Genomic DNA, 72,089 nt, shown 5'->3' with positions numbered 1-72,089 from the left:
TGATCTAACTGATTACTTACTGAAGACTACTCATGCTCATCTAATAATAAAGAAATCATACATGCCGAAATGCTAAACATGTAAAGCTACTCATGCTCAGAAAATAGCAAAGAACAGTAAGCTAATCTAAATAACATGCTAGCATAAAAGAGAACTCAACTTGTTGCTTTTAAGACAAACTGAAACTTATTTCATTTGTTCTAAACTTATTCTTTTATTTCACTTGTTTAAAAACTTCTTCTTTAATACTTTTATACTTATGAAAAACTTACTTTACTTGTTCAAAAACTTATACTTATAATACTTCAAAATAATAAGAAACTTTCTTCTTGGGCCCGGTAACTGTACTTGTTATGCGCACATCCCTAACTAGACCCAAGGTAGCTAGTCCCGAATCTAGTAGGGTTTACTATTATCTAAACCCGACCACTATGGGAGCCCAGCCCAAGGACAACTGAGAGTCCTGCATACTAGGTTATCTAAACCTAGGGACGACTATGGGAGCCCAACCCAAGGACAACTGAGAGTCCAGCACAGTGCCACTGATAAAAGTAAAATACTTGCTATCTGTTAATACTTCTAATATATAATGCCTTGGCATTTTAACAAGCACCTTGTGTGCCAAAAATTCCTAAAGTTTTGACTTTGGGATCTACTTAAGGCCTTGGCCTTTTTCTTTCTTTTCTTTATCCTTCTTATACTTGTTCAAGTAAACAACTTGCCTATTCCAACATGCTACAACAGATTTAAAACCAAGGAAAATAAATCTGAAATCTTTAGGCATGCTACAGCAGAAATAAATCAAAGAAAGAAAGATCTGCATTCTTAAAAAAAAAACTGCATACACTTAGAGAGTAGCTGTTCATGCTTGTTAAAGTAACGAAGTAACTAAAACTGCAATGCTAATAACAGGGCTGATCATGTTTGTTAAAATAGCAAAGAAAACTAATACTATGTACTTAGATTAAAGGTTGTTCGTGCCCTCTAAATAGCACAAAAAGGTCTAAACAAAAAATGCTAAACATAGGGTTGTTCGTGCCCATTAATGGCACAAAAAGATCTAAACTTGTATGCTAAATATAAGGGTTGTTCCAACTAGTTAAGAAAGCATAAGAAACTAAATCTGAAACTGAAATCTTATACTTAGATACAAGGTTAACTAAAGGAAAACTAAAGAGAACTAAATCTGAAACTTGAGCACGAAGAGGAAAACTAAAACTACACGGTAAGAAAAACTAAATTTTATACTTGCTAAACTACAAATTGAAAAGAACTAGATGCTTATAGGAATCTAAAATTCTACACTAATACTAAATATGGTACACGCCTACTGCCAAAACAAAAAGAAGTAGATACTTAAAGAAAACAGCAAAAATCTGCACTGCTAAAGGAAATAAACTGCAATTCAAAGGAAACTAGATATTTGATGCAAGAATCTGAAATGCTTAACACCTACTGTACATGTCCAATTAATTGCAACCTAACTCAAAACTGAATTTCTATCTACCAGGTCTGAAGAAATCCAAATCACATGCTTAAACTATACCATTTACTTCCTTCCTTTGTGATTCACGGTAGCAAACTCAAACACAACAGCACTCTTCAAGGCTTACTTCGAAAATCAAGAAGAATTCGAAACTACTCCTACCACAGGTGAGTAGCAACTTACCTTGTTGTTCTTGAACTCACAGCCGGAAAAATCGCTTCTAGGGTTCGGAGAAGTGAAGATCTCGGCCACTTCCTCACCTCCATTGCTCTCCTCGACAAGGCGATCTCGATGGTGTGAATGGCTCTCGGAAAACTCCTTCGATCGGCCACTGAAGTGAAGCCCTAAGTCCTCTTTTGTGTTTCCGTTCGGGCAGAGAACGGCGTCGGGAGAGAAAAGGAGAGGTAGGGAATTGGGCAGGAACCTTTCTCCCTTTGTAACTAGGGTTTTATTATCAACTATTGCATAAGAATATTTTGCAACCTTCTTATCAATAAATACGCATGAACAGTTGGTTGGCTGCGTTCTGCTTAAGGCTCGGCTCGTGGGTTCAAATCTCGGCTGCAACCCATTTTCTTCCTATTATTTCTTGTTATTAACTTCTACTACTTAAATATAATTTTTCCTTTATTTGATTAAGTAACAACTGCTTGCCCACTTGGTCAGCCGGGTTTTGACCAAGTCAAAGGTCGCTGGTTTAAACCTCGGCTTGGATATTTTTTTGTCAAAACTTCCTTCGTTTAGTAAAAATACCAAACGACCACCAAAAATTATGTAAAAATACTCTAAAAATTTCTAAAAATCTCTAGAATTTTTCTATAGCATTTTCAAATATTTTTTAATTATTTTTGGGGCTCAAAATGAGGAAATTTGGGTTGTTATTGTGTAGATCACCTATTTGCTGGCAAGAAGCAGGTGAGAGAAAAGAAATGGAGGTAGAGCTGGGCATTCAAACTGAGATGATAGAAGAAACCACTCAGGCTATCCAGAAGATCAGACAGAGGATTGAGACTGCCCAGTGTAGACAGAAGAGTTATGCTGACACACGTCGAAGGCCACTTGAATTTCAAGTAGGGGATTCAGTCTTTCTCAAGGTTGCTCCTATGAAGGGAGTGATGAGATTTGGCAAGAAGGGCAAATTAAGTCCTCGCTATGTAGGACCTTACCTGATCACAGAAAGGATTGGGAAAGTAACTTACAAGCTGGACTTACCACAGGACATGTCGGCAATACATAACGTATTTCATGTCTCCATGCTAAAGAAGTGTCTCCACGACCCTAGCCAAGTGATTCAGCCTCAGTCAGTACAGATCCAGGAGGATCTTACAGATAGTGGACAAAGAAGTTAAGAGACTAAGAAATAAAGAAGTACCACTAGTGAAGGTCATCTGGCAGAACCAGAAGCACGAGGAAGTCACTTGGGAGCGTGAGGACAGTATGAGACAGAAATATCCAGAACTATTCTAAGTTCAAGGACGAACTTTTTATAAGGTATAGGGGATTGTAATGACCTAATTTTTCCTATTTTGAGTTCTAAATGTCCTTAAAAATATTTGTAAATGCTTTTAAAATATTCTAGAGATTTTTAGAAATTTTTAGAGTATTTTTATGTAATTTTTGGAGGCCGTTTGGTATTTTTACTAAACGAAGGAAATTTTGACAAAAATTGTCCAAGCCGAGATTCAAACCGTGGACCTCAGACCTGAACCTAGCCTTAACCGAATCCAGCCAGCCAATTGGTCCGCGACCTTTTTGTGAACATATATGGAACGAAATATATATAAGCAGTAGTTAGGAACATTTAAAATAAATTGAAATAAAAAGGGTGCGGCTGAGGGATCGAAGTCGACTTAACCGAACGCAGCCAACCAACCGAGCTGAGAGTGTTTTGTTAATAAGTATGAAGCGAGAAATATATATGTTATAGTTGATTAATAAAACCCTAGTTTTAAAAAGACCTAATTTCTTTTCCCCGAGACCAAAACCTTTCCTACCTTTCTCCCGACGCGTGCGACGGCGCTGTGCTTGGGCGAAGACGAAGCCGAGTTAGGGTTTTCCTTGCACCGGTGAGCACTTTTTTCGATGAGATCTTCACACCTTCATGATCTCCTCGTCGAGAAGAACAAGTAGGTACAAAGAGATCGCTGAGATTTGAGTCTTGAACCCTAGAAGCTTCCGTCGGCTGTGAGTCCAAGGAATCGCTGTAAGGATAGCTCCGAGGTTTATTCCTTGCTCCTCTTCTTGTTTCCGAAGCTTTGCATTGTTCTTTTTTGTTTCATTGCTGTAGCACCGGATATGAGGAGTAATGGTAGTAGCAAATTGTTTTCCCTCTTGTTTAGGATCATGTTGTGCAGAATTTTCTATACCAAGGTTGTTTCGGGTCTACTGTACAGTTGGTATCAGAAGCTGCGGGTAACAGCTTCCTATAGTTTTTCTTTGCTTTGTACAGAATTTAGGAACCTGCTATAACAGATTATGGTTACTAGGGGTTAGCTCTTTTTCCTTGTTTTTGGAACCTGCTATAATAGATTTACTTCTTGTACATGATTGGCTTGGAATTGATAAGTAGTGTAGCCCTAAAATGTATGCTCGGTTTGTATTTGGTTCTTTTCTGTGGACTGAACAGTAGCAATCCTTCAGTTTTCTTTTGCTGTCGTGAGTTCTTATAGGAAGTTGAGAAGAGGCTTTAAGTAATTTGAGTAGTTCCCATTAGCAATTAGTTGAGCATGTGTAATTTCCCTTGCTGCTATGAAACTCAAATTAAATTTTTTAGTTTTGAACAGCCTATTTGTAGCTTAGTTTTACCTTGCTATACTGGGCACAAACAACATATATTTAGTGTACCTTGTAGCTTAGATTTTCCTGGCCAATACTAGGCACGAACAGCTATACATAGTGCATTTTGTAGCTTAGTTTTACTTGCTAATTCCATGAACATGATTAGCTTTAAGTTTGGTATTTTAGCCTTGGATCTCCATGATTTCTGAACCTGCACAGCTTCTCATTTTGTGCATGTAGCCTAGATTTTCTGTGCCATTAAATAAGCATGAATAGTCAAGAATTTTAGTGGGATAATTATGTGCCCTATTAAACCTTTTGAGGATTATGGGTAACTACCAGTAAGAAAAAGACCAAGGTCTAATTAGAAAAGATAACAAGTAAAGTAAAGTAAGAGGCTAGTACCCGACTTCCGAGGTTGTCGTTAAACAAATTCAGGTGACCAATTCCGAGGTCTTGGCCTGGTAAGACCGAGGTCTTTACCCTCATAGGACTGGAGGCTCGCTACCTCAGTCTCTATTAGAGAGCGTGCATTTGGTACTAAGCCTGGGCCCAAGAAAGAGAAGAAGAAAGTTAAATATTAATTTCAAGTATAAGTCTATAAGTAAATGAAACAAGTATCACCTATGTTTAGAACCAGTAAAGTTTAGCTCTTATAATGCTAAGCATACAGTATTAGTTCTCATTTGCTTTCCTTATGAGTTATTGAGCATGATTAGCTTTATTTCCAGCATGCAGATCTATTCTTGTATATCATAAGTATGCAGATTGTTTAGTGCTTTGCTATAGATGAGCATGTGTAACCTTTCTTTGTAGCATTTCAGTTTTAGCATCCTTTGCACCTTATGCACTTTCGAGTTTTGTGAGATAATTTAGTACTTACTAAGCATTTCGCTTATAGATTTATTTTCCTCCTACTGCAGATAAAGGAAAAGCTAAGGTATAAAGTGGAAGGCGACAAGGAGGATGCGTGATGGATGGTATGTGATGTTGAACTATGGAAGCCTCGGGACTTAGTTAAGAAGTTGTTTAGAGTCTTTCTTTAACGTTATTAGAGGAGTTGGGATGGTTAAAGAGTTGTTTCCCTTTTTCTTATGTTGCTAATTGAGTCTATTCCACATTGTTAGTTTGGTTATCTCCCACTGTTGGAGCTCTATTCATTTGCTATTACTAGAATAGTTTTCTTTAAGTTGTTGTGTCTTATTACTGCGTGGTTGTGGAGTATATATATACTAGATGCATGTGGCTGATGGTTTATTTTGCATGTATTGATGATTATTGTCACCGGTACAGGGGAGACTCTGCCGAAATTTTTCGGTAGGAACTTCTCTGGAGTCGTGATAAATCTAAGTGTTGCTAATAATAGCATAAGTGACACTAGTAAGTAGAGTAATAGTTAGGTAACGACCACCTTTAGAGAGTAGTCAAGGAAGGTGGTCGTTACATTGACCTACGGTACTGGTGAAGTTTTGGATGATAGTATGTTAGGGAAGCTTAGTCTATGCATGTCTAGGAAGATATGGCTTCGACCTTGTGCATTTGGCTAAGTAGAACTAACCGAAGCTACCCTTTACGGATCCTAACTAGTTAGACCAAGGTTTTGTACTAAATTCAGTGGATAGGACTATTTGGAAAACCTCGAAGGCATAGTTACTCTAATGATGTCCAGGTGACTCACCATTGCCCAGAAGTTTATCCAAAGAATGTCTGTTTGTTGAGCCCAAAGCTAAACCTAAATCTAACACAAAGTTAAATCAAATCCTAAAATTGAATCTAATTTATCTCACAAAATCATAGGATTCCCTAATTGAAAACTTAGATCGGGAGAGATGATTAAGGAATTAAAATCAAATTAAAATTAAACTAAAATTAAATTAAATTAAATTTAAATTAACTTAAATTAAAATTAAATTAAATTAAATTAAAACTAAAATTAAATTAAATTAAATTAAATTAAATTAAAATTAAAATAAAATAAAATTAAAATTAAACAAAATTAAATTAAAATTAAATAAAATTAAATTAAAATTATTATTTAAATTAAAATCAAAATTGAATTAAATTAAAATAAAATTAAAAATTATTTCAAAAATCTTTTTAACTTAAAGTTTTTTTAAAAATTTTAAACTTAAAAAATTATTTTAAAAATCTTTTTAACTTAATTTTTTTTAAAATCTTTTTAACTTAAAATTTTTTTTAACTTAAAAATTATTTCAAAAATCTTTTTAACTTAATATTTTTTTAACATAAAATCTTAAACTTAAAAATTATTTCAAAAATCTTTTTTACTTAAATTTTTTTAACTTAAAATTTTAAACTTAAATATTTTTAAAATCTTTTTAACTTAATTTTTTTTAATTTTAAACTTAAAAATTATTTCAAAAATCTTTTTTACTTAAATTTTTTTAACTTAAAATTTTAAACTTAAATATTTTTAAAATCTTTTTAACTTAATTTTTTTTTAATTTTAAACTTAAAAATTATTTCAAAAATCTTTTTAACTTAAATTTTTTTTTAACTTAAAATCTTAAACTTAAAAGTTTTTTCAAAAATCTTTTTAACTTAAAATTTTAAACTTAAAAATTATTTCAAAAATCTTTTTAACTTAGAATTTTTTCTATCTTAAAATTTTAAACTTATAAATTATTTCAAAAAAAAATTTAACTTAAAGTTTTTTTAAAAATTTTAAACTTAAAAAATTATTTCAAAAATCTTTTTAACTTAAATTCTTTTTAACTTAAAATTTTAAACTTAAATATTTTTAAAATTCTTTTAACTTAAATTTTTTTATTAAAACTTAACATTAAAAATTTTGAAGTTAAACTTAATTTACAATTTAAAATTAAAATTACAACTTCTTTGCTAAGGGTGTTACTCTTACATAAAACGATTTTAAGAAAAGACTAAACTCAGACTAACTTTAATTCCTACGTATTGTAGGAAACCAAGTGGATTTTGGACAGTGGTTACTCCAAACATATGACTGGAGATCATACCAAATTCACCCAATTTACTTACAAAAGCTTAGGAACAGTTGCCTTTGAAAACAATGGCAAACTCAAGGTAATTTGTATAGGTAATATTGAGCTAAAAATTGACTTCATCATTACAAATGTACTACTTGTTGAAAATTTCAAGTATAAGTCAATTGTGTGACACTGGATATAAGGTTAAGCTCCTATCTTCAGAATGTTCAATCAAGCACCTAGATAACCCTAAAATAAGTCTAAAAGGGTTTAGAAAAGACAACATCTATGCAATTAACTTAACCACTTCTTCTATTAAGTGTTATTTAACACAAAAAGAAGAAACTTGGTTATGGCATAGAAGAATGTGACACATAAATTTCAGAAATATAAGCATATTAAATGGATTAGTTAGAGGATTACAAAAATTACCTAACTTAGACTCAACAATTTGTAATACTTGTCAACAAGGTAAACAAACAAAGTCCACTCACAAGCCAACTAATCAAACTCAAACCAATTCAATAATAGAACTTCTACATTTAGATTTATTTGACTCCCATGGGGTTAAATCAATAAATGGAAGTCTGTATTGTTTAGTAATAATAGACGACTATTCTAGGTTTACTTGGGTCAAATTCTTAAAAAATAAGGATGAAACTTTTGAAAATTTAAAAATCACAATTTTAATAAATTTTGTCTCAAAAACGGATATCATCACGAATTTTCATGTCCAAAGACTCCCCAACAAAATGGAATTGTAGAAAGAAAAAATAGAACTTTACTTGAAGCCTCTAGAACTATGCTGAATGAATGCGATCTACCTAAGTATTTTTGGGTAGAAGCTATCAGTACAGCCTGCTATGTGCAAAATAGAACAACACTAAATAAAACACATAATAAAACATTTTTTGAAATTTATTATAATAAACAACCCAATATAAAATATTTTAAAGTATTTGGGTGTCAGCCTTCATCTTAAACACAAGAGAACACTCAGGAAAATTCACCTCCAAAGTAGAAAATGGAATCTTTGTAGGGTACTCCCTAAATAGTAGGGGATACAGAATATATAATAATGTTACATTAAAAATTAAAGAAACTACTAATGTAAAATTTGAGGAATCCAAACAAAATCTAGAAGAAACCCAACTTTAACCAATTGAATTTATTCAAAAAAATAATAATCAAGAATGAACCAATAATCACGAAGAAGAAGAAGAAGAACCTCTAGAAAATCAACCTCCTAAAACCATAAAAGTCAACCCAAATCATCTAGTTGACCAAATAATTGGTGATCCAGACTTAAGGGTTCAAACTAGGTCATCTTTTAGAAACCTAAGTCAAATTTCTTTAATTTTAAAAATTGAACCCAAAATCGTAGCCGAATCATTACTTGACCCAGACTCGGTCATAGCTATGCAAGAGGAACTAGCTCAATTTGAGCGTAATGAAGTTTGGGACTTAGTTCCACCATCCAAAAATAAGAAAATAATAGAAACAAAATGAGTATTTAGGAATAAATTAAGTAAAACTGAGGAAATTACTAGAAATAAAGCTAGGCTAATTGCTAAGGGGTTTAGTCAAGTTGAAGGACTTGACTATGATGAAACTTATGCCCCAATAGCTAGATTAGAGTCCATTAGAATGTTACTCAGTTATGCAGCCCATAAAGGGTTTAGACTATATCAAATGGACGTCAAATCTGCCTTTCTAAATGGATTGATAAAAGAAGAAGTCTATGTAGGTCAACCACTTGGGTTTGAAAGTCTAGATCACCCTAACTATGTCTTTAAACTAAAGAAAGCATTATACAGACTTAAGCAAGCACCCAGGGCTTGGTATGAAAGCTTAACCTCTTACCTAATATCCAAAGGGTTCAACCAGGGTCAAATTGACCCAACTTTATTCGTTAAGTTAATAAAAGAGGATATTTTTATAGCCCAAATCTATGTAGATGACATAATATTTGGCTCAACTAACTCAGAACTTTTAGAAGAGTTTACAAATTTAATGGAACAAGAATTTGAAATGAGTTTAGTAGGAAAATTAACTTACTTTTTAGGATTGCAAATCAAACAAACAAATGAGGGAAATTATATTTATCAGCAAAAATATCCAAAGAATTACTTAAAAAATTTGGGATGGAAAATACTAAAGAAATAAAAACACCTATAGTAGTTAACACTATTCTAGATAACGACCCAAATGAAAAATCAATTGGTCTAAAATACTATAGGAGTGTTATAGGTAGCCTACTATACCTAGCTACAAGTCGACCTGATATCTTATTTGTAGTTAGTATGTGTGCTAGATACCAAACCTGCTCTAAAGAATCATATTTGACTCAAGTCAAAAGAATCTTTAGATACTTAAAAGGAATAACAAATGTAGGTATTTGGTATCCTAGAACTAATAATTTTGAATTAATAGGGTACTCTGACTCAGATTATGCTGGGTGCAAATTAGACCGCAAAAGTACAAGTGGTGGATGTCAACTACTAGGTCCATCACTTGTTAGCTGGTTTAGTAGAAAGCAACACTGTGTTGCTCTATCTACAACTGAGTCAGAATATATAGCCATAAGAGAATGCGTTGCACAACTATTATGGATGATGCACACTTTAAAAGATTTTAACTTAAACCTTATAAATGTAAAAGTATTAATTAACAATATTAGTTCAATTAACTTAACAAAAAATCCAGTGCATCATTCCAGAACTAAACACATTGAAATTAGACATCACTTTATCAGGGATCATGTCACTAAAGGAGACATTGAACTCAAGTACATTGAGTCAAAATCTAATTTAGCTGACATATTTACTAAACCCCTCCCTGAAAGTGAGTTTAGTAATCTACGTAAAAAATTAGGGATGCGTTTAATAGATTAGGATTCTAAAAATTCAAATTTTTGTTTTAAAAAATGATTATTTTTAAATTTTAGGAGAAAATCTTTTTTAAAATTTCCCTTTTTTAGAATTTCGAAAATCAATTTTAGCCCTAGACTAGTTCAATCCCTTAAAAAGCATGTACCCATAAGGCTAGTAATTAAACATCTCACCAACACTCTAGGCTTACCTTGTTTGTGATTGCTGAACATAAAAAGGGGTGAGATGCATAGGCAAATTGCCTGGACTTAAGATGCTTATTTCAGTGCATCGACATAAGTATGAGCGTTAAATACAAAACAGACATTAATCAAGTTAAGTGATTCAGTTTGGTCAAACACCAACTGATTATAATTAGCTTAATCTGGCCAACCAAGTGAAAGTTGTCATCTTTTAATAGTCAATGAGTAACTGATTAGTTAGACAGTTGTTTTTATGCCAGGTTCAGGGGGAGGAATTAATTTCATATTTTTTTTCTTTAAAAAATATTTTCAAATTATTTTTTTAAAAAAATATTTTTGTAAAAATATTTTTAATCTGTTCTGAAATATGACTTATTTTTAAAAATTAACTCTAAGCTATTTTTAAGAATTGAATCTAACTTAGTTTTGAAAATTGATCTTACTTAATTTTAAAAATTAGATTTTTCAAACTGAAAATAAGATCTTAATTAATTTTGGAAATTCATTTTGAAAGCTAAATTTTATAAAGTTAGTTTTGAAAATTATTTTGCAAATTGAATTTTTTTAAATCTGATTTCACTTAGTTGGATTTTACAAACTAAATTTTTGAATATTGAATTTTACAAGCCTAATTTTTTTGAAAAATACATTTTACTCGATCTTAAAAATTAGCTTTTCAAACTTAAGTTTCAAAAATTGGATTTTACAAACCAAGTTTTTAAAATTTTGATTTGAAAATTAAAATTTTCAAACTTAATCTTGAAAATTGATTAGTATTGAAAATTGATAAACTTGGGTTTGAAAATTATACTTGTACAAAACTATCTAAGGTGTTTTAAGCTTGCAAAACTTACTCTGAAAATTCTAAAAATTTTACAAAGTAATATTTCCAAGTTAGCTTTCTAAAGATTGACTATTTTTTAAACTTAGCTATTTTTGAAATATTCTCCCCCAAGTTAATCTGACTTATGTTTGTGTTTTTTTTTCTTCTTGCACTGTTTCTCTTTTCATCCATGTTTATGTTTGATGAATGCCAAAGGGGAAGGGTTATGTGGTTAAGTTAGTTAAAATGATAAAATACCAACTTTGAAACAAAAACTAACTTTAAAAAATCTGATAATGCTTGTTTTACTTGCATTCTTTTTCACTAACTTAACCAGATTGTCATTGCATCAAAAAGGGAAAGATTGTTGGTGCGGTTAGCACTAACAGTCTAACTCAGGTTTTGATGAATGACAAAATAGGTTAAGTTAGTTTTGTTGTTATCTAACACTCTGATCGAGTGTGCAGGCGAAGCCCAGACAGGTCGACGGGCTAACCGGATGTCTGGCACGAAGCCCATCTAGGTCGACGGGCCAATCGGATAGCTGGCACGAAGTCCAGCTAGGTCGACGGGCTGACCGAATAGTTGGCACGAAGTCCAGACGAGTCAAAGGGCTGACCGGACGTCTGGTAGATAAGTTGAGGTAAGTCACTGGAGGAGAGTGACTATGAGGAGGTGTTCCCGGGAAGGGAACTTAGGTGTCGATCCGACTTAGAACTATTTCAGAACTCTAAGTCAAGATCTTGACTAAATTCCGGTCTCGAAGAGACGGAATCTAATTAATATTCTTTTCTGTTGAATTATAAATTGTGCTAACAATCTGTTTTGCAAGAGATATAAGTGCCTCGGACTAACATTTTTTTGTAGGAAGGAAGCTGCTGAAAATCAAGGGTCCGGGCGCCCGGAGGTAAGTTTTATCTCTAAACGTCGCCTCGCCACATGGAGCTCGCTGATTGGCTCTACTACATCATACTCAGGGCGCCCCGAAGGGATCCGGATGCCCCGAACCTCCTATATAAGGAGGGTCAAGGGTGGAGAATCAACACAACTCACGATCTGCTCACTTACGCTCCTGCGACGTTGCGACGCTACTCCGACCATGCGTTGTTCTTTCATTTTTCTTTCTGTTGTCGGTATTATTTTTTATTAGCATTCCTATACTTAGATTTGTAATAAGCTTTCGAAATGCTAGTGAATTGCCCATCGAAAGCACCCTTGTGTGCGGGCCTTGGAGTAGGAGTCGCTAAGGCTCCGAACCAAGTAAAAGGTTCGTGTGTTAGCATTGTTCTACTTTCGTCTTTTCCGCTGCGTACTCTTTCAAAAAATTTTAATCGTTATTCACCCCCCCCCCCTCCCGCAAACTCATCGATCCAACACATATGACCACTACTAACCCATACTAAGTTCGGGAGTAGCGATCGTCACTTCGCCTGCCAAGCTCACTGCGACGTCTGGTTTTCGCCTTCGAATCTTCGTTCGTCGTAAGTTAATTTGACTCTTCACTTTGGGATTAGGGTTTGAACTATTAGGGTTCATATGGTTTTGAGTCTTCTTCTTGAATATTGTACTTAACTCTACGAGCATATAAATATTTCCTCTATATTATATTTTATCCTAATTAGTCATCATCATTGATTGAAATTGATACCTTTAATTGGAGCTAAATATGCCATTCTCTATCAATGGAAGACACTTGTGATTCTAATCAGCTATACATTCCCCAAGTTGCTGAAGATCGAAAACCATGGATTAGGATGAAATTTCCATCATTGGAGGAGGCCTTTTCGGTCTATAATCAATATGCACGTGAAGCCGAATTTAGTGCAAGATTAGGCAACAACAAGAAAAATAAGAGGACAAATGAAGTTGGATGGAAACAATTTGTATGCTTTAAAGAAGGACAAACAGATGATAAACGGAAAAAAGAAGCACAAGTTGACAGTGTAAAGGAAAGAGCACATGGCGAATTAAGGACTGGATGTAGGGCAAAACTTTCACTTGTTAAAGAACAGACCGGGCCAAATTGAATTGTCTCAAAATTCATGGAAAGTCATAATCACCCACTCTCCACTCCTTCGAAGGTGCATTTGCTTCGCTCACATCGCCATATTTCTGAAGCCAAGAAAGTATTAACGCAGCAGTTTTCAGAGGCTAATGTGCCAACTTGTTAACAAGTCCAATTATTGGAGATAGATTCTAGAGGACCTGAGCATCTCGGTTGCACAGAATGGGATATTAGAAACTTTGAGAGAGAGCTAAGGGATGAACAAAAGGGAATTGACGTTGAAACACTCATTGAGTTATTTGCAACTGAGAAAGAGAAGAATTCTACCTTTTTATGATTATGAGACTAATTCAATAGAAAGATTCACTAGGTATTTCTGGGTGGATCATGTATCAAGGAGGGCATACAACGTCTTTGGTAATGCAGTTGTATTTGATACCACATATAATATCAACAAATATGGGTTGATTTTTGCACCCTTTGTAGGAGTTAATCATCATCATCATCATCAGAGCATTGTATTTGGTTGTGCCTTTCTAAGTGATGAAAAAACTGAGTCGTTTGTTTGGTTGCTTACGAAGTTCATAGAAGTCATGCCTAAAGGTCCACCAACTGTGATCATCACCGATCAGGATCCAGCGTTGACGAAGGCCATTACCCAAGTTTTTCCTCGCACAGTGCATCGATATTGTTTGTGGTATATGCTCAATAAATTTCCCGATAAATTACCCCCTTTGACTTTTCGCAACTACTATCAAACCATAAAGATTTAATTGTTAACTCCTCAACCCCTGAAGAATTTGATAAGTCATGGGAAGAAGTTATCAGGTGTTCTGGATTGGAGAAAAATGATTGGTTAACATTGATGTATGAATTATGACAAAGGCGGGTCCCATTATTCCTTAACCATGTTTTTTCTGCTGGAATGTCAAGCAGTTGGTGATCTGAAAGCTCACATTTATTTTTCAAAAAGTATGTATCACATAAGAACTCATTGATTGATTTTATCACGCGTTTTAATAGAGCATTGCGACACCAAAGGCACAATGAGTTAGTTGTCGACCATATTGATATGGTCGAGCAGCCAAAGATTAAGACAAATTGGCCAATGGAATCTCAAATGGTTAGGGTGTACACCAAAAAGAAATGGTTGGATTTTCAAAGTGAAATAAGTGTGAGTCATGGTTATTATGTGCAACAAGCATCTATAGTTGGTGATTTAGTAGGTTACCATGTCATGAATTTTCAAAGTGGTTCATCTACAAAATCAAGGGTCCTCACGCATGACAAACATGCAGACTACATATCGTGTAGTGGTAGTAAATTTGAGTTCGAGGGCATTCTATATAGGCATATGTTAACTTTTTTTCGTATCAACCAAGTGTTTCTACTGCCTGATAAGTACATACTCAATAGATGGACAAGAAATGCCAAGGTTGGGGCAATCTATGATTTTGGTGAGCAAACTTCCATCGGCAGTCCATATGCGAAATTGATGGCAAGACACTCGAGGTTGTCCTATAAAGCTTCAGTAGTGATCGATGTTGCATCTTTGATTGATGAGGGGATAAACCTTTTGGATGACCAATTCGATTGTATATATAGTAAAATTCAAGAGCTGAACATTAGCCGAAAAAGTGACAACCAAAGTCAAAGGAAGAAAGGCATAGATGGGGGCCCCTCTATTGTTGATCCTTCTTTAGTAAGGGCAAAGGGTTGTGGAAAAAGATTGAAATCTTCAAAAGAGATGTCAACCTCAAAGTCCAAGCTATGTCATGGATGCGGTCACCAAGGTGTCTCACACGACAAGCGCAACTGTCCATTATTGCAGCAGGGGTATGCATCCATTAATTATCTCCTTAAAGCATACAAATTTAGCTAAGCATATCAATGATTATCATCCATTAACAATAAAGTTAATGACTAAACCGATTGCCAGATCAACTGCTACAGAGAAGGAGAATACCAACGATGATGAATCCTATGAAGAAGATTTGGCATATATAGCTGGTACATTCATGTTTTTATGTACCTATATAACTGAATATGGACAACTTGTGGCTTATAATTATTGCACTATTGTTGTAGGTTCTAACACCTTGCCCTTTGCGTTATGAGGATAGGTTTGCCAAACTCTCGGTGAACGGTTATGACTGATTACAGATCGATTTCCTTCTGCTCTGAACCTGACGCTATTATTCCAATAAGAATCTGAGATGTATCACATAAACCTAAATTTGGTTATAAGAAAATCATTTCTCCACAAAACTTCCTTTCATCACCATCCCTCTTTCTGCCAATACTCAATTAATGGACTGATGGTCTCCATAATAATATAATTTCAAATAATATAAGTGACCATGGATGGTACACTTTGTAGCAGATCACGAATCTGACGTAGCTGTCCCCTCGGGACGGTCTAGTGGCTAGTGCATGAGGTGTTGTCACCATGAGGTATGAGGTTCGAATCTCGACAAAGCCGAGGTAAATGTCTCTCTTATGTGTTAGTCACTATTCTAAAGGCTAGTAGCCGTCCGTGATTTACCTCCTCTGTGTTGGCCCTCAGACGGGTTGGCGAGGGCGCTGGGGGCGAGCGTATTCACCTTTTGCCACCACGAATCCGACGTAGCTGCTACAATGTATAGCAGCTAATCCACACTAAATGCTACATCGTGTAGCAGCTAATAATCAATTACTCATTTTACTCAGATTTTCATGCTATTTAAATTATATACCTGACTATTGAGTTATTAATACACAATGTAGCAGCTAATACGAAGTAACTTCTACACAGTGTAACAGCTACTCTTGAGAAGCTGCTACATTGTTAGGAAATTCTATATACACTAAGTTGATACTATGTGTACAAGCTCATTTTTTTATCCAAATACAAATCACATGGGGGAATAGTTGTATTCACGCATCCACTGGTTGGCTACTGACAAAGTAGGTTTTTAGGTTGAAATTGTAGCAGTTCGGGGCGGAAACTGCTACAACATATTACTTCATGTTGTAGCAGCTATCGATCCGTAGCTGCTACAACATAGAGAGAGGCATTTGGCTCCACATCTTAGATCATTGATAGAATAATAGCCTAGAAATCTGGTTCATTACTCTCTCATCGTCCATAAAATGACCACTCATAGCAGCCATAACCCATATGACTAGTCATAAATCATAACTCGTGATTGAAACTATAAAGCTGCTTTGTTAGAAGGGCAACTGTGGGCTCGTGACTACTCCTATTCTCAGATTTAATAATATAGTGCCACTGCTTTCCTATATAACAGAGGGTCGCAACATTCCTGATTGTCACAAAAGAAAGCTAGTAGCTTAATCATGGATTGCCCACATTTTCTCGGCACCACCTTCGTTATTTCTTTCATGTCATCCTCTGTAAATCCTAAAGTATATCAAGCCCCTCTTCCGTGTTGGCCTTGGGACAGGTTGGCGGGGGCACTGGGGCGAGCGTATTCACCTTTTGCCACCATAAAGTCTATCAAGCTCCCAAATTGGGAAAGACAATGCTGTCATATTGCCTTCCACGATCTAGAGTATGCTTCCATACTTATAAACATAGTTCCTTAATGCGAACAACATCGTTTAGCCCAGATGCGTATACGTTGATGAGGTTTGGTCGCTGGAGTGGATTAGGAGAGGTTGATCACCTCAAATAACTTTTCCCAGCCACTACCAAAGGATGCGAGGGACATGAAAAATAATATAATCTGTTTGGTGTTCACAACACTCTGTAAGTTGATGAAGGGTGTTCCCACATGGAGAAGAATGTGGACGCAACTTGGCCAATATGAAAATGGTGTTGTCTGTATGAGAGTAATGTAAGCGATCATGGGGGTTTTGAATACTGTTCAATATATAACTGACGATGCAATCGAAATATAAATGTATTGACATTATTTTCTCAGGTAAATGTATAAATATATTGTATGAGTGTTATACCTTGTTATCTTAGTACTATGTAGCTACTATATTATGTACCAGCTATTGCCAGATAATTTTAAACACCGGATTAATTTATTTTTACATATATTATTCCTATTTAATTTCTTAAGTATATCATAATATCATGAAGTGGTAAATTCAAGTGGACTAATGAATAATTGAACAAGCATGCGACCACAGAAAATAAGGTCCACGTTGGAGCAGCTAGTTTGTGGTAAACATAAACACCATTGTAGGAACTGAAATATCATTCCCAGATAACACATTAAAGGCAACGGGAGGAGTCGGTGAAATTTAATTTTATTCAAGTTGAAATTGTAGTAGTTACTAGTCGGTAACTACAACAACACAAACCACTTCCATATGCATACTATTGGAAGGGCCAATGAATGTAAAAATGTAATGGCACAGTATATATATTTGCATAATAATTGCTAAAAGGTAATTGGTAAGTTAAGGTTTTTTCGACCGTTAGCTACTTCAACGTGTAGCAGCTATTCTGGCGTAACTGCAATATAGTGTAGCATCCACTCTTGACAAGCTGCTTCAAGGTGTAGGAGTTAGTACGGATTTGCTATTTCACAAAGTAGCAGCTACTGCAGAGATATGAGCTGCTACAAGGTATAGCAGTTACTGGTGATGCAACTAACAAGCCCTGCCATATATTAATAATTCAATGGTCAGTTATAGAATTTAAAAATAATAAATTTATAGAGACACATCAATTAATTAGTGGTGACTTACCACATCTGGTCCATTCATCCATGACCTCTATAGAATGACCACTCATAGCTGTCATTTATGACAGCTATGACTACTCATACCTGTCATAAATCATGACTCTTGAAGAATTCAAAAATAGGCTTTGTCAGAAGTACAGCTGTGAACGCGTCAATACAACTATTTCTAGAATGAATAGTAAGTGCCTTGTTTTCCTATATAACAGAGGCAGGGAGACTCCTTTTATGACATCCAAAGATAAATGAGTAGTTCTAATTGGATTGATGTCATTTTCCCGACACCACCTTCATCATTTCTTTCATTGAATCTAGTCTACATATTCAAGTATTTCTTTCATGCACTAAGGAATCCTCATGAAGTAACCATATGATTCTTGTCACAACGAACTTCTCCCATCCTCGACCAAATGACATGGATAAGGTTAGGCCGCTCATGGAGTGGTCTATATTCTCCCTAAAATCCTGTGTTCGTGATGAAGACCCTTGAGAGTTCACCGAGGAATCCTCATGGAGTAACCATAAGATTCTTGTCTCGACGAACTTCTCCCACTTCTCCCATCCACGACCAAATGATGTGAGGTAGATGGAAAACAAAAGAGAACAAAGTGAGGGGTCAAGGGGGTTCAGACTATATTACAATTATGACGTAATGGGCATATATCATTTTATTGTATTGATAATATTAGAGAAGACAATATAATCTCTGTCATATTGATAATAAATAAATTATTCCTATTTTGTTTCTTAGATTTGTTGGATATCATAATGAGGTAAATTAAAGTGGACTCATGAGTCCTGATCAAACGCACGAACAACGAACATACAGTCCACATTTTAGCAGCTAGAGTGTGGTAGCTGCTATCCATGTAGCAACTGAACCATCATTTCCAGATAACACATTAAATGCAACCGAAGGAGTCGGTCAAATATAATTATACTTTTTCAAGATACAATAATAAACTGATCTGCTACAAATTGCAACAGCTTCTCAAGAGTAGCTGCTACACTCTGTAGCAATTAGTGCGGATTAGCTGCTACAAATTGTAGCATCTTCTCAAGAGTAGCTGTTTTACTCGGTAGAAGTTAGTGCGGATTATCTACTACACATTGTAGCAGCTTATCAAGAGTAACTACTACAACGTGTAGCAATTACTGAATATTAGCTGCTACACTGTTGGATCGAAATGGGCTAGAGGGGGATGTGAATAGTGCTTGTGGCTTTCACTTTTCGTATTCGGAAAACTTTAGAAGTAAACGCAGCGGAATAATAAAGGACAACACAAATAGACACCAAGATTTACTTGGTTCGGAGCTTGGGGCGACTCTTACTCCAAGGCTCATGCTCATTGAGCGTTTACTTTGGGCAACAACTATAATTGTGCAAAAAGTACATGAGATTATTACAATTTAATTGTACTAAAAGACTATACCGACAACAAAGAATTGAAGTTTCGCAGCTTCGGGTCGTCGGGGTCATGTTGTAGCTCAGCCGGATCATCTCGTTAGCAGCGCGCTGAAGAAAGATTGTCTGGAATGTGCTATATCAAGCTGCTGGTCGAGACTACCTTATAAAGGCTGTTGAGGGCACCTCCATCATAGGCGAATTCACAGCATGGATCAACTTCGAAGAAGTCATCTCCTGTCCACCTAAGGGCGCCTCCAACATCCTTGAGGGCGCCTTCAATGCCGTCGGAGGCGCCTCATCACTCTATGAGGGCGCCTACAGGTTCACTGTGTGCACTCCTCAACCTTTGCACTCAAGGCACCTCCAAGCTCCATGGAGGGTGCCTCGGGTACTGTTCATCCGAGGCAAAGCTTGCTCTTTTATCCCTACAAGATATGTTAGTCCCAAAAATACCAACCATATCCTGCAACACAAAGTTAGCACATAATAATAACATGAATATAAAAGTCTGACAGTCACCGGACTATCCGGTTTTGACTTCAGATTTCTGACCGGAAACCCTAGGTCGAACCGATGCATACTGTTCCCTCAGCGGGGAACGCGTCCTCACCTACTCCACTCGGGAGAGTATACCTGTTGTCATTCCAGTCCTCTAGACCGACTTGACTTTTGCTCAGCGTTTGAAGCTTCCGGTCTTCATGCTAGACGTCCGCTCCATGATCCATCCAGACTTCCACCTAGTTCGTGACACCAGGACTTTCAACCTAGGGTTACCACCCCCTAAGATTTTGCCCGAAGCTCTCAACCCGCCAAGGCTTTCCGCTTAGGGTTACCACCCCTAGGACCTAGGGTTACCACCCCCTAAGGTTTTCCTTTTGCCTAATCGCAGCTAGAACTTTTCTTCACCTAGGGTTACTGCCCCCTAGGACCTAGGGTTACCACTCCCTAGGGTTTTCCACCTGCCTAACCCCAGCTAGGACTTTTGCCTAAGTACACTTAGGATTTCCCTGCAAAGCTCATTCAAACATATCAGATAACAAAACAACTTAACTTTGAACCCTTTGACATAATCAAAACACAGGTTTGATCGTCAGATGCTTCCCGCACCAATAATCTCCCCCTTTTTGATTATGGCAACACGGTTCAAAGTTAAGTAAAATAATATAGCAATAAATGAAGAAACTTAAGCATAAATGAAATAAACAACACCTTATGCTCCCCCTTTCATTCATTATGTTTAAGTTCATTCTTAATTTGCTTAACTTTGACTTTTCTCTCCCCCTTTGACATAAATAAAAAAGAAAATGAGTAGAGAGACAGTTGTGCATCTTCCCCTGAAGGGTAGCACTTTATCTAATTTTTAACAGTTGAAAATAACTTAGCGTTTCAAAAAGAATTGTTTTGAAAAACACTTAGCTAAATTTTAAAAATACTTTGGAAAATATTTAGCGCTTTCAATAAAAATTTAGCAATACTTAGCATATGAAAATAATTGTTTTGAGAAACACTTAGCTAAATTTAAAAAAAAAATACTTTGAAAAATACTTAGCTAAATGCTTTTGAAAAATATTTAGCTAAATTTGAAAATACTTAGCTAACTGTAACGACCACCCTTCTTACTACTACTACACTCTAAGGATGACCGTTACTTAACTATTAACTCTACTTAACCGGTAGGATCGAAATCACGAGGAATCTCTACCGAAAAATTTCAGCAGAGTCTACCCTGTACCGGTGACCATAAACATCAATACAAACACAGTATACACAGCCACAGGTGGCTGGAACATATATTAAACACCCACGCAGTTCATATATAATCAAAATAACCAACTTTCGCAAAACATGATAAAACAATCCAAATGACATGGAACTCAAAATGCATTCTCAATGTTTATTAATCACTACAATGCGGAAAACTCAACAACATCCCAAGCCTCTCCCATAGTCCTGGCATCACACACCATCTGCGCCACCTTGTCGCCTTCCTTTATCTGTAGTAAGAGGAAATGCAATCTATAAGCAAAATGCTTAGTAAGCGCTATCCTACTCACAAAAACTCGATATGCATGTGAATATACTGAAAACTAAAACTGAATGCTCAAAAGGAAAACTACTCATGCTCATCTACACGTAAAAGAAACAAACATATTGAAATGCTAAACATTTAAAGCTACCCATGCTCTTCTAATAGCAAAGAACAGTAAGCTAATCTAAATAACATGCTACCATGAAAGAAAACTAAACTTGCTGATTTTAAAACAAAGTGAAACTTAATTCATTTGTTCTAATCTTATTCTTTTATCTCACTTGTTTAAAACTTATCCTTTAATACTTTTATACTTATGTGAAACTTATTTTACTCGTTCAAAAACTTATACTTATAATACTTCAAAATAATAATCAACTTCTCTTGGGCCCGACAACTGTACTTTCTTTTACTATTGTAACGACCCGACCCATTTGGCGGCCCATTTGGCGGTCCATTTGGCGACCCTCGGGTCGTCGACCGTCGACCGTCGGCCGTGCCGTTACTACTAGGTTATCTAAACCTAGGGACGACTATGGGAGCCCAACCCAAGGACAACTGAGAGTCCAGTACAGTGTCACTGATAAAAGTAAAATACTTGTTATCTTTTAATACTTCTAATATATAATGCCTTGGCATTTTAATAAGCACCTTGTGTGCCAAAAATCCCTAAAGTCCTGACTTTGGGATCTACTTAAGGCCTTTGTCTTTTTCTTGCTTTTCTTTATCTTTCTTATGCTTGATAATACTTCTAAAAGAATGTTTCTTTTAAAAATTACTGAAATATTTAAGCAAATTCTAACTTTGAAATGCTTAAACCAAAAATCTGCCTACTATGCTAATAAAATTCTGCATATTAAGCTTAATAAAAATCTGTTTTAGGATTGGAGTTTTGCATGCAATACTTATCAAAATATGCAAGCAATACCTATGAAAGTCTGCATATTATACAAACTTAAACTAAATCTAACACTTGTTGGAATTAAAACCTACACTGCATGCTTCGTATTAAAAAGGACTAAACTAGCTGACTCTAAACATATGCCTCGGCAACTAAAAATGGAAATTAAAACACCAATACCGGAGACTAAACTATCCATTTCATATATATAGGAAACTAAAACTAAACCATCTCATGCATGTTGTGGCGGTATGAAAACTTAAATCTGTGTGCTTGGAATAATCAACAAGACCTAGACTGAAATTCTAAAGCCATAAGCACAAGCTGAATCTAGGGTTCGGATTATAGCAATTGAAGCAATCAAGCACTCATGCACTAAGACTAAAATAAAAGAAACTAGATTAAGCTACTAGAGAACTAATTGGATCTTCCACATAACAAGACAATCTCATTGAATTCCTTGGTCATCAAGTAAACTTACACTTCAAAACTGTACAATAACAAAAGAGATAAACCAAACAGATTTGATCCTAAACCTTTAGAAAACTTTAGCTATTTAGTGATACGGAGATATCAAGGATTAACTCTACCATAATCTGTCCGAACCCTTATTACATCAAGAGAAAGCAAATTTAAAGGTAGATCAGGTTCTGTACAGTAGCAAAGAAACAACAGAAAACTCGAATATAATCTGTTCATTGCTGTTTACTTGGCAACAAAGGGTTTAGAACTGCATATTTAAAGGAAATCTAAAGCCTTGTACTACAATGCTTTTCATAAATGATCTATTAGCAAATCTGTACTGTTAAAGAAACTAAATACTTAATAAATCTACACATTCTGAATTGTTTCCAACCAAGCAAAGCATAAGGAAAGGGTGCTTCTATCAAACTAAAACTCACTGGAATTTTGGATCCTATATAACTCATTTCGTTTGTTTAGAACTATCACTTCTATTTTCTTGCAATTGCTACACCCAAAACTAAAGTCGTTTATGTCAATTGCTTAGCACGAACAAAACTAAAAGTAAGCTCCTCTGTTCGCGCCCCTACTGTAACACAAATCAAGCTATAATCTGCTGAAATTTAAAAGAAAACCCATGTAAAACTTGTTCAACAATATTTCCTCAACCTGCAATGTTGATTGTGTCTGTGTGTCTTGGCATAGTTGCTCAACCAGTAAATAGCATACAGACATAGCAAGAGTGTAACCTAATTTAAACAAATTATTTAGTACCAACAGTGGATCATGCACTATATGATTCTTACTAAGGCACACCAAAAGTTTATTAATTGTCCCTTCCTTTGGTTTGAGATTATTCTCCAACACGTTTACCAACCAAACCATGGCTTCTTCAACCTTGCCAACCTTGCAGAACCCATCCACGACAAAATCATTTGTGCAAACTAAAGGCTCCAAATTCTAAACCATTTCAAGCTTACTGTCGAGCAACAACAACTAAAGCTGCAAGCTAATTGTAATCCACAACTCTAAATCCATTCAATGAGACATAACAGAATCGAACAAGATCTGGCATAATTAAAAGATCAAAACCTTATAGCCTAAAATCATGCTTCATTCAATCCTTGCAGAATTTAACAGAACAACTTCGAGATCATTACAACTACAACAGATTTCAAAATCTACAAAGTCCTACATGAACCGATCATACCTACTAAGGTAACAAACAGCAAGGGTTTGAGTCAAAACCTGGAAATACTAATTACAAAGCTTTGAAGGAAATCTAATCCACCTGCTTGAACTAAACTAACCCTTCCCTTTCTTTCAATTTTGTTATTGTACAGTTTGTATCAGAGCAGTCCCCATTCTCCAGCATCACACATCAGCACCATCTTTGTCGTCTTCAAGTAAGAATGTATTTAAGTTCTTCCTTTTATGTTTTTTTTTATTTGCAGTATGGAGTAATTGCTTATATGCGCTTTAGTAAGATAAAAGTTTTGTTTCTCTTTTATACATATACATAAGAATGTTTAGAAAGGATAGAGAAGATATCAAGTCTTTTTCTTGGCATAACTAGACGTCAAGATAGAGGACAAGACAGTGGGGAGTCAGAAAACCCAGTTAAGTAATTAAAACTAGAAGGACAATGATACAAGAAAGACCCAAGCAGGAGGACGTTCGGGTAGTCTGTGAATATCCAGAAGTATTTCTAGAAGAGTTACTTGAACTATCTCCCAACAGAGGAGTAGAGTTTGAAATTGAATTGGTTCCTGACACCAGCTCAATTTCAAAAGCTCTGTACCGAATTTCTCTAGCAGAGCTAAAAGAGTTACAAGAACAATTTTAGGAGCTACTTGACAAGGGTTTCATCCGCCCTAGTCATTCACCTCGGGGAACCCCAGAGTTGTTCGTTAAGAAGAAAGACGGATCTATGCGGATGTGCATAGATTTTAAAGCGCTGAACAAAGTAACAATTAAGGACAAGTACTCTCTTTCTAGAATAGATGATCTATTTGATCAGCTAAAGAGGGCAATAGAGTTCTCTAAAGCAGACCTTCGCTTTGAGTACCATCAGTTGAAAGTGAAAAAAAGTGATACACTTAGAACAGTTTCCAGGACTAGATATAGGCACTACGAATTTGTAGTCATGCCAATTGGTGTGACTAATGCACCAATGGTCTCCAGAGACTTTATAACAAGTCTTTCAAGAACCACTAATGGGTACAATGCGATATAGGTGATGATGGACAGAGAAGTTAAGAATCTAAGAAGCAAAGAAGTACCACTAGTAAAAGACAGTATAAGACAGAGGTATCCAGGATTAGTCTAAGTTCGAGGACGAACTTTTTATAAGGTATGGGGAATTGTAACAACCCAAATTTCTCCCTTTCGAGTCCCAAAAGTAATTTAAAAATATTTAAAAATGCTACAGAAAAATTCTAGAGATTTTTAGAATTTTTAGAGTATTTTTATGCAATTTTTGGAGGTCGTTTAGTATTTTTACTAAACGAAAGAAGTTTTGACAAAAAAATATCCAAGCCGAGCTTTGATTCGGTCAAAATCCGACCGACCAAGTGTGCTGGCAGTCATTGCTAATAAATTAGGAAGTGAAATATATTTAAGCAGTAGTTAAGAAATCGGAAATAAATTACAATAAAATATACGCGGCTGAGGAATCGAAGCCGTGGCCTTTGACCCGAGCAAAATCCGACTGACCAGCTGTGCTGGCGGCTGATGTTAATTATAAAAAGAGTGAATAATATTTAAAGTATAGTAATTAATAAAAATCTTACTTATAAGAAAAGGCTTAAGTTTTTTTCTCGAACCCTAAACTTTTCTCACCCGAACCTCTCTTCTCCTCTCACGCTCGAACAAGCCGCGGCTAGGGCACGATTCCGGTGGCCGGCGGGTGGCTTACTCCAAGAGGTTCTTCATCGTCGTGATCCTTGCGTCGAGGAGAAGCTGGGAGCACGAAGAGGGGGCCAAAATCGTCGAGATTTGGAGCTCACCCGAAACCCTAGAGCCTTCCTCTTCGGCTGTAAGTCCAAGAAATCGCATGGTAAGTTGCTACTCACCTGCGGTAAGAGTTGATCCGATTTTTGCTTTGGTGCTTTCTTGTTTTCTTGAGTTTTGCCATGAAGGAACTTGTTTTTGTTTGTTGTCGTGAACCCTAAAGAAAGAAAGGGAAGGGTTAGTTTAGTTCAAGCAGGTGGATTAGATTTCCTTCAAAGCTTTGTAATTAGTATTTCCAGGTTTTGACTCAAACCCTTGCTGTTTGTTACCTTAGTAGGCATGATCGGTTCATGTAGGACTTTGTAGATTTCGGAATCTGTTGTAGTTGTAATGATCTCGAAGTTGTTCTGTTAAATTCTGCAAGGATTGAATGAAGCATGATTTTAGGCTATAAGGTTTTGATCTTTTAATTATGCCAGATCCTGTTCGATTCTGTTATGTCTCATTGAATGGATTTAGAGTTGTGGATTACAATTAGCTTGCAGTTTTAGTTGTTGTTGCTCGACAGTAAGCTTGAAATGGTTTAGAATTTGGAGCCTTTAGTTTGCACAAATGATTTTGTCGTGGATGGGTTCTGCAAGGTTGGCAAGGTTGAAGAAGCCATGGTTTGGTTGGTAAACGTGTTGGAGAATAACCTCAAACCAAAGGAAGGGACAATTAGCAAACTTTTGGTGTGCCTTAGTAAGAATCATATAGTGCATGATCCACTGTTGGTACTAAATAATTTGTTTAAATTAGGTTACACTCTTGCTATGTCTGTATGCTATTTACTGGTTGAGCAACTATGCCGAGACACACAGACACAATCAACATTGCAGGTTGAGGAAATATTGTTGAACAAGTTTTACATGGGTTTTCTTTTAAATTTCAGCAGATTATAGCTTGATTTGTGTTACAGTAGGGGCGCGAACAGAGGAGCTTACTTTTAGTTTTGTTCGTGCTAAGCAATTGACATAAACGGCTTTAGTTTTGGGTGTAGCAATTGCAAGAAAATAGAAGTGATAGTTCTAAACAAACGAAACGAGTTATATAGGATCCAAAATTCCAGTGAGTTTTAGTTTGATAGAAGCACCCTTTCCTTATGCTTTGCTTGGTTGGAAACAATTTAGAATGTGTAGATTTATTAAGTATTTAGTTTCTTTAACAGTACAGATTTGCTAATAGATAATTTATGGAAAGCATTGTAGTACAAGGCTTTAGATTTCCTTTAAATATGCAGTTCTAAACCCTTTGTTGCCAAGTAAACAGCAATGAACAGATTATATTCGAGTTTTCTGTTGTTTCTTTGCTACTGTACAGAACCTGATCTACCTTTAAATTTGCTTTCTCTTGATCTAATAAGGCTTCGGACAGATTATGGTAGAGTTAATCCTTGATATCTCCGTATCACTAAATAGCTAAAGTTTTCTAAAGGTTTAGGATCAAATCTGTTTGGTTTATCTCTTTTGTTATTGTACAGTTTTGAAGTATTTTTAAAATGGTTTTGAAAAATACTTAGCTAAATTTGAAAAGCTTTTGAAAAATATTTAACTAAATTTGAAATGGTTTTGAAAATAATTGTTGTTTGAAAAACTGAACTCTTAAAAAGATTTTGACAAACACTAAAAAGTATTGATAAATACTTAACTTTTAAAAAGATTTTCTTGATAGAAGTTCAGCCTAAGTACTTAACTTAAAAGGATTTTCATAAAAACTTAGCTTAAGTACTTTGCTTTGAAAATAGTTAGCTTCTAGAAAGGTTTTTAGATAAAAAAAGCATACTTAAAAACTTTTTCAAAATTTGTACTTGCTTTTTCACATAAGGTTTTTTTTTAAAAAAAACAAAACTAAATTTTTAAACATTTAAACTTTGAAATAAGAAAAAAAATGCCTTTTTTTTTTTTTAAAAAAAAAGCTTTAAATTTCTTTGCACTCCCCCTAAATTAATGCCAAAAGTGTTTGAGAGTCCTAGAGTCCAAGCATGAGAAGTTATCAAACACAAGTTATAAAATAATTTTCCTAATTTTCCATCTCACCCATTCTAGGTTATCAAGCATGTTTAGCTTATGAGTGAGTGTGAGACGGAGTTGTCTTTATCAATATTGAAATTGATATTTAAAATAAGTTTGAGTTTGAGTTTCAAATGAGTAAACATTTAAAATTTTAAAAATTAAAAATTAATTAAGTTTGCAATCATAATTTGAAAATATGATTTAAGAATTAATTAAAATTTTAAAAATTAAAAATTAATTAAGTTTGCAATCATAATTTGAAAATATAATTTGAGAATTAATTAAGATTTTAAAAATTAATTATCATTAAGATTTTGAATTAAATATAATTTGAAAATTAATTATCATATGATTTGAAAATTGAAATTTTAATAATTAATAGTTTGAAATTTAATTATGAATTGAAAATTATAATTTTGTAAATAATTATTTTAAATTTTGAAATTATAAAAAAATAAATACTTTGATTGAAATTAATTATAATTTGAACCTTAATAATAATTAACTTTTTGAAAATAATTTAATTATGATTTTAAAATTAATTATAACATTAAGTGAGATTAATTATAATTTTAAGTAAGATTTTGAAATTAATTATGATTTTGAAATTAAGTATAATATCGAAATTAATTATGATTTTTAAAATAATTATGAAATTAATTATAATTTTTAAAATAATTGTGAAAATAATTATGATTTTTAAAATAATTACCAAATTAATTATGATTTTTAAAATAATTATGAATAATTTTACTTGATTAACTATTTTAAACCTAGGTTCATCTCACCCAGTCTAAGTTACCAAGCAAGGAACCTTATAGATTTTTGTGAGATGATTATCTTTAGATTTAGGTTATGTTTAAGGATTAATTTACATTTGAGTTAGACTTAGATTTTTCAATTAGTCAATTAAATACACATTTTAAAGATTGACTTCTAGGCTGTGGCGAGGTACTAGGTCTTCTTGGATATGAGATCATCCACCACTTCTAGATAAAGCCTTTCAAATAAATTATATATTTAATTTTCTTTTTGAAACTCCTAGGACTAACCGATCAAGTGTAAATTATGTCTGGGTTCTTAATCTATCCTAATCTAAGCATATAATAAAAGCAGAAGAAACAAAGTAATCATCAAACAATTCTATTTATTTATAATGATGGTTTTTCTATTGGATCCCCCTGGATCATAGCCTCGATATGGTCTATCAAGGTAATGAACTTGATCATTGGGGTTCCAATATTGACCAAGTCAAACTTGATTGATCAAGTTAGACTTGGGTACCCATGCCTGGATTACCTTTCTATTTGGTCTATTAACAAGTGATAAATATGAACGATATTTCCTTTTTATCCTAAATCCTAGTCCGGATCGATTGTATACAGTCTTTTGTTTTCCAAGAATCAAATCAAGATTCTTGGAACCTAGTGTAAACCGTTCCAACGTGATCTTCAAATCCTTGACTTGAATTTTCAGGCTGGAATTCTCTTCCTCAAGCTTTTGGACTTGAGTTGAGATTTCAGTCTGAATAGGGTCAGTCAAGGATTCGGAGTTAGTCACTTTCTTAAGGGTTGTTACTTCCTTTTGGAGTGACTTGACCCGGATGTTGGATTTAGCTAATTTCTTTAACAAGTAAGGAATTAAGTTTTATAGATCGTCTAATTGAGTCTCGATAAATAGAGAACTTATAGTGGGTTTGAGCCCTTCGAAAATAGATACGGATCCATAGCTTCTCTCGGACTCGATTTCTGATTCACTTTCGGTATCAGACTCGAACTCGGACTCAGTTTCGACAACATTCGCTTGTATCAGTAGTGCAAGGAAGCTTGATTGTTCTTCTTCATCGGACTCGTCTGATGATTCGGACCATGTTGCTTTCACCACCTTCCTTCTTTGTTGTTTCTGGTTTGGACAATCTGACTTGTAGTGTCCCTTTTTGTTATAGCCGTAGCAGGTGACTCTAGTCTTGACCTTCGAATTTGATTAAGTCACATTCTTCTTTTTGCATATCTTTCATATGAGCTTTACTAATTCAGCAGTAATCTCGTCGTCGTCTTCTGAGTCCGATTCGTCTTTGGACTCGGGTTCGGTTCTGCGCTTCGTTTTAGGTTCTGGGGTGTTGCTTGTACCTGCAATTAAGGCAATACCCTTCTCGACCGATCGAGCATTAATTTGTTTATGTAATTCAAATTCAGAAAATAATTCGTCAATTTTAATTAAAGATAAATCCTTGGATATCTTGTAAGCATCTACCATGGATGCCCACAAGGTATTCCTCGGAAAGGCATTTAGGGCGTACCTTAGGATGTCGCGGTTCTCCACTTTCTGTCTGATTGTGTGGAGTTCGTTGAGCAGATCTTGTATACGGGCATGAAGCTGGCTAGCCGTCTCACCTTCCTGCATTTTAATATTATATAATTTATTAAGTGGTAAGTCATGCTTACTTACCTTTGTGTCGGGCGTGCCCTCGTGCAACTCGATCAGATTTTACCATAATTCTTTGGTGTTCGAGTTTGCCGTGGTCGTTAGTTGGAAGTTCAAGGTCAGTTTTGACGATCATCCATACTTCGAAATGAGTTTGAAGGTACAACTCCATTCGACCCTTCCAGTAGCCGAAGTCTTCTCCGGTGAAGAGCGGTGGGCGGGCAGTGCTATAGCCTTCTTGGAGAGTCATAAAAAAGAAATCTCTCACACAAAGAAAACCATAAAAACTTGTCCCAGGACTTGATCCTGAATTAGTAGTGCGGGTTAAAAGAAGGATAAAAATGCGATATCGAGTGGTGTTGCACCAACTTCGAGAAAAAAATTCAATTACGAAAAAACTGGATCGGAAGGCGGCAAAAATCCTGATTCCGATCGACTCCGAAAAATTAAAAAAAAACACCATGAAAAAATTCATTGACTGATGGTTGCACCAAATCAAAGTGACCCCGCTTTGATATCAATTGTTGGATCGAAATCGCTAGACGGGGGATGAATAGCGCTCATGGCTTTTATGTTCGTTTCGGAAAACTTTCGAGTAATACGCAGCGGAAATATATTTCGAGGTCGCGGGTTCGAATCTGAACCCGCGACCTCGGACTCGAACCGAAGCTTTAAGTTGATTTGGCTAACCAAGAGTTCAGCGGATGTTTTGTGATTAAAGAGAGAAAAGAGAGAGCGAATTTTATTTAAGTAGTAGTTGGTTAACAGAATACCAAGTTATAAAAAGAGAACTTAGGGATTAATTTACCGTGACCTAATTTCTTCCTCCCTCCCGTTCGCGAGCGACGGCGATTCCTTCTCGGGCGAAGACGAAGCCGAGGCTAGGTCTTCTCTCCGGCGGCCGACCAAGGGGTCTTTCCGAGGGGTTTTTCCACCGTCGCGAGCACCTCGTCGAGGAGAGCACAGTGACGAGAAGAAATTGCCGAGTCTTGCGGTTTCTCCGAAACCCTAAAGGTCTTCCTCGGCTGTAAGTCCAAGAAACAGCATGGTAAGTTGCTACTCACCTGCAGTAGGAGTAGTTCCGAGCTTTGATTTAGTTTTCCGCTTTGCTTTCGGATCATGTGTACAGAATAGATGATCTATTCGGTTTCAAGCTTCGATTTAGATTCCTTCTTTGTTTTGGAACTTGCTGTACAGAATCGAGGATTGATAGAGCTTTAGTTCCTTCTAGAAGTATGAGTGGGTATGATCCTAGCATGGTTGAAGGATGAATCGGGGACTACTATTAGGGCACCGTGGTTTAAGTTATTATCTTGTTCCTCTGTTTTCTGTGTTGTGAATTTGGATGAAGAATTTCGGTTTTGATGTCTTCATGGTCTGGAGCAGTGGGTGAGTTTAATAATTTTCTGATGATATCTGGTTTGCTTAATGCTGGTTTGTGGGAGGTAGGTTTACATGGACCCATAACAAAATTTGGAAAGACTAGATAGGGTCTTAATTTCACCTTCTTGGAATGCTAAGGAGTTAGTGGTGGGTGTGGAACACTTGAGTAGAGCTGCGTCTGCTCACTGCCTTTACTGATCAAACTATCAGTTGCTTCCTCACCCTTGGCTTCGTTTAGATTTCAGAAAATGTGAACTAAACACGTTAATTTTTCTTTAACTGTAAGGTTGAATTAGATGCTGCCATGCTATAGAACTGGCCTCTAGAAACTGCAATCGAAATTAAGAAGGCTAAAAGAACATTGGGAAGTAATGTTCTGGGTGTAAGGTGTTTTGCTCCATGTGTGAGTTTTAATTTGTGCATAATGGAATTGCTGTTTGGGTTAACAGTACCGTGCTTGATTAGTTTGGAATACATTCAACAGAATCTAAACTTATGATGAGTTAAGCTTAGATTGGTAGTGTTTTATTACTTCTTATGTTCCTGTGGATTTTGGACAGGATTAGAATAGGGAAGACTTAGATTTTTATGCATTCACTCCTCTTCATTGTGCTAAGTATTTTGGATTTGTATGTTGGCTGAGGACTCGACACCTTCAAAGTAGTTGTTATTCCATTACTACCTCAAGATACCTAGGTTGGTTATGCACTGTTAAAATTAGGTAGTTTTCTTTTATGGAAATTAGCAATGTGGTATGCCCAATCGCTACCCGGAATTATTCGATGAGTCAAAATTTAAGGACAAAATTATTTTTAGGGGGGAGAATTGTAAGGTCTCCCAAGAATTGAATACAAAATTTAATTAAAAATAAAATAAATTGATAAATTAGGATCCCATGAGCGACAATAAAGGAAAACATTCACTAAATTTTTTATGATATTTAGGAATTTTAGATGAACTAGTATGACATCATGAAACTATTTAACAAAGGTATTACATTTACATTGGGAGTTGATGAATTATAATTACCCTAGGTTAGGGATTAGTTGCCCTAAGCATTAAGACCTAGGTATAAAAGCTTAGCTCAACCCATATCCCCCGCACCCACCCACTGTGCCAGATATCGCCGTCACTTCTTTCTCTTCATTCTCGTTGGTCTCAGTCGGGCTCTCCACCGAGCTCAGATCCCCGATCGAGAGTCACACTACTCCGGCGGGTCTGCGGAAGCTTGTGAGCAGGCGGGGAGTCCATCGACCACCACACCGGCGGCACAGCAACGACTGAGTTGAGGCTTCGACGGAGGAATGAGTAAGGCAAGTACATGTCGATTTGATGATGTGAGATCCATAAGGTAAATGATAGGAGCCTAGGTGAGTCTGATAGCTTGCTACGAAGTTGTTTTGAGTTGAATGAAGTGCGATTTGGGGTTTCCTGTGGTTCTATGGCTTCGTCTCACGAATTCGTGTTCTGCTAGGTTAAGAACATTCTGATAGTCTCGGTGTTGAGAAGGGAATTTGCTTGTTCATTGCCCTGATCGATTGAATGTGATGCGATTCTAGTTCTTTTCGTGTTCATGCTCTGTTTCGTGATTTTTTTCGAGATTTCGCAACGGATTTCAGTGTTTGCAACTGGGAATGGTATAGTTCGGCTTTGTGGTTCTTCTTGTGGTGCTTATGTCTCGACTTAAAGGTTTTGTGGAGTCCTGGTTTTGATTTGGGTTTCCCCACTGTGGAGTTTTGAATCGCCTTGAGGTTTCATTGCAGTTCTCGCCGGGTACACATGTTTTCTAGAATTCGCTAGTGCATTTGTATGGTTGGAGTTCGGTTGTCAGTGGGATTGTTCTGTTTATGGTTTTCGTGGTGTTCGCTTGGCTGTGATTGGGTTGGTTCCGATTATCTCCATGTCGTTGAAGTTGCGAGCTCTCTGTATGCTACCTGTTTGTTTGAATGTCTGGCTGAGAGGTTAAATAGAGATATAAGTTGCGTGTTGAGTTTTTGTAGAGCTCTGGATTTGGTTTTGGTTCCCATGGGGTTTTCGAGTCAATTTTGAGGATGATTTTCTTGCTTCTTGGGATTCCGAAAGCTTCGGATAGACTGTTGATGGCTTAAACCTTGATGATTTATATCTTTTATTCTTCCTGCTGTTCTAAATAGTGTTGATCTGCTCTCTGATAGCTGAGGTTTCAGTTTGGTTTTCCATGCGATTTCGTCCTGTTTCCCTGGAGGTTTGATGTTGATGCACCATTGTAGAGGGCTGTGGTGATGGTGTGAAGTTCGGTTATTGGTTTGGTTTTGTGATGGTTTGTGAATTTTGTGTGGATTCTTTTATAAAGGGTAGTTGACTGATTTAGTTTTGGAGGATTGAAAAATCCTCACGTTGAAGTGAATTTCTTGTTCAAGCTTGTTTATTTAATTGATATTGTGTATATTGAGCAAACATAAATAAACTTTTGCCAAGCTGAACATCAAGCTTGTTCACGAACATTTGGTTCATTTACAGCCCTATCTAGAAGAACCGTCAGTCACATACCTCAGTCACATACCTGGGACTATGTTAAATGCAGTGTGGGCCTGATTGTGACCTTAACCTGAACTTTAGTTCCGTCTATTTCACATTCTATTTTATCGAGACTACCTTATATGGCTTGTGGTTTTGCTGATCAGACATCATGGCTTGTCTCTATGCTAATGCTAAGCTTATCCTAACACTCACAATTATTCTTAACCTTCAATTCAGTCACCTGTCAAACAGTTCACACTATTTATCACAGTAGGATTGTCCTTCAGTTAGTAATATTTGATGATTTTCATTCATCCATTGGTCTCTGTTCCTCCTCTACGTTGGAGGAATGGCCAACAACAATCCATTGATGTATCTGGGATGTTTATTTTAGTATAACCTTAATGGTACATTTTCAATTTTTCTAAATTTTTGTTCAATTGAATAGATGTAATTGTAATCCAGTGAAGCTAACATTATTTTTTCTAGTAGTAAAGATCTCATAGAACTTTGTCCACACAGGCAAGCGACAGATTCAACATCAATTCTCAGCTAGAGCATCTTCAAGCTAAATATGTTGGAACAGGGCATGCGGACTTAAATAGATTGTAAATTCCCAAATCTTACTTGCAAAGTTGCTATCTATTTGTCATATTTAAATTGAATGCATAAAAATAATTCAAATATATCTTCCTTGTGTCCTTCAGTGAATGGGGTGTGAATATCCAACGCGACAGTTATGCATCATACATTGGCCACTACCCTATCTTGGCCTATTTTTCTGTTGCTGAAAATGAATCCATTGGAAGACAACGCTACAATTTTATGCAAGTGAGGCTAGATCCTGCTTCTTCATCTATTATTTATATTAATAGTCAGCTACCCATTTAAGTTCAATAGAAGTTAGTTATGCATCATAAATGCATGATATCATGTACTTTTGCCTTTTGTTGATGAATAAATGAAATGAATGATTTTTTTTTTATCATAGATTTTGGTTTTGTTTTCTTTCTTTATATTAATTATGTATGTGTCCATCACAGATGTGCATCGTAGAGGAAAAATTATGGTATCCTTTTATCTGTAATATATGAAATTGATGTTATGTGACAGATAGCTAAGTGACTCACCATCCACATATGTTCTTGTGATGCTAATTCGTAAGTCGATAAAATTCCTGCTTTTTGTACCTACAAATGAGTTGAACTTCTCTCAAAAGTTGTAGACTTTATTTGCCATTTGTTGATATCATATGGAGGTTCTTGATTGGTTAGGTTGGTGGCTGTAGTTCGAAAACATTACCCTGCATATGTGCAGCTGATTGGCATGAGAGAACAACAAAGCTATCATTTCAGTTCTCTGATTTGTGGACTGGTTTATTTTAATAAGATTGAGTAGTTTTCTTCTGTCTTAGCTTATATTAGTAGTCTTGGGTGATTACACATGCCAAGCTAGATCCACTAGTTCTTTGTGTTTTTCTAACAGTGTATTTAAGTGCTGTAATTTAGGCTTCTTTGCCATTTATATTCCTTTTGCAACAAGATGATTACAGCAAGATAACGTGTCTCTTGTTGCAGAAAATGCTGTTGCCTTGTGGTCTTCCTCCAGAGAGAGAAGAAGATTGAAGTCCTGTGTTACTTGTGGCTGCTTCCTTGTATTTTTATTTATACTGCTGTGTAGAACTCTGTATGCATGTTGAACTGAGATCATCTGTAATGGATTTGAAGTTTGCTGGCTACAGATGATAAACACTTGTTTAACTATTTTTCTGTTTCTTTGTTTTTCTGTGGGTTATTTAGTAGAGGTTCAAAGTTGTTGGTTTCTTGCCTTCCGAAATGATCTGTTTATCGATTGAATGTCTGAAACTCATGTTGCTTTAAGTTCACTCATAGCTTTAAGTTCACTCTTGAATATAGAACAGATAGCGGATTTTCTTTGGTTGGTTATAAGAAAACTGGTCAGAAATAGTAAAGTTAAAAAGGAGAAAAATAGAAAGAAGAAGGGGCCATGATTCACAATCAAACTGCGAGCATCCGTGAACTCATGGTTAAGGGTGTCAATTTGGATGGGTCGGGTTGAGTTGTTTTTTTTTCAAATCCAACACGAACTCGACCTGAATACGAGTTCAATTTAAAACACCTGAACCCAAATCCGATCAACCCGATCAACTCGAGTTCGACCCAGATAATTCGAAAATCCGATTTAAAATGACTTTTAGGGCTATTTTTCGTATAATTTTTTACTTTTATCTCAATATTCTATCATTATCATATAAACTATCATTATCATATAAACGTGATATTAATATATATAAAAATATTTTAATTTTAAAATAAAATTTAATTTCACCCTAAAAAATCCCACTAAATCTTATATTTAGGTCAACCCAGGACCCGACTCCATCCGAAAAAAACATACTCAATAATTTAAGGTGCAGATTGCATAATTTTTTCATAATTCAAGCTCCGATTTACACTGCCGCCGATCGTCGTACCACGACATACAACTCAACCCGACGAGCACCTCCACGACGGCTGCCTCCGCCTTGTTGACGTCGGCGTAGTGTAGCGTCTGCAGCAGCAGTGCCCGTGGCCGCGTGCAGAACCTCTGCTCCCGGTCCATGTTGCGCTCCTCCTGCCACCGCACCGTGTCGCGCGCCACCGGCACCAGCCACGCCAGGATCGCAGCCACCGGCTCCCTCCAGCCCTCCGCCAGAGATTCGTCCACATCTGACAGCCGGACCCCCTCCCTCCTCCAGCACTCCCTCAGCTTCGCCCTCACAGCCGCGCGCATCCCTGACGGCAGCATCTCGTACAATTTCTCTCTCGCCGCCGCCACCGGCTCCTCCTCCACAGCCGCTGCCTTCACTCTGTTTCGTTCTTGAAACAACTTCTCGGCAGCCAGGATAACGTTGGCGTACCGCAACGTCAGGCCCGACCCGCCGACGGTGGTCGGGGACTCTTTGAGGAATTTCCTCAAACGATCGAAGGGCGTTTCTTGCGCGCCGATCTCCATCGGCGTTCTCATGATCGTTGCAGAGTTACGAAGGAAAGGCACGTGCTGCGGCACCACCCGTCGCTCCAGCAGCCCTGACGAGTGCTTCCTGAGGAAATTGGTCAGATCACCGTCCGGCAGACCGAGGACGTAGACGCCGAAGACAGCACAGATTCTGGAGAAGACAGCGACGACGGTTCGGACCATGAGCTCCACAGCCTTGTCGAAGGTCTTGCTCCACAAAGATTCCTCCTTTAGCCGGCGAACCCTGTCTTCCTGCGACCGGAGCTGGAAGCGAACCGGGTCGGGCGCCGACGGCGGTTTCTGGACCTGTATCGGACCGCTGTGCCGGCGCCACTCCTGCTGCTCCTGCTGCTGGGCGCGCTTCTCCGTCGCCTCAAGCTCATTAAGCACCTCCATCTCCGTGTACAGCCTTGACGTCGCCGCCACGTACCGCTCCATCTTCCTCACCCGCCTCTCCGCGCGCTTGGCGGTGGAGCCGAGGCCGAGGCGGTCGAGGTCGGCGGCGGCGCGGGCGTCGATGAGAAAGGAGTGCACTCCGACGGCCTTGAGGTCGGCGTAGAGGCGGTCGAAGGCGTGGAGTAGCAGGTCGCGGCACCTGGGGGCGAGGCGGGAGACAGCGGCCGCGGCCGCGTCGAGGTCGCCCACCAGCTCGGCGCCGGCGACGCGGAGGAGAAAAACCTGATCCTTCGAGGTCAAGTAGGCGACGCCAGGGGCGCGCATGCCGGCGCGGAGGCGGCCGACTTCCTCCTCGGCGAGGGAGCGGTGGAGGGAGACGAGGCGAGACATGACGGCGGCGGCCTCGAAGGCGAGGATCCCGACGGCCGGACGCTGCGGGCAGCGCGCTCGGAGATCGGCGAGCACCTTGGTGACGCCCATGTGCTTCCCGGCGAATCGAAGGTGCGTTGGAAAGGAGGGGTATAAAAGGATATATAATGAAAGAGATATATCTAATATAGAAGATGTCGGATCTTTTAGGATATATATATATATAATCGAGGTATAAAAGGAAGGATATAGAATCTGAATTGCATCCCCCAATTGTCGGCGGCCTGCCGAATCAGGAAAGCTAGAATTTTTAGGAAGTATGGATTTATAATCGAGATATGGAAGGAAGGATACAGAATCTGATTCGCAGTCATCCTAGTCGGCGGCCTGCCAAATCAGGCAAGCTGGAATTGCACGGCCGAGATGTATCGTAAGCCAATGTTTTTACCTATAAATATCGAAGAACGGTCGCGATTCGAGAGGCGAAGGAAGGTACCCTAGCGAGAGGTAATAATTTCTCTCTCACTCCCGTTCTACGGTTGCCGATCGGTTTCTCGTTGTTCAGGAATCGCATTCTCGTTGCTTTAAATTAAACGGCTTGATTACTTACTTGTGTGTTTGTTTGTTTATTTATGATTAGAGTCGTTCTGGTTCGCTGCTTAATTATGGCTTCCAAGAGGATACAGAAGGAGTTAAAGGACTTGGAGATGGACCCGCCCCTGTCATGCAGTGCAGGTAGACTCTGTTTCTGGTTGCTCTGATGATCTTTCATGCAGTGGATCAACTGCATCCATGTCGCTTGTTTAGACTCTGTTTTTTATTTAATTATTTCCTATGGGAATCAAAGAATGCTTCATGAAATCACGGAAGGACTGATGTTTCAACTGAAGCTTGACGTGTGTTCTCCATAGATTTCATGCACGCTGAATTGCTGATAAATTGCATATATGGCACACTTTGATGAAGACGAAGCATAATTAATTATTAATTAATTAATTAATTAATATTATCCTTTTCACAGTCCTATCTTGGGTTTTGATCCCTCATATATTTCTTAACCTTTGAGAAATGGCCGTATGAGAGAAAATTGACACTTATGCGTTATTAAGTTGTAGTGTTCCAATATTTATGTCCATGACTCTATTTACTACATTCTTCTCCTAAAATAGCGGTCCATGTCCCTTTTAACTTATTGGTTACAAAATATGCACTTTGAGATTATTTATCGAATAAAATTTGAATATGGGAAATGAAGTCGTCAAAATTTGTTTTAAAGTGTTTTGCGCATTATTCCCAGACTCTATATTCACATCTCTGTGCAATAAATTTTCAATTTTTATCTTGCCACATATAATCAAGTGTTTCATTATTATATTGATTTTGTTTGCTAGGCTTAGTTTAGTTTCTCTCTCTATCATTTAAGAGCTTTTAGACGGATAGCTAATGATATCTGCACAACACCTTGATTATTGTCCTGATTGTTGGCCACAAACGGTGGTGACCATATTCTTGTTTAATGATGGATGTTAAGAACAGATTGTGATGGTTATTGGTTTACAAACCATTCAATTTTAATTATACTTGATATAGATCTATCGACTGATTTATTAATACATTTGCTTCATTTTTTCTTGTCCATTATTAACATTGCTAGGTCCTGTTGGTGAGGACATGTCCCATTGGCAAGCCACCATTATGGGGCCTGCTGATAGCCCATTTGCAGGCGGTGTATTTTTAGTGAATATTCATTTTCCATCAGATTATCCCTTCAAGCCACCAAAGGTAGGCCTTTTAATATTGTTAAGTGATGAAGTTAGTTAGCGATGAAGAAAAATATAATTTGTTACTTTTTCAATTTAATTACTTTTCTTTTCTCCTATATCCTTCCTTTCAAGTCAACATAGTATTAAGGAATTTCATCTCAACTGGATTCATGATTCCTTTTCATTGATCTTGTAGATGAAATTTCTAACACAAGTCTATCACCCAAATATCAACAGCAACGGCAGCATCTGCCTTGACATTCTGAAGGATGAATGGAGTCCTGCTTTGACAATATCTAAGGTAGTATCTTCAGAAATTCATAGAAGATTATTGGACTATATTTCCTTGATGCTACCAAAGAGAACCTAACTGGCAATCTGAATTCAAATTTTAGGTGCTGTTGTCGTTGTGCTCACTCCTCACTGATCCCAACCCTGATGATCCTTTGGTTCTTGAGATCGCTCGAGTTTACAAGACTGATCGAGTCAAGTACGAGACCACTGCCAGGTCATGGACTCGGAAATATGCCATGGGTTAAGTATTCGCGTGATGTAAACCAATCACTTATGTTTTTATTTCATTAAGTAAGGTTGGTTATATAGCATCGCTTATGCAATTGAACTTTCCCTATTATATTATTTACATTTAAATAAATTTTATCATATTCTATCATTGTCAATTAAGTTTTCTTTGATATTTTTTTTTATTTTTGAGTAATGTGTATATTTATAATGACACTGCGTCAATGGCAAGTGTGAGAAGATTTTTACAATGAGTCTTCTAAGTAATTCAATCTCTGTTGCCTAGATCAATTATTACATTCAAGCTCTAGAGTCTCTTAAGCTCTAGAGTCTCTTAAGCTTCTAACGAGTCCATCGTCTTAACCATTTATCGAACTCAAACTCAAACTACACGCTTAACATGATTTAGAAACATTAAAACCCACGAGAGACTTACAAGATCAACATTCAATGTCGAGAAGCAAAGCCTTTTTAGTAATTAGAAGTAAAGAAAGTTGGAATTCTATGAGCATCGAGTTTCTTCCAAAAGCACAAGTAGGTCAATTTTAGTGCACTTGCTCACAAGATGAAGGGTGTCATTAGCAGCATTACATCAAAAGGTGCAAGAGTGTCAAAGATATACAACATATATATATTCAACAACTCATTTACAGTTAATAATGCTTTGATTTTCAATCTATTTTATTTCAATAGACACTAAAGAGATGATTCTACTTATATTTTAAAAGTCTCTTCGCGGAAGCAAGTTCAAGCAATGTTAGGACTTGTTTAGGGCTGTCTTCACTTGAATTAGCCATTTGAAGTCATTTTGGAAGAGGTAAATAATGTCTTTATATGTTTTATATTTTTTCTCGCATAATAGACTCATTAAGTTTATATATTACTCCCTCTCGTAATAAACATCTAAAACATAAGCTCTGTTTGTTCTGTCTTTTTTTTTTTATTTGACATTAAATGTTTAATTTATACTAATTAATTCTAGAAGTGATGTTCCACTAAATTTTCTATTGGTAATTAAAAAGAATTAAAAGGTACTCGTAGGTCCCATCAACCCATTAGACTTTGTTCTCTCTTAATTACTTTACGGTTACAATAGTGAATTACCTCTTCTTCTGTCATGGAAATAAGCTCCAAAGTTAAATCATGAAAATTTTCTTACGAACGAGGGGCATGTATTGTTTCTCCATTGGTGATCCCCGTTGTTGGATGCATATTATATAAGTTAAGCAGTAGTAACATACTTCTATCGACAATCTCAAAATTAGACTATTGTTGGGCAAGAACACACTACAAGTAAACATGAAAAACAATCGTTTACCAAAGACACACTCAGTTTTCTAAATTTCACAAAAGTTACATCATATTTTGATTTTTACCAAAAAAAAAAAAAATCACTTACTTTCTAAATACACCTTTCAGCTCTAAATGAAAGTAATTATTTTTTATTTAAATTGAACCAAACAAAAAAATGATCTCTTAAATGTATGTATTCATATATTTTTAAAAAAGATATATAAAATAAGGTTAATAAAAATAAAAAAAACATTAATAAAAATAAAAAATTAAATTTATTATTTTTTAAATATTTAATTACAAAAAAATGAAACTAAAATAAAAAATAAAAAGCCGTTTATATGTCATTTGAAGCCATTTTGGAAGAGTTAAATAATGTCTTTATATGTTTTATATTTTTTCTCGCATATTTTGTGAATTAGCCATTGGAAGACGCCGATGAAGCTTTTCCGGCGGCAACGAGAGGACCGACGGACGACGGAGATGGAGGGAACGAGGGAGAGAGAGAGAGCGGCGAGGGAGATTTTAATTTGGTAAATTTCCCACGCTGAAGTTTTGAACAGATGGCGGAAGGGAGAGAGAATAAAAGAAATATTTTATTTGTCAGGAAATCAGCTGGCAACGCCACGTCTACGCATCACTCACGGTCACGCATAAAGCGTCACCCAACATATATATATATATATATATATATATATATATATATATATATATATATATATATATATCCAAACCAAAAATATGATCTCTTAAATGTATTCATATATTTTTTTAAAAAAATATATATAATAAGGTTAATAAAAAATATAAAATTAAAAGAACATTAATAAAAATAAAAAAAATTAAATCTATTATTTTTTTAAATATTTAATTACAAAAAATGAAACTAAAATAAAAAAAAAAAAAAAGCAGTTTGATACTATTTTGGTGAAAAGCATCACCATCTTGGTGCTGTTTTGAAATTAAAGCATTGTCACCTTGTTAATTATTTTATTAAAATATCATATTACTGATTTTATTAAAATATCAGAGTACTGATTTTATCAAAATATCATAATCTCGGTGTTGATTTCGTCAACACATCACCTCGTTAGTTGTTATTGATTTCTTTAAAGCATGCCTATGTTGGTGTTGATTTCTTCAAAGCATCATTACCTTGATATTGATTTTTTCAAAATATCATCATCTTGGATCAAAGTATCACAACCTTAGTATTATTTTCACCAAAGCATCACCACTTTAATGTTGATTGTACATTCTAGGAGCTGAGAGATGATTAACTCCAATCACTTCGTTTTATTAATTTGTTACAGTGGAATAACTCAAAGCAATGCTAATGTCTGAATTTACTTAGAATCCACCTCTTTAGGCTGACTAATCCAAGGATCCATACAGTGCACACACTTCACTATGAAAATCACTCATTCTCGAAAACAATTCAGAGTTCAGACGTGACGAAACTATAGGATTGATTGCACGTGAGTGGAGGAGGGGGATCACGTGTATTTTAAAACTTTCTTTTTTGTTTTTTAAAACTAGTGCGCAATGGAAAAATAAACTAAGTAAAAAGAATATAACATAGTCGATTTTTACTTGTTTTGGAGCCTTAAGCGACTCCTACTCTAAGATCCATACCCTTTGAACCTATCGACAGATAATTCACTATCAAGTCATAATTGAATACATAAATCGAAGAAAAAAGTGTAACAACACCTGCACTTTTCTTTATACAATAATTAACTGTAAACAAAATGTTACCCAATACTTAGACGGAGATCTGAATGCACTTAGTGCCTTGGTGTTGGTCCGTCTACAGTAGTCGAGTATAGCAATGTCGCAACACAGTAGTAGGACGATGTCGGTGTTGGTTGCTACTCGGAAAACCTATTGGTTCTACTGTACAAAAATTTTGTACAAGATCTGAACCTTTCCTAGCTACCATATGTTCTTTTAAATTAAAATTGGAATCGCAAACGGAACTTAACATTATTGATTCCAAATTTAACTTATATGTTTTTATAGGTTTAGACTTGGATCGCTTGCGGAACTTTACACTTTTGATCCAAGTCTACCCCTATTACAAAGTCGATTAAATATTAATTTCTAAAATTGGCTTCCAGTACTGCATGGAGAGGCACTAGGTCTTCTTGGATATGGGAGCAACCACCACCGACTAGACAAAGCCTTTTAAAGAAAATTAATATTTAATCTTCCTACAGTAACATAGAGTTTAACCAAAAAGAACAATCGAATCACAAGATCGAAAAGAAAACAAAAGGACACAAATCGAAACATAAATCGATCCCTAGAATTACTAGCCTCTTGTGTTTGGAATTCATACAAAGGAAAAACTAGTATGATGCGGAAAATTAATTACTAGTTATACTTTTCTTTGTAAACTTTAACGACCTCTTGATCTTCTACCGTATTCCTCTTCTAATCCTGGACGTCATGTGGGTGACGATCTACCAAGATGAGAACCACCAAGCACCTTCTCCTTCCTTCAAATTTCGGCCACCAATAGCTCCTCCAAGGATGAAGATGTTCGACCACCACCAAGCTCCAAGGGATGCTAGAAATATCACCTCCTTTCTCTCCTTCTTCTCCAAGCAAGATCCGACCACCACAAAGAACTCCAAGGAAGAGATGAGGTTCGGCCACAAGATGGAGAGAAGAGAAAAGACAGAGAGGGATGATGGCCGGTCATGTTAGTTAGAGCCCTAGAGCCAATCATTTGATGATTGTATTATGGACTTGTTGTATCATATTCTTATATAAATAAAGGCATTAGTTATTGGTTATTATACTTACTTGTATTGGTGCCAAATAAACTAAGTATAATAACGTCATTGAGTAGAAAGTTCTTACCTATATCAATCGGTTAGTTGAACCGATAGTGAGATGATATAGGGAACACTACTCTTAATCATTCCTAGTCGAGTATTAACATTCAGGGACAATGTTAATGCGACGAGACTAGCATGTAGGTCAACTCGATGACTTGATCTCACAAGTCATGGATATGGAGATATCAAGTTGACACATGGGTATGCATTGGAGAATGTATACTGAATGACCCGCTATGAGAAAGTATCATGGATCGTTATATGAGTGTCATATATTTTCTCATGTAGCTATTAGTATGACTACTAGTCCTTAGACCTGAAGTCACCATGGTTCCCTACATAAGGAGTTATGTACTTTGGTTTCGTCAAACGTCACCCGTAACTGGGTGGACTATAAAGGCGATTACTGGGTATGTAACAAATTATGCGGAGGGATGTGAGTGATGTAGATGGGATCTATCCCTCCTATATGACGGGAGAGACATCGATATTCTTGATAGAGTGAGACCACGAAGTGCATGACCATGCCCAAATGAGTCAATATAGGATATTGAGCTCATTTGATTTAGTGAGTCTACTTGGAGTTCAAGATTTAGATTGATTAGAGGATGACACGGTCTATGCCTCACATTAATCAATCTAGATGTCTAGGATAGAAGGACACTTGTCATATATTGTGAGGAGTCACAATTAGTAGTCACAAGGTGATGTTGGATCTCAACATTCTTGTAACTTGGGTAGTAATGATGTATTGCTAGATACCGCTCATTACTTATGGTCCTAAATGGGTTTAGGGGCATTACCAACGTTACAAGAACCTATTGGGTCACACACAAAGAACAAGTGGATGGAGATTAGTTTCATATGATGAACCAAGAGGATTAGATTCATGTGATGAATCAAATTGGATTAAGAGTAATCCTAATTGGGCTAATTGAGTTGGACTCAAGTTGATTCATGTGTTCAATGAGTCTAATTTAGATTATGACTCATTGAATCAATTTAATTAAATGAATTAGATTCATTATATCAAATTGGCTTGAATTAAATGGTTGGATTAGATCAACCATGAGAGAGATTAAGTCAAGTTTGACTTGACTTGAGAGGAAGAGGAAGAGTCAAGTTTGACTTGACTATTTGCCACATCATTAGTGATTTGGCATTAGGAGGACTAATGATGATGTGCCACATCATCAAAGTGTGCCACCTCATGGGGGTTACAAATCTATTCTCTTTAATGGCCACATTTAATGAGAATGGGGGTTACCCGTTTTGGTTTTGAATGAGAATGAATTTTTCATTCACTCACATTCACATCATCTTCTTCCTCAAGCTCTCTTTTTGCTCCTTCTCTTCTCTTGGTCGTGGGTTTCAAGCAAGGGATAAGAAAGGAGAGTGAGTCTAATCCAAGAAGAAATGTTAGTGAAAGTCACATAGAGATTTTTTAGAGGAGTGTGTTCTCTTCTTTTCCTTTCTTCTTCTTCCAATCCCATCCGAGAGCATCAAGAAGTGCTAGCACACTTGTGGTATTCTCTTCTCCATCCTTGTGTGTTAGAGAACACATCTTGTTCGTGTGGATACTTCTAGAGGATTGTCTACGTTGACAATCTCGAGATCCGGCACCGTTTGGACGAGCGGGAACGCGAAGGGCTTCGCTACAAGGGTAATGAATCTTTTCATGTAGATCTAGGAGCAGATCTAGGTAGAAACTCGTACTCGTAAGTTTTTCAAAAATTTTCTTCGCACGGATCCGGTGGCATGGGGGTTTCGGGGTTTTCGCGACGCGAAAAAGCGATTTTCGCGGCCCGAGTTTATTTTGGTTTTTATGAAAAATAAACATTCTGTGAATTTCCGTAATTTCATGATTTTTATAGTTTTAAAGAGTATTTTTCTCGTAGACGTGAATCACAAGTGTTTCGACACTTGTAGGCTTCGACTACCGAGAAGTTTTTCCTAAAACGACCATGTTTCGACCCAAAACTTTTTGGGACAGCGGGATAAGGCGCTCTTGGATCGCTTAGGAGCAACTCGCGATGGTTAGATCGCGGGTAGGGGTACTACCCCTAACCCCGCAAGGAGATTTGCTCCGCGATTGCGCCCGAAATCGCTAAACGGGACCGCTGGGAAAAATTTACTCATAAAAATTGTAAAATTATGAAAAAAATTACAGAAAATTATGAAAATATATAATTTTGAATTATATATTATTTTTGTGATAGTCATGGCCCAAAGACCCAATTCGATTGGATAATTTGTGTTGTAATTCATAATACGGCATGCGTGCCGTGATGTGATGTGCGTGTTGTATTTTTATTTTTTTTCGCGACCTGCGCGTCATGCCTTTCTCTTTTATTCTTGTTGTAAATTAGTTTAGACTTAAATGTAACTCGAGTTTCAAAATTGTAATGTACAAAATTGGAGCTGTGAAAGGTCCACACGAGACGGAGTTACGAGGAGGGCGCGAGCAACACAAGGTGGTCAAAGGGAGAAGCTTGAGAAGCTGTTGACCTTAGGTTGACCATCCGATCTTCTCATTGGCTTGAGAAGATCGTAGTAGGGCCATGACATAATCACAAAATTTAGTTAATTACTTATGTATATGATGCATGCTTAATCAAGTAATTAATTAGTGCCTAACGAATTAGATTAGATCTAAATCGTGCACAAGATGCACCCTTACGATTAGATTAGATCTACATTGTGTACAAGATGCACTCTATCGATTAGATTAGATCTATATCGAGTATATGATACAACATCATTTAGATTAGATCTAAATCACGACAACTCAAAATGCCTACCATGCCGTGATACCCATCACTACCTCGATCGCATGATGTTGTTGAATCTGCCAAAGCAGAGCAACGCATACTATCTTGGTAGGGTGCGGAGGGACAATCTTGGTCCCGCCTATCAACGCATGAGCGAGTATAAACTCAATAAGATTGAGTATCCCTAGTTAACTCGGTTGGATCGAGTATAACTATAGGCATTCTTCCAATGGTTGGAAAGGTAGGACAAAATCACGTTTATATTAATTCTCGGGCGTATTAGCCAAAGCTAACTCGAGTTTTAATATCAATGTGGATCTTGATCCTATAAACAAGAGTTGCATAGAGATGTAATTGATAATCGTTACCTACCGATCATACTAAATCTTGGGCGTATTAGCCAAAGCTAACTCAAGGGTTAGTATGATGTGGATCTTGTCCCACATGAATTATAGAATTCAGTGGGAGCATCATTTGGTTGAAGGCCTAATTTAATGATTTAAAAGAATATGATATTTATTTCTGCATTTATTTCTGTTGTAGAATTTCCATGACGTCAAACACGAACAACTTCTCTCTGCCTTCTGTCCTTAAGAAGGACAAGCTCAACGGAGCAAATTTCCTGGACTGGTACAGGAACATAAACTGTACGTCTGGAGCAGCCCATTCCGGAGGCTCCTGCCACTGCCACGCGAGCAGATCGAGATGCTTACAGGAAGCATCAAGATGACGCATTAGATGTGTCCTGTCTTATGCTCGCGACCATGAACTCTGAGCTTCAGAAGCAACATAAGTTGATGGGCGCTTACGATATGATTGAACATCTTTGTCACCTATATCAAGGACAAGCAAGGCACTGGAAGAGGAACTCCAAAGAATACCTGGAAGATCTTAAAAAGAAGAGAAATAAGATTTCTACTTCAGGTATACATGTTATAGAAGTCAACCTCTCTATTTCTTCATCGTGGGTATTAGATATCGGATGTGCTTCGCACATTTGTAAAATAGCAGGGCATTGACGAAGGGTGAGGTAGTCCTACGAGTAGGCAATGGAGCACGGGTTGCTGCTATTGCTGTAGGAACTTACTATCTATCTCTACCCTCTGGGCTTGTACTAGAATTAGATGATTGTTGTTATGTGACTGCCTTGACTAAGAACATAATTTCAGTTTCTTGTTTGGACAAGAAAGGATTTTCGTTTACAATAAAGAACAAATGTTGTTCTGTCTATTTAAACGATATGTTCTATTGTAGTGCACCTCTGATGAACGGACTCTATATTCTAGACCTTGAGAGCCCTATCTATAACATAAATACCAAGAGGTTCAAGTCAAATGACATGAACCAAACCTACCTCTGGCACTGCCGCTTAGGTTATATAAATGAAAAGCGCTTATCCCAGCTCCATAAGGATGGTTTGCTGGACTCATTTGATTTTGAATCATATGAGATATGCGAGTCATGCCTACGAGGCAAGATGACCAAGACTCCCTTTAGTGGGCACAGCGAAAGAGCGACTGATTTGTTAGGACTCATACATAGTGATGTATGTGACCCTTTCAATGTCGCTGCTAGAGGCGGTTATAGGTACTTCATCACATTTACTGATGACTTCAGTAGATATGGTTATGTGTACTTGATGACACATAAATCTGAATCCTTTGAAAAGTTCAAAGAATTCAAGAATGAAGTACAAGATACTTCGATCAGATCGAGGTGGTGAATACCTTAGCCATTAGTTTCGTGACTATCTAGCTAAGTGTGGGATCTATCCCAACTCACTCCTCCTGGAACACCACAGTGGAATGGTGTATCCGAAAGGAGGAATCGTACCCTATTAGATATGGTACGATCTATGATGAGTCACACAGATCTTCCGACATACCTTTGGGGCTATGCTCTAGACACGGCAACTTTTATACTCAACCGAGTTCCATCCAAGGCCGTAATAAAGACACCATATAGGATATGGACTGGGAGATTTGGGGTTGTGAGGCTTACGTTCGATGTCAAGTCTCAAACAAGTTAGGACCCAAATCCGACAAGTGCTACTTTATTGGATATCCGAAGGAAACTAAGGGATATTACTTCTACATTCCCAGTCAGCACAAGGTAGTTGTGGCAAAGACTGGGGTCTTTCTAGAAAGACTAGTGGGAGCACGTTCGATCTTGAAGAAGTTTAAGATGTGAGCAATAGCACTAAAGCCTCGATGGAAGTTGAACTGGAACCACAAAGTGTTGTGGATGATGTTGTTCCACAAGGAGTTGAGGAACAGTTCAAGTAGACATACCTCTTCGCAAGTCTGATAGGGTACGTCGTCAGCCTGAGAGATACTCATTTCTCTTGTCTGACCATGATGATGTTGTGCTCATAGAGGATGAGCCTACCACCTATCAGGAAGCTGTGATGAGACCAGATTCTGAGAAATGGGTAGAGGCCATGAGAACCGAGATGGATTCCATGTACACCAACCAAGTATGGACTTTGGTTGATCCACCTGAAGGGGTAAAACCCATAGGGTGTAAGTGGGTCTTTAAGAGAAAGACTGACATGGCTGGACTTATCTATAAGGGGCGCTTGGTAGCTAAAGGTTTCAAGCAGATTCATGGTATTGACTATGATGAAACCTTTTCTCCAGTAGCGATGTTTAAGTCCATTCGGATCGTGCTTGCCATTGCAGCTTACCATGATTACGAGATCTGGCAGATGGACGTCAAAACCGCGTTTCTGAATGGAAACATACTCGAGGATGTGTACATGACACAACCTGAGGATTTTGTAGATCCACAGCATACTAGTAGAGTATGCAAGCTGCATAGGTCCATTTATGGACTAAAGTAAGCTTCTCAGAGCTGGAATCTTCGATTCGATGATGCAATCAAACAGTTTGGTTTCATCAAGAACAAATATGAGCCTTGTGTCTACAAGAAGGTTGTAGGGGATATAGTTGTCTTCCTCATATTGTATGTGGATGACATACTACTCATTGGGAAAGACATCCCTTTGCTTCAGTCTGTCAAGACTTGGCTAGGGACATGTTTCTCAATGAAGGACTTAGGTGAAGCATCCCACATTCTAGGGATACAGATCTATAGAGATAGATCTAAGAGGTTGCTTGCCCTAAGTCAGAGTACATATATTGACAAGGTGCTCCTTCGGTTTGCCATGCAGAACTCCAAGAAGGGATTTCTGCCGATGTCACATGGCGTGAGTCTTTCGAAGACTCAAGGTCCCTCTTCTAGAGAGGAGAGAGACCGCATGGAGGACCCTCATGCCTCGGCTGGGATCATCATGTACGCATATGCCATGCTATGTACTCAACTTGTCTCAATGTTGCGATCAGCCGAGCCGGCGGTGACCGAGAATCCATTGGATAGAGGAATATTCTAAGTACTTAAGAAGGACTAAAGAATATTTCTTGATATATGGAGGCAATGATGAGCTAGTCTGAAAGGGTTGATATGCTAGCTTCTGAGCCATCAGATGACTATAGATCGCAATCGGGGTTCGTGTTTTGCATTAATGGTGTTGAGTGGAAGAGTTGAGCGGTGACAGTGTTGATTCTACAACAGAGGCGAGTATATTCTCGCATCGGCAGGCGAAGGAGGCAGTTTGGATTCACAAGTTCATCACTGAACTTGGGGTGGTTCCTAGCATCGCTGACCCCATTGAGCTCTATTGTGACAACAATGGAGCTATAGCACAGGCGAAGGAACCTCGCTCACACCAGCGGACCAAACACATACTACGGCGCTTCCATCTCATTCGAGAGATTATCGAGAGAGGAGATGTGAAGATATGCAGAGTACCTACAGAAGCTAACATCGCAGATCCCTTGACCAAGGCTTTGGCACAGAGGAAGCATGATGGTCACACTAGGTCATTGGGGCTTAGAGCCTTCACTGATTGGCACTAGTACTAGTGGGAGATTGTTAGTTAGAGCTCTAGAGCCAATCATTTGATGATTGTATTATAGACTTGTTGTATCATATTCTTATATAAATAAAAGCATTAGTTATTGGTTATTATACTTACTTGTATTGGTGCCAAATAAACTAAGTATAATAACATCCTTGAGTAGAAAGTTCTTACCTATATCAATCGGTTAGTTGAACCGATAGTGAGATGATATAGGGAACAATACTCTTAATCATTCCTAGTCGAGTATTAACATTCAAGGACAATGTTAATGCGACGAGACTAGCATGTAGGTCAACTCGATGACTTGATCTCACAAGTCATGGATATAGTGATATCAAGTTAACACATGGGTATGCATTGGAGAATGTATATTGAATGACCCGCCATGAGAAAGTATCATGGATCGTTATATGAGTGTCATATACTTTCTCATGTGGCTATTAGTATGACTACTAGTCCTTAGACCTGAAGTCACCATGGTTCCCTACATAAGGAGTTATGTACTTTGGTTTCGTCAAACGTCACCCGTAACTGGGTGGACTATAAAGGCGATTACTGGTTATGTAACAAATTATGCGGAGGGATGTGAGTGATGTAGATGTGATCTATCCCTCCTATATGACGGGAGAGACATCGATATTCTTGATAGAGTGAGATCACGAAGTGCATGGCCATGCCCAAATGAGTCAATATAGGATATTGAGCTCATTTGATTTAGTGAGTCTACTTGGAGTTCAAGATTTAGATTGATTAGAGGATGACACGGTCTATGCCTCACATTAATCAATCTAGATGTCTAGGATAGAAGGACACTTGTCATATATTGTGAGGAGTCATAATTAGTAGTCACAATGTGATATTGGATCTCAACATTCTTGTAACTTGGGTAGTAATGATGTATTGCTAGATACCGCTCATTACTTATGGTCCTAAATGGGTTTAGGGGCATTACCAACGTTACAAGAACCTATTGGGTCACACACAAAGAACAAGTGGATGGAGATTAGGTTCATATGATGAACCAAGAGATTTGATGAATCAAATTGGATTAAGAGTAATCCTAATTGGGCTAATTGAGTTGGACTCAAGTTGATTCATGTGTTCAATGAGTCTAATTTAGATTATGACTCATTGAATCAATTTAATTAAATGAATTAGATTCATTATATCAAATTGGCTTGAATTAAATGGTTGGATTAGATCAACCATGAGAGAGATTAAGTCAAGTTTGACTTGACTTGAGAGGAAGAGGAAGAGTCAAGTTTGACTTGACTATTTGCCACATCATTAGTGATTTGGCATTAGGAGGACTAATGATGATGTGCCACATCATCAGTGTGCCACCTCATGGGGTTACAAATCTATTCTCTTTAATGTCCACATTTAATGAGAATGGGGTTACCCTTTGGTTTTGAATGAGAATGAATTTTTCATTCACTCATCATTCATCTTCTTCTTCTCAAGCTCCTTTTTGCTCCTTCTCTTCTCTCTGGGTCGTGGGTTCAAGCAAAGAGATGAAAAGGAGAGTGAGTCTCACGCCCCAGAGTCTGGGACAAAAATCCGACATCTCCCTATACCTGTGACAATACCAAGCAATACAAGCAAAATCACCACACTTGAATATTTATATACACAACCACGCATTATAATAATAGCCCATACCGTGGAATGAAACAATCACAACCACGTGTTATTATATAAACATACACGGCTACTAAAACACAAAAGCGAAAAGAAGGAAAGTCCACACAACCAAATAAATAATGCTAATGGCAACAACACAACACAAATACAACACCAAACCATAAGATAGCCACATGGCCATACACAAATACAATGCCAAAATAAGAAAAGAATATACAAAAGAAAGCAAGCGTGATCTATGATGTAGACCCGGCAGATGAGGACGATGATGATGACGACCAACTATCTACAAGCTAAAAACATAAATGTATACATGCGGTGGTGAGTATAGGTAACTTCGGTGTAATAGACAAGATAGTGCATGGTCCATAAACAAGAACACAAGTATACAGTCTCAGTAGGGAATAAAGAACATGATCATACTATCATAATCAATGCACCTAAACATATCTGACATAATAACCTGACATATAAACTGTACAAACCACAACTAATATAATGACGATACATACCCAATCTGGAATCGACACATAGTACAATGATCAGTAAACTCACCGGATCTGCAACAGACGTACCCATGACACCTGTGCAATATAAATACGACTGCATATATATGTAAAATAAATGACATGTATGCAACATGACAACCAAATGCAACAACCATATCTCAATCAAATGCAACAAATCACAATCACATGCAACTAGTATCTACTAGGCATGTATGCAGATATATCCCCCCAGATGCACCGCGCATCATATGCAAAAGTGCATGCATGCTCCATGGTCACCCCCGCCACCTCTCCAGACACCACGACCCCTGTATGGCCGAGAGGCTTGGGTCTGTGACGACTGTACTACCCTCCAGCCCACTATATAGTGGTCGAGGCGGACAGTCCACTAGTAACTATCTAGCTACATAGTATCAGGGTCCCTGACTGCTCACAACGCCGGATCTCACAAAAACCTCGTGACCGGGTGGCACGACAGGACTAGCAGCAACTGCTCCAGCTACCACTACCCATGAGTGGCCGAGTGTACGGTGCTATTCCCAAACCAACTGATGACTCCCTCAACCACAAGGGAGATAATGGTCAGCAGATGCAATGAATGATAAACATGATATATATATATATATATATATATATATATATAATCATCATCCATACAACAACCCCAAACCTCATAAATACCTCCAACATGAGTATAATCGTCGTGATACCTCCACGTATCCCACTAAACATATGTACCCAAAAATATAAGTACAATCAACATGTATCCTCTAATAAAAACACAACGGACATGTGTACATACTCCAAACATACAATCAACACAACTCCTCCAAAAGTACGTGACAAATATGTACGTACACATCACATGTAAATGCACGGTCAACAAGATGACTCCTATAACACATACCCACCTATGTACAATCCACATCATATACCCAATCAGCATGGTAATACCAACAACCCAACAATCCCTACAAGACATACTCTACACGTGAAATCACAACAGAGTAGATATCAAGAGTGGAGACTGTATATAAATTAAATAGATCATCTCTAAGCTCAAGCAAAAGTAACAAGCAAGAAAAACAGCAACCGAACACGATATAAAGTAAAGTAACCTAATCCGTCAAATAACAACCATGCACTAAGGTCAAAGAAAATCTACATAGAGGCAAAGAAAGAAAATACCCGCCTTAGAGTGTAGATCATGCCAAGTAATCCTGTGTCGAGACGCTCGTCCCGAATCCAAGTCCTGTGTAAATCAATACATATATTTCATTTAGCTAAATTCATATGATTAAATAGCTAAATAAAATCCCTAACCCAACTAGGATCACTCCAACTAAATCTGATCTCTGATTAATCCTCCAAACAATCCTTAATCACTATATCTGATAACCTAACCAACAATCAATCCAATAATCCAAAGAATGATCACATAACAATCTATATCAACCAATCACCATATCCACAAATTCCAACCTAATACAAACCCCAATCAATCAACACATACCAATAACGATCATGTTTATCTCCACCTAATGATCCAAATCCAATACGGTAATAAATCCATCCTTAATCCACTCCTTCTAAAACCAAACATAATCTAAAATCTATTAATCAATCAATTGTATCATCTCTACTAAACATCCAACATCAATCTTACATAATCCATCTACTTCAATTAATCCAACCCAAAATTAATCACCACTGATCATCACACTAATCAAATCCAATCATCCATAATCATCTCATTATCTCTTATCAATATGAATTAAATCAATACATCTACTCACCACAAATAAATCTAAACAAGAATAACAAAACCCTACAAGCCATAGAAAAACCTAATTTAGCGATATACTAATGAGAAAATCAAAAGTACATCATCAAAATACACTCACCTAGAGATAAGGCAGCTAATCCAATAGTTAGCAGCCTTTCTTTCACTATCCGGAAGCTACAAAGAACACTACCACCAAATTCTTTCCAAGATCAAATCCAGAATCCAACTATAGAGAAATTGGTTTACTGAAACCCTAATAAACAGAACCATACTCACCTCCATCAAGCCTCTACTTCTTCACCGCCACCTTAGCAGCCGCAAGAATTGGAGAAGATGAAGCTCTGCTTAGGGGAGGTCCAACACTAGGTTGATCCGAAGCTTCCCCTAGCCCAAAACAGAATGATGTCAAAATTAGAACCATAGAAACTGAAACCTTGAATCCACAAGATTTGCCTGACAAAACTTTACCTCAATCGATCACCTACCGTTGGTGTGGCACAATCCCCCTCATCAAGCGATGATCCAGTTTGCCCTCCAGCGAGCAGATCGAAGAGGAGAAGAGAAAGGGCTCGATCGGCCGGAAAAGACACGAATCAACCTCTTCACACCGTGCCCTAGATGCCAAACCGCCGCCCATCGCGCACAAGGAACTGATGAGGAAGCGATTGGTCAGCACCTTCAAGATTCCGGTGAGGTCCTCGGGCGGCGCTGTGAGGCCGAGACTGTCAAGGAAACCGTCGGCGTCGGGGTCGCCTGTGCGCATGAGAGAAATCGAGATAGAGGGAGAGATCGACGTTGGCGACATCGAGCAGAGACGCGAGGGAAGGAGAGACGCACAAGCAGACAAGGAGAAGAGAGACTCAGCCGGCGGCGTCGACCAGTAGCCGGCGATCGCGAGCTCAGCGTCGGTGAGGAGGAAAATCGCCGGAAAAGAGGTTTCGGCAGAGAGGTTGTCGGGGAAGAAGAGGTCGCGAGAGAATAAGGGTTCGGGAGAGAAAATTGGGAATTTAGAGATTAGGTTTTAAATTAAATACTTAGGTTATATTTAATTAAGCCCTAAGTTAATTTCTCCATCAACTCCCAACTTAAATGGGGTATCCAAACATGCCTCCACTGTATCCCGAATCCATCCCCTCAAAACGGGTCATACGGACTCCGTTTAAATCCTGAAAAATTTCTAAAAATTTCTGAAAAATCCAATAAGATTTTTCGTCCAATAATATTTATTATTTAATTTTTGTGATATCTTACATTCTCCCCCACTAATAAAAATTTGGTCCCCAAATTTATTGATCAATTCAGGGATCCTCCTCCAAGGGCATCAATCAAATAACATCCTCCTCAACTACTCCACTCTACAATCTAGCCAAATATGAATAAATCAACTACCTCTAAAATCCATGATTCACTCTCAACAGATCCTCCAACATCTGCATAAGGCGCTCAAACTATCCATCAGTCTGAGATGAAAATCTATACTAAAGTGAAACTCCTAATCCAAAGTCTGCTGTAACCATAATCAAAACCATGTTATGAAATCACTGATCTCCATCCAAAACCATACTCAGAGGTACATCATCCAGTCCGGTAATCCCTCTAGAGTATAATCCTACTACTCAATCCAAAAGAATCCGTCCTACAAATCGATAGCTAGGGAGCATAGTCCTCAACAAATCAATGATTACCCAAACCATCATATCCTCTCCGAGTCTTGGGTAATCCCACAACAAAATCCATCATAACATACTCCCACTCCACTCCAGTATCCAAATCAACGGAGATAATCCTACTAATCTCTGATGTTTAGCCTCCACTTGCTGACATATTAGACATCAAGCTACAAATCCGCGATGTCTTTCTTCATATCATCCCATCCATAAGAATACTCCAAGTCTCTATACATCGGGTGTCGCCCGAATGTATCGCAAATCTAGATCAATGTGTTTCCTGCAGTAACTCCTCCCGGATAAGAAGTGGCTCGGGAACACACATAATCTCCCACGAAAATCAACGAATCTCATTCTCATTACACGAGAATTCTAACTACTGGCACGAGACTACTCAGCTCATGCTATATCGAAACTGCGCTAAACCCCAGGTATGATACCTCTGTGTAGAGTGCAAATCCGTCTACACTAGAAAGTACTACTAAGATATGTGCAGCTATCTAAATTGATCTCACAAACATTTATGCAGGAAAATTCCATACCCTTCCTAGACAGTCCGGTCAACTGTATAATGCTGGAGAAACCCTCAACTAATCTCCGATAATATCCTGCCAGACCAGGAAAGGAACAGCGAATCTCCGATATAGACTACGCCCACTCCCAACTGATAACCACCTCTATCTCCTGTGGATCCACCGATATCCCTCTACCAGAGACAATGTGTCCCAAAAACTCGTAAAAGACAATCACAATACGTACTACTAACTTTAAAGATAGTGTACGTGATCCACCTCAGATCGGGAATAGATCACAACATCGCCAATAAAGACAATGAAAACTGATCCAAACCCTAAGAATACCAAGTACACTGAGTCCATGTAAACATCTAGGCACGGTATGCCTAAATGGTAACACCAAGGACTCATATTGTACGTACCACTGGCTTACTCAACCATAAGATCATCAACAACAAGTCTGTAATCTAATCACCAACTACAAATCACTAAATCTATAAATATCACACAAGTGCTACTCCTCATGTCTCTATCAACCTCAAACACCAAATAGTAGACCATCAAACCAAATATCCACCAATAGATCATCAACAAATAACATATCATCACACCTGATCTCCCAATAACCATCAATCAAAATCATCCTCAACATCAATCAATCATACCAGATAGTCTCCTAAACAATGATAGAGAAAAACGAAAGCATCCAACCTACAACACCTACTGACTAAGAGTCTATCCATCAAGAAGATATCTCCACAACCCTCATCTATAAATGTCCCTCGACAAATACCGATAAAAGGTCAAACCCTCTAATATGAGATATAGACTACAAGATCTGGTAAAATGATCACGTGGTCAAAGTCTTGAGCCACCTGATAGAGATAATGTTAGCTGAGTCGTCTAACCATTGTCTTGTACCCCATCATACTGTGATTTCTCCACCCTGAGGTTCAGCAACCTCCAGTATCAAGCAATGAACACAAAGATAGAGGAATGCTATAACTAAATAGCTGATCAAAATATCCGTCAATCGACGCTCTACCCCTCGAAGATCATCATCTGAAATTATACCTAGTTACGGTCGGACTTCCTAGGTATTACTCAACTAACACCACTTCCTCCGCACCATTGCGGGGTATATATCACTAAGTACATCATGGATATCTAATCATATCCAATAGTCCCATGAGTCAGGATCTTCCATGGAACAACATTAGGCGAGTCGACTAATCATCGCCTTATAATCCATCATGCTAACGAAGAAGTAGAGAACTACTCTCTCTCCAAACACCTCAAGGAAATCACTAAGTGATGACCTAATCTCCAAAAATATTCTCTGCTTCTCACTTCACGTGGTACCAGGTCACGTAAAAGTTAAGCAGCTAACTTCAACACTCTCATGTCAGTACAAATCATATATCCAAATGTACTCTCCAACTCATATACCCTAGTAACGGTTGTATCTCATAAGTGTTAAGCATGTAGCCTTACACTTTTCCACAACAGTGGAGGTATCCCATCCAAATGTACCTTCTAAGTCATCTTATCAGGTACAAACAGTCCATGGTCAAAGTCCCCATGGAATAGGATATGACAATCCTCTACAGGCTGACCAAGCCGACAATAGTATATGATTAATTCAGTCCTTTCTACACCGGTACAAGTCAAAATATCTAACCAAGTATGAAACATTCCAAAGATAGGCATCTCTAAAAATAGAGTAAGTCAGTCCCCTACTGGTCGGACCAACAAAATAAATCGATCAACACTATCTGATCCAACAAGAAGAAATCAATCATCCACTGATGAAACTAAGATAAATCGATACCCAACTACCAAAGTCAACACGGGTAATAAGTCAAATCGAAACTACACAAGTCGACCAAGTAAATCAACCCTAAACTGACCGAACCAACAAGAGTAAACCAATACTCTACTAACTGGGTCAACATGAGTATACAGATATCATCCACTACCCCACTAATAGTAACAAAGACTGGTATGTAACTCTAACTCTTAACCAACTAGTAGTGGCAGTAACTAGCACAAATGGTAGTATGATATGGCAAATCCCTTGAGACTGTAATCCTTGATCTCCATTAGGTCAACCGTGATCAGTGATTGACCCAACACATGCAATGCATGCTACAAACAACTGGACAGGTATTAACAAAAGTGTACTAACAAATGTCATCACTATCAGAATAACAATGCAGGTACTAACAGAAATATATGATAACAATATGCAAATATACCTCCTATGGCCTGGAGATGTCCTACTGCTGCTTGGTCCCAAAACCTGAAAAGTCACATCAAGAAAATCGAATCACGAAATCCAAAACACGAATAGCAGGCATCGTACCTGCTCTGATACCAAAAATTGGTATAAGATAATTCTCAAAAATCTAAAACAAAACAAAACAGGTATCGTATCCGCTCTGATACCAAAAATTGGTATCAGATAATTCTCAAAAATCTAAAACAAAACAAAACATCATTAGTGATTTGGCATTAGGAGGACTAATGATGATGTGCCACATCATCAAAGTGTGCCACCTCATGGGGGTTACAAATATATTCTCTTTAATGGCCACATTTAATGAGAATGGGGGTTACCCTTTTTGGTTTTGAATGAGAATGAATTTTTCATTCACTCACATTCATATCATCTTCTTCCTCAAGCTCTCTTTTTGCTCCTTCTCTTCTCTTGGTCGTGGGTTTCAAGCAAGGGATAAGAAAGGAGAGTGAGTCTAATCCAAGAAGAAAGGTTAGTGAAAGTCACATAGAGATTTTTTAGAGGAGTGTGTTCTCTTCTTTTCCTTTCTTCTTCTTCCAATCCCATCCGAGAGCATCAAGAAGTGCTAGCACACTTGTGGTGTTCTCTTCTCCATCCTTGTGTGTTAGAGAACACATCTTGTTTGTGTGGATACTTCTAGAGGATTATCTACGTTGACAATCTCGAGATCCGGCACCGTTTGGACGAGCGGGAACGCGAAGGGCTTTGCTACAAGGGTAATGAATTTTTTCATGTAGATCTAGGTAGAAACTCGTACTCGTAAGTTTTTTGAAAATTTTCTTCGCACAGATCAGTTGGCTAGGGAGTTTCGGGGTTTCCGTGACGTGAAAAAACGGTTTTCGCGGCCCGAAAAACCCAACAGGCCACACCAAGGAAGAGAGGGAGGAATAGAATAGAGGTTGTGTCTTATGAAGGCACCCCTACCTTCTCTTTTATATCCTTGGTCATGACAAATAAGGAAATTTTTGAAGAAATAAAATTTCCTTATTTCCTTGCCATTGGTTTATTAAGGAAATTTTTATCAAAAATTTCCTTTCAACCTCTTTATGGCCGGCCACATCATCACAAGCAAATAAGGAAATTTTTCGCTAGAAAATAAAACTTCCTTATTTGCTTCCAGAAAATTTTTAAATAAAATTTTCCAATTCAAAATCCCTTCATGGTAGGTTATAAAAGGAAATTTTTATAATTTAAAATTTTCTTTAAACATGTGGATGATTTACAAATAAGGAAAGTTTTCACTAAAAATTAAAACTTCCTTTCATCTACAAATAAGGAAAGATATTTAATCTTTCTCTTAACCCTTTGCAGAAAACTATAAAAGGAAAGTTTTAAATTTTTAAACTCTCTTTTAAATCATGGCTTTCACATCAGAAAATTTTTTAAAAAAATAAAATCCTTTTTAATTTATTGTGGCCGGCCACTCTTGCTTGGGCTCCAAGCATTGGCCGGCCACATTATGTGGCTCAATCCTTATGCTTGGCTGGCCCCAAGCTTGGCCGGCCACCTAAAGGTGGGTAAGAATGTGTGTATAGGTGGGTATAGTACTCTATAATTAAGAGGCTACGATAGGGACTGAGATGAGGAATTGGTTTTGGTCTCCCGATGAAATTAAGCTTCCCGCATTCGCCCCGAACACACAACTTAATTTCATCAATAATAATTCATTCCACTAAAGACCTATTGTTGAACTACCGCACCAATCCCAAATTACATTTTGGGCTCCTTTTTATTATGAGTACATTAGACTCCCTGTGTTTAAGATATCGAATGTCCACTAATTAAACGAGTTACTGACAACTCATTTAATTAGTATCTAGTTCCAAGAGTAGTACCACTCATCCTTATTGTAATGCCGGACTAAATCCACCTACAGGGTTTACATAACAAACTTTATGAGCTCCTCTTGGGGACATCATCACCCTAACTCACTAGGACACAATTTCCTTCTATAATCAACAACACACACTATAAGTAATATCATCTCCCAACTTATCGGACCTTTTGATTTAACGAGCAAAATCTCACCCTTTGATAAATTAAAGAAATAAATATTAAATATATGTGTTTATTATTATATTAGGATTAAGAGTTTACACTTTCATAATAACAGAGACTTTGTTCTTTTATATAGTAAGTACAAAAAGAAGCTGCCTCAAGTGGCCCTACTCAATACACTCTAAGTGTACTAGTGTAATTATATAGTCAAGATAAACTAATACCTAATTACACTACGACCTTCCAATGGTTTATTCCTGTCCATTTTGGTCGTGAGCAACTGTTTGTAATTTATAAGGAACTGATAACATTATCTTCTGTGTGTGACACCACACACTATGTTATCTACAATATAAATTAAATGAACAAATAAACACAGACATTTGATCAATGTGATTCTTTTATTCAAAAATAAATATTTACAAAAAGTTAGGCTTTTAGTATACACTCTAACAGTCGGAGCAACCGGACAGTTAAGGATTAGCATAGAAGATTGATGTCTTTTTCTTGGATATCTAACCTCCTTTTATAGATGAACCTATTATTATCAGATCCATTGAATTCGAGATAAACTTTCCATCTTTGGATCTTATAGATAATTTTATAGAGAAAACTAATTAAATAATTTAGATCTTATCCATTGCTTCAATTCAGTCTGATTTGGTTCAGTTCGATTTGGTCCAGTTTAGTTCGGTCCGGTCCGGTTTGATTCACTCCATCCACTTGAGGCACCTCCAATCACTAGTTCAACACAACAATCTTTCGGATCTCATATCTTTTGACTCTAGACTCGGAATCAGGCTTTGTCAATGGCCACACGTGCAGAATTTGAAGATTTGTGTATGTATCTACAACACAGAGTTTTATAAGTTAGTTCCCGTCTTACCAAGACCAGGATCTAGTCGTGGACTCAGCTTAAACTTCTAAAATGGATCTATGATGGACTAGTACCTATAGTCCCGCTGGGACTCGTCCTCACTGGATTACTCTCCTCCAGTTGACTTACCTCACTTACCATTTGTAGTCTCTTGACTTACCTCTTGACCCACCAGGTCTTCCTGTCAGAATCACACATTCGGACATCAGACAATCGTCTAAAATTGAACATCCTGACTGGACTTCAGCCAGCTATCAAGTCCTACAGACGTAGCTAAATTACACATCTAGATTTCAGCCTGGTGTCAGGTCCTCTAGACTCGTCAATTCCTGCACACTCGGTAAAGAAGTTAGACAGACATAATATCTAACTTTAAATCATATGTCATTCATCAAAATCTAAGTTTAATCATTGGTGTTTACTGCACTAGCAGAAATCTCGTACAAGCTCACAGCAAGAAAAATACAACAAGAACAAGGAAATGAGTACACAAATACAATGAGAACCTTGCTTGCTTTCTTCTTCCTTTAAAACACCTCTTGTAGACTCAGAAGTGTAGCAGCACTTCGCCCTCAATCGTCTAAGAACTGGCGGTGAAGAGTAGAGAAGAAGAGATGCATTTGAATCTTCACGAAAGCCTTTATATCACACGGGTTATGGCTCCCAATCAATTAACCTTACTTCCAATTGATTGTCACGTTAAATTCGAGCAAACCCAACTGTCCAAACCTCGTAATGACTCTTTTCTTCTTCTCCCAATCGATTACCTAATCGATTAAGATAGCCTCAATCGATCACCTGATCGATTTAGAATCCCACTATTTGATTGCAAATTCCTCTCAATTGTTTACCTAATTGATTAAACTCCTTGCGACAAAACAACCCCCCAATCAATCAACCCAATTGATTGGAGAGAGATGAATCGATTGGCTAATCGATTCAGTACCTCTCTATGCTTGCAATTTAGACTCCCAAACGATTAGCCAATCGATTGGTGAAAGCTTAATTGATTATTCCAATCGATTCAGGCCTTCTCTTCTCTCATGGCAACTAGCTCCCAGCTGATCAATTGGGAAGAGCTTAATCAATTGCTCCAATCAATTAGCTTAGGGTCAATTGATTGTCCAACCCTAACTTGCATGATCAAGTTTAGGGTTCCCTTACCCAACAACTGGTTAATCATGATCTATTAGGATTTCTTCACCAAGTGTTCGGTCAATTTTGATCAACTTGGACTTCACATCTCGTGCCAACTTTCCGTTGGACTTCCGATCACCAAGTACGGTCCTTCTTGATGCACTTGAATTTTTCTTTTATCTAACCATAGTTAGGGCTTCCCTTTGCCAACATGTGATCCTCCTTAACTCACTTGAATTTTTCTTTACCTAACCGTAGTTAGGGCTTTCCTTTGTCAACATGTAGTCCTCCTTGACTCACTTGGATTTTCCTTTGCCAATGTGCGGTCCTCCTTGAACCAATTAGACTTTCTTTTTCCAATGTATGATTCTTCTTGATCCACTTGAACTTTTCTTTACCTAACCTCCGAGTTAAGACTTTCCCTTGCCTAACCTTTAGTTAGGACTTTGTCCTTATCAAATTCTCGAGCTAGGACTTTACCTTGCCTAATCTCCAGTTAGGGCTTTCCAGTCAAGAATCCAGTTCTTCATAACCTACTTGACTCCCATCTCACATATCATCAAATATTCGATCAAACTTGACCTATTTGACCTCTTTTTAGATATTGTCCAAACATCAAAACTCAAGATTGAATCCACTCGAGCTTAGTCAAACTTGTGAATCTTGACCCGAGTATGATTGCACCAACAATCTCCCAACATTGATTTCATTAAAGCATCTTCACCTTGGTGTTATTTTTGTTAAAGATTACTGTTTTGGTGATCCAAAGATGAAATATCAAGAGATTTGGTCCAATAGGTTTCTTATGCTCTCCTATCTCACTATGCTAAAAAAATTCTTGATTCACAACCCTTATTAGTTTACAAGAAATTGTTTAAAAATTTTATTATTTTAATTTTGGCATAGTATTATATTTAGACTTAAATATCTCTGATTTACTGTAGGACAACTCCAATAGCTTTCTTGTACTTTCTTGATCTTGTTCACACTAAAATTTCAAATTTTTAGAAGCACCTAACCATTTGATGGAATTAGATAAGTCAGTTCCAATCTAAACTTTATCCGATAGTTTTCTTTCACTCTTCCCTTCTCACTATGCTTAAAAACTCTTGCTTCACTCCTATCAGTTTAGAAAAATTATTTTAAAAATTCAACATTCGTTACTTTTAGTACAATATAATATCGGAACTTAGACATTTCTGATTTACTCTAGGACAATACTGATAATACTAATAGTTTCCTTGCATTCTCTTGATCTGTACCCATGCTAAAGTTTTAAAATTTTAAAAGCATCTAAACCATTAATGAGTTTTTGAACAAAACTCATTAATAGATCTAGATAATTCAATTTCAATCCAAAAGTTATCTAATAGATTCTTTTCACTTTCCTGAGTTTTATTATGCTAAAATAAATTGATTCATGACCACTATTAGTTTAGAGAAATTATTTAAAAGATTCAATCTTCTTTTCTTTTGCTACAATGCCATATTTGAATGTATACACCTTTGATTTACTTTAAAACAACACCAAAAACTTTCTTACTCTCTCTTGATCTTATATCAATATTAGGATTTTAGAAGCATTTAAGCAATTAATGAATTTTTGACTAAAACTCATTGATGAACTTAAATAAGTTAGACTCAATCCAAATTTGATCCATTAGATTCCTTCCATTCCCTTGAGTATCATCATGCTCCAAAACTCTTAACTCATGACCCTCATCGATTTAGAGTAATTATTTTAAAAATTCCATCTTTTTTATTTTTGACCTTTGCAATGAGTTTTGGGAAAAATATTGATGACTTAAATATCTATAAAATCTTGAAATTTTAACAAGAGAGTATAAGGAAGATATTGGTGCTATTTTAGAATAAATCAAAAGTGTCTAGGTCAAGATATGACATTGTACTAAAAGTAAAGAAGATTGAATTTTTTTAAATAATTTTTCTAAATAAAAAAAATCATGAATCAAGAGTTTTTTTTAGCATGGTGAGACTTAGAATAGTGAAAAAAACATTAGATAAAGTTTGAAATGAAACTAACTTATCTAGGACCATTAATGAGTTTTAGTAGACCAAAACTCATTAATGCTTTCAATGATTCCGAAATTTTGAATCAAAACTTATTGATAGTTTAAATGCTTTTAAACTTTTAGTATGAATAGGATCTATAGAATGCAAGGAAACTATTGGTGTTGTCTTAGAGTAAATCTAATGTGTTTAAGTCAAAATATGCCAAAATAAAGACATGTCTTGAATTAAGAGTTTTTGAGCATGGTGAGACTCAAGAGAATAAATCCATCAATGAGTTTTGGTCAAAATTCATTGATTACTTAGATGCCTCTAAAAATTTAAAATTTCAACATAGACAAGAATATAAGAGTGTAAGGAAGCTATTGGTGTTGTCTTAGAGTAATAAGAGGTGTTTAAGCCCAAATATGATATTGTGTCAAAAAATAAAATGTGAATTTTTTAAACAATTTTTCTAAACTAATAGAGGTCATGAATTAAAAGAATTTAAGTTTGGTGAGAATTAGGAGAGTAAAAAAAATCTATTAGATCGAATTTCTTGATATTTTATCCTTAGATCATTAAGGTGGTGATTCTGTGATGCTTTGTTGAAATTAGCATCAAGGTGATGGTATTTTGATGAAATCAACACCAAAATGATGATATTTTGAAAAAAAAAAATCAAAGTGGTGATGTTGTGAAAAAATAAACACCAAAATTATGATATTTTGAAAAAAAAATAACACTAAGATGCATTACAGGAAAGCAGTAAAATAGCAATGAATTATTAGTGACAAATTTAAAATCCGTAGCTAAATATCACTTTTGCGATGAAAATGCTAGTTGTTGCAAATAAAAATATATATCTACTTTCTCAAAAAAAAATCAAACTGTTAGCAACAAATTAGAAAAATTATGCTGCGAAATGTAATGATTAGCGATGATATATACTGATAACGTCACTAATCTTTATCTAGGCAACGAATTAGCGTAATTTGTCACCAAAGTTCACGAATTAAAATCCTAAACCTACGTCATGGGGCCATTTTAAGTGCAGATTAGTGTGAATTATTGTTAATACGCTACTAAATCTAACGATTAGAGATGAAATCTACTTAAATAGTCACTAATTGTTTGGTTGGCGACGAACAGTGTAAGTCGTCGCTAACCTTTCCTGATCTCCTCCCCTTCTCTTGCTCTACATTATGCTCCGGCAACTCCGCGACTCTGACAAATTTTCCTCTCCCGCTCCTGACTCCGTCTTTCTTCTTCTTCTCCTTGTTCTCTGCTTCAACGACTCCTACAAATCTTCCTCTCTTGCTCCCGACACCGCTGTTCTTCGCCTTCTCCCTGCTCCGGCGACTCCGGACTTCCTACTCCGACCCTCCTCCAAATCTTTTCTCGCACGGTAGAAGTTTTTTTATGTATTATTTCAATATTTTTAATTACTTATTTTGATAGCTAGGCAATCATTTTAGATATATTTTGATAGTTAGATGATGATTTAAGGATTATTGTGATGGATAATTTTAGGGATATTTTGATATTTAGATGATGATTTTAGGGTTACTCTTCCTCTAGTATTTTTAATATTTTTAATCATAATTTTAGGATTATTTTGATATTTAGATATTAATTTTAAGGATATTTTGATACTTAGACGATGCCTTTAGAGTTTTATTATGGTTAGATGGTAATTTTTGAGTTATTTTGATCTTTAGATTATAATTTTAGAGTTATTCTTTCTCTAGTATTTTTAATATTTTTAATCATAATTTTAGGATTAGTTTGATACTCATGATAATTTTACATATTTTTTTGATACTTAGATGATGACTTTAGAGTTATTCTGATTCTTATAAGAATTAGTTGTTAAATAATATGATTTCTTTTATATGATATAAGAGTTAGTCTACTAATAAATATCAATCCCCTCAAAAGTGAGAATTGGATACACCTTGTTCAATAGCAGGAAAGTAGAACATCACCTAATAGAATTTAGGGCTCTTGCTACATTCCTATACAAGGTTTTGTCAGCCAAGCACTAACAAAAAGATGGGCCTAGGTTGAAGCTTTGGGCATGAAAGTGATTGTCTTGTTAGAGAAGGGTAATGAATACCATAGAATGAGGGTCTGTGTGAGGGTGACTAAAGTTTCCCATGATAATTTCTTGTAAAACCTAAGCCACATGGATTCTAAGAACCATATAGGAATTTGTATATAGGAAATACAAGAATATATGAGTATAAATCTTCATTTCATCGAGAACATGACATAACATAAGAAAATATAATAGACAAAGAACCTAATTGAAGAGTCGTGTCCTCGTCTTTAGCGTCGTCGGCTTGATCCCTATTGAAGAAGAAGAAGAAGAAATGGAAGCAAACGAGGAGGATCTTCCAAGGGGCTTAGGAGATGACAGTGTCAAAAAATTTCTTGTCAATGGGGAACAAAAAACTAGGTCAAGATTCTTTCCTAAACCCTTGGGGACCTCCCCTTATATAGGCAATCAATCTGTTATCAGCCCATAAATGATAACAGATTGAACTAAAAGGTTCTATACATTCAACCCACATCCAATTACCCGAAACCCACTAAACATAAGTTAGATCACTTTAAAGGGTTTGAATCATATTCACATGTGCAACTTACTAATAAACCTACCTAATAGAGAGATAATTATATCCAACAATCTCTCACTTGGGCTATATGTGAGTTGTATGTGAAATACAAGTAAAACTTTAATTGAAATCAAACTTTATGGGTACAAGATACCCCTATAAATAATCTGGTCCATTAACTTCATTGGTATAGGACTAAAGAGGTCATAGCTACTGTATATGATCGTAACAAGCTCCAACAGTAATCACAATACCAATGTCATTAATGGCATGATCAAGCTGTAGCTATGTAGAGTGAAAATTACATGAAATGTGATCAGTATATATTAATTTTCAACTGGTCCTAAGATGATCTCAAAGGAGGTCAGATCTTATTTTGTGAAATAGTTTATGCTAAACTGCAATAGCAAATTATGATCAACTATATGATTCCAAAAGGAATCTGTATCATATTTACAAACACCAAATGCTAAATAGCAGTAGTAAATAATGATGTCACAGTCAGAGTGTCAAACAAACATATAAATTTTCATTAATATTTTAAACTTTAAGTACATGCAATAATTAAAATAAAATATTTATCTTTATTATCAAATATAGAGCAATAAGATAAATACAGACTCTCACTAGATGAGTTCTTCTTCCATAAGAAGGACTCCCCTATCCACAACATACGCATGAAACACCTTAGGCATCAAGCCTTTGTTGAGGGGATAGGCCAACATGGAATTTGTGTTGATGTGCTCTACCATAATCTGACTACTCTGAACTCTTTCTTTAATAGCTAGAAACTTGATGTCGATGTGCTTGGACTTCGACGAACTACAGTTGTTCTTGGAATAAAGTTCTGCGGCTTTATTATCATAGCAGATCCTCAGTGGCTAGTCAATGTCGTCAGCGATCTGTAATATTATGATGAAGTTCCGCAGCCAAATCCTGTGATTGGATGCTTTATAGTATGCTATCAGCTTTGCCTCCATAGTAGAGGTGGCTACTAGCGTCTACATGACGCTCTTCCAAGATATAGCCCCTCCAGCAAGCATGAAAATATAGTTCGAAGTGGACCTCCTGCTATCTAAGCATCCAGCAAAATTGGAGTCTGAATATCCAATCACCTCCAGATGATCTGATCTCTGATACGTGAGCATATGTTCTTTAGTTCTTTGCAAATACTACATCACTCTCTTTACCGCTTTCTAGTGTGATGGTCCTCGGTTACTTATATATCTGCCTAACATCCGCACTATAAATGCTATATCTGGTCTAGTACAAACTTGTGCATACATGAGACTTCCCACTGCTGATGCATATAAAAATTATTTCATCTCCTTTATTTCAAGTTCAAGCCGTAGACACTACTGCAAGCTGAACTTGTCACCTCTTAACATAAGTATGTCACCAGGTGTATAGTTCTGCATATCATACCTTTTAAACACATTTTCAATATAGGCCTATTGTGAAAGTCTAAGAATGTCTCTTGAATGATCATGATAGATCTGTATGCCTAAAACAAAGGATGCTTCACCAAGATCTTCTATTTCAAAATTACCTGATAAAAATGACTTGGTTTGATGCAGCATACCCTTATTATTGCTCACAAGCAATATATCGTCCATGTACAAAATAAGTATAACAAACTTGCTTCCACTGAACTTGACATATATGCATTGATCAACGAGGTTCTCTTTAAACGCAAATGAGATAACCACTTGATCAAATTTTTAGTACCATTGACGGGACGCCTGCTTTAAACCATAAATGGACTTTTTTTAATCTAAATACTAGGTGCTTTGAGCCTTTATACTCAAAGCTCTCTGGTTGCACCATATATATAGACTCCTCTATGTCTCCTTTGAGGAATGTAGTCTTTACGTCCATTTGATGTAGCTCTAAATCACAATGAACTACAAGTGTCATGATTACTTTAAGGGAGTCTTTCGTCAACACAGGTGAGAAAGTCTCACTGTAATCAATATCTTCTTTCTGAGTGAATCTCTTGGCAATAAAATGAACCTTATACTTGTTGGATCGTGAGATTCGATAGAGGGGGGGGGGTGAATATCGATAAGCAAAATCGTTCGAGTGTAAACGCAGCGGAAATAAAAGGATAATGCTAACACAAGCCGGTTTTACTTGGTTCGGAGCCTGTGTCGACTCCTACTCCAAGGCCCGCACACAAGGGTGCTTTCGGTGGGCAATCACTAGTAGTTCGAAAATTGTTACAAACTAAAGTACTGGAATGCTAATGGAAATAAAGTAAATACCGACAAAAATTTAACAAAAAGGGAAGGAGCGTGTTGTCGGAGCTTTGTTAGCATCGCAGGAGCGCAGAGCAGCAGAGCAAGCAGTAGAAGACTTTCTTTCAGTTGTTGTTTTGTGCTCCGCCTTTGACCCTCCTTATATAGGAGGCTCGAGGCGCCTGGATCCCTTCCGGACGTCTTGGTGTGACCTGGTAGTCCCAACTAGAGATCTCCACGTGTCAAAGCCGCGTCCTGGATAAAATTGCCCCCCGGGCGCCCGGACCACCTTTTTTAGGGAGTGCCTTTCCTGCAAAATAAGGTTAGTCCGAGGCAAATAGATAGTGTATATCCTGCAAAATAAAGTGTTAGCACAGTTTATAAGTATGACATAGAAAGTATGACTTAGATTCCGTCTTTCCGAGACTGGAATCTAGTCACGATCTCGGCTTAGACATCCGAAATGGATCTAAGTCGGATCGACGCCTAATGTTCCCTTCCCGAGAACGCGTCCTCACAGTCACTCCCTTCTATTGACTTACCTTTACTTACCCGCCAGACGTTCGGTCAGCCCTTCGACCCGTCTGGACTTCTCGCCAGCTATCCGGTCAACCCGTCGACCTAGCTGGACTTCTCGCCAAGCGTCCGGTCAGCCTGTCGACCCACTTGGACTTCTCGCCAGCTATCCGGTCAGCTCGTCGACCTAGTTGGACTTCTCGCCAAGCGTCCAGTCAGCCCGTCGACCCGCTTGGACTTCGTGCCAGACATCCGGTCAACTGTCGACCTATCTAGACTTAGCCTACACACTCGATCAGAGTGTTAGATGACGGCAAGCCTAACTTAACCTATTTATCATTCATCAAAACCTGAGTTAGACCGTTAGTGCTAACCGCTCCAACAATCTCCCCCTTTTTAATGGAATGACAACCTGGTTAAGTTAGGAAAAACATATTAAAAAAGCCTAGCATGATTTTGAGGTTTTAAGGTTTTAAGTTAGATTTTCATATTTGCATTTGCATTTGGTTTGTTCTAACTTAACCACCTATCCCTCCCCCTTTGTCATTCATCAAATAAGGACATAGGTTAAATTTAGGAATACAGACAAAGTAAAACTTGCAAGAAGAAGATGTCAATTTAACTTGGGGGAGTTTAAATTTTAGCAACTTTATCTTTTGTAAAATAGCTAAGTTTTGAGAAGTAACTAATTTACTAATGTAACTTAGTATTTGTAAAGATAATTTTTGCAAGATGAATTTGCAATCTAAAAAAGTTTTAAAAGCTGAGTTTTTTGTGTAGGTTTAGGGAGGTCTAATTTTTGAAATATGAGTGTTTGAGTTCCAAATTTCAAGAGATTAAGTTTTCAAAATAAGTTTCAATTTGGAACACTTTTGCACACATGAGTTTTCAGAACAAGATCAGGGTGTAAAATTTTCAAAACAAGTTTCAGTTTTAAAGCGCTTTTCAAGCCTGAGTTTTCAAAATTAAAATTTTACCACTAAGTTTGAAAGAGGTCGATTTTTCAAAGCTAGTTAAACCTAAGTTTGCAAAGGATTCAATTTTTCAAAATCTTAGTTTTGTAAAATCCAATTTAAAAGCTTAGTTTTATGAAAGATAGTTTTCGAGAGTAGGTTTCTAAAGATAAGTTTTCGAAATTAAGTTTAAAAAGTCTATTTTTCAATACTGACTAAGTTTAAAAAGAACTTTAAATTTGAAAATTGAAATTTAATCTCAAAACTGAAAAAGTTTAGAAAGGGTATTATGTTTAAGGTGGAGAAAATAATTATTTTGGCGTTAAGTGTTGATTTAGTCCTCCCCCTAAACCTGACATCTAGAGTAGCTGTCTAACCAGTTAGGTACTTACTGACTATCAGGAGATAGCAACTTTCACTTGGTTAGTCAAGCTAAGTTCATGGTAATCAGTTAGTGGTTGACTAAACTGAATAACTTAG

The 72,089-nt window shown here is 37.0% G+C and overlaps 4 protein-coding genes across 5 annotated transcripts; 3 read left to right on the top strand and 1 right to left on the bottom strand.

Moving 5' to 3' along the window:
- Positions 1-14,203: 14,203 nt before the first annotated feature.
- On the top strand, positions 14,204-15,288 carry LOC122031434 (protein FAR1-RELATED SEQUENCE 5-like). The gene is made up of 3 exons (XM_042590551.1): positions 14,204-14,967; positions 15,071-15,128; positions 15,220-15,288. The coding sequence occupies exons 1-3, from the start codon at positions 14,204-14,206 to the stop codon at positions 15,286-15,288; spliced, it is 891 nt and encodes a 296-aa protein (XP_042446485.1).
- A 10,289-nt stretch (positions 15,289-25,577) lies between these two features.
- On the top strand, positions 25,578-35,713 carry LOC122032336 (uncharacterized protein At4g14342). Of its 2 annotated transcripts, none has more exons than XM_042591614.1 (4): positions 25,578-25,689; positions 34,463-34,548; positions 34,648-34,771; positions 35,518-35,713. In XM_042591614.1, the coding sequence occupies exons 1-4, from the start codon at positions 25,687-25,689 to the stop codon at positions 35,563-35,565; spliced, it is 261 nt and encodes an 86-aa protein (XP_042447548.1). In that variant the 5' UTR covers positions 25,578-25,686; the 3' UTR covers positions 35,566-35,713. The 2 variants fall into 2 exon arrangements, with proteins under 2 accessions (XP_042447548.1, XP_042447547.1); XM_042591613.1 differs by lacking the exon at positions 25,578-25,689 and adding an exon at positions 32,526-32,754.
- Positions 35,714-36,376: 663 nt separating this feature from the next.
- On the bottom strand, positions 36,377-38,014 carry LOC122032588. The gene has a single exon (XM_042591893.1). It carries the CDS (start codon positions 37,832-37,834, stop codon positions 36,392-36,394), a length of 1,443 nt encoding a protein of 480 aa, XP_042447827.1. The 5' UTR covers positions 37,835-38,014; the 3' UTR covers positions 36,377-36,391.
- Positions 38,015-38,367: 353 nt separating this feature from the next.
- Positions 38,368-40,033, top strand: LOC122032941 (ubiquitin-conjugating enzyme E2-17 kDa-like). Its single transcript, XM_042592254.1, has 4 exons — positions 38,368-38,458; positions 39,378-39,505; positions 39,683-39,787; positions 39,882-40,033. The coding sequence occupies exons 1-4, from the start codon at positions 38,389-38,391 to the stop codon at positions 40,023-40,025; spliced, it is 447 nt and encodes a 148-aa protein (XP_042448188.1). The 5' UTR covers positions 38,368-38,388; the 3' UTR covers positions 40,026-40,033.
- Positions 40,034-72,089: the final 32,056 nt, after the last annotated feature.

The sequence above is a fragment of the Zingiber officinale genome, chromosome 11A (assembly GCF_018446385.1).
Source record: "Zingiber officinale cultivar Zhangliang chromosome 11A, Zo_v1.1, whole genome shotgun sequence".
In the NCBI taxonomy this organism is placed as follows: Eukaryota; Viridiplantae; Streptophyta; class Magnoliopsida; order Zingiberales; family Zingiberaceae; genus Zingiber; species Zingiber officinale.
This window is presented reverse-complemented; position numbering and strand designations above follow the sequence as displayed.

What these genes read in the sequence shown, in the direction of transcription:
- LOC122031434 (XM_042590551.1), top strand. Translation starts at nt 14,204, where the DNA reads ATGGTCGAGCAGCCAAAGATTAAGACAAATTGGCCAATGGAATCTCAA. An exon ending in TGTCCATTATTGCAGCAGGG is followed by an intron (nt 14,968 to 15,070) that starts GTATGCATCCAT and finishes ACCGATTGCCAG; the next exon opens with ATCAACTGCTACAGAGAAGG. An exon ending in AATCCTATGAAGAAGATTTG is followed by an intron (nt 15,129 to 15,219) that starts GCATATATAGCT and finishes CTATTGTTGTAG; the next exon opens with GTTCTAACACCTTGCCCTTT.
- LOC122032336 (XM_042591613.1), top strand. An exon ending in CATGCGGACTTAAATAGATT is followed by an intron (nt 34,549 to 34,647) that starts GTAAATTCCCAA and finishes TGTGTCCTTCAG; the next exon opens with TGAATGGGGTGTGAATATCC. An exon ending in AACGCTACAATTTTATGCAA is followed by an intron (nt 34,772 to 35,517) that starts GTGAGGCTAGAT and finishes CTCTTGTTGCAG; the next exon opens with AAAATGCTGTTGCCTTGTGG.
- LOC122032588 (XM_042591893.1), bottom strand. Translation starts at nt 37,834, where the DNA reads ATGGGCGTCACCAAGGTGCTCGCCGATCTCCGAGCGCGCTGCCCGCAG.
- LOC122032941 (XM_042592254.1), top strand. Translation starts at nt 38,389, where the DNA reads ATGGCTTCCAAGAGGATACAGAAGGAGTTAAAGGACTTGGAGATGGAC. An exon ending in ATCCCTTCAAGCCACCAAAG is followed by an intron (nt 39,506 to 39,682) that starts GTAGGCCTTTTA and finishes TTGATCTTGTAG; the next exon opens with ATGAAATTTCTAACACAAGT. An exon ending in CTGCTTTGACAATATCTAAG is followed by an intron (nt 39,788 to 39,881) that starts GTAGTATCTTCA and finishes TTCAAATTTTAG; the next exon opens with GTGCTGTTGTCGTTGTGCTC.